Source organism: Gossypium raimondii, chromosome 13 (assembly GCF_025698545.1).
Source record: "Gossypium raimondii isolate GPD5lz chromosome 13, ASM2569854v1, whole genome shotgun sequence".
Lineage (NCBI taxonomy): Eukaryota > Viridiplantae > Streptophyta > Magnoliopsida > Malvales > Malvaceae > Gossypium > Gossypium raimondii.
In genome coordinates this window covers 5,932,218-6,004,306 of record NC_068577.1, presented here as the reverse complement: position 1 = coordinate 6,004,306, position 72,089 = coordinate 5,932,218, and the positions used below count along the sequence as shown (strand labels likewise).

Below are 72,089 nucleotides of genomic sequence, written 5' to 3'. Positions count from 1 at the left end.
CTCTTCCAAGTTATCCATTTACATACGATTACTTTCTTCTTTCAATATATTTCCAAGATAATATTTTATATGAATGTCAAATTATGTATTAAATTAAGGTGCTCGGTTTCGTACAATTTTCTGTTATATTAATTTGTCTGCACTATATTAATTTTGTATCGAATTATTAATATTTTTAAAATTAGATCGATAATCAAATTAATCAAATAATCAATTCTTGATCTCACACGTTCAACCACCGATACAATTAATTTTTACTGAACAATATAAAATAATATTAATAACCCTAAACTCATCTATTTTGAAGGCTTTAAATTTTAAAACCCTCTCCCCATCTTTCATCTTTCCTAATTTGTCCTTTTTTTCCTTTGATTGAATGTTATAAGCCCAGGTTTTTCACGAGAAAAAAAATATTTTAATAGAAAAAGTAATAAAAGAAACGGTGCTTATTCTTTTTATGGTTTGTTTTATTTCATTGAGTTAAGAGAAGAAGTGTAACAGAAGCTCAAGGGATTTGAAGTGAAATTTTGTTTTTTCAATCTAGAAAATTTGAAAATACGGCTTAATCAGCTGATGATTTGCAATTTAACTGCAGTTTATTCTAGTTCTCGGGTTCATCGGTTCTTGGTCTGTTTGGTTTGGTTTCAATAACATTGCGAAACACCCAACACCATTTTTCTACACTGTTAAAAATTTTGGTCTGTACCAATTGCACCAACTCATTCCGATCAATTCCAGTCACACCTGCCAGAACATAGTGCACCGTCCTGTGCATGAATAATATTAAAAACATTAAACTTTTAATAATTTACTATTATGCTAAAAACTTAATTGAAATTTGACTAATTAAAAATTCTACATCGGAATGTAAATTTTTAAAAAAAAATGGAATATACTTTCACATTCAAAATATAATTAAGAAAAACCATTCACCCGATCATCAAATAAAAAATATCCGTTCACCTTTCAGCTTCTTTTATTAAGTAAATGAGCTAAATCCTTAAAATTTCATATTAAATGATGGATTATTATTAATAATTTTGGATTTATTTGAATGATAATTTTTATTTATTAAGTTTATTAATGAATATTTTAAATTTGAAATGTATTTAGTATCATGCATTTTATATTTGTAATATATTCATATACATATCTTAAATAATTTTAAAAATATTGATAAATCTGAAAAGATATGCATCAATTCTAGTAAAAAAATCAAACGTCCACTAATACAAAGAAAAGAAATCTCAATTCTTAAAATTTCAATTCCTTCATATTTAAAGTTGAAGACAATAGAAGAAAAATAGAAATAGGTATTAACAATGAAATTAGATTTGAATAACGTTGTCGCTAGGCATAATTTATTGACAATTTTATACATGTATTTAATATGACATAAAAGAATTATGTACAATTTTGGTTGGGATTAAAAAATTAACATGTTTATCTCCCAAATCAACTCTGTCGTATTATTGTCTTTAACATAAAATTGTATTAACATGTGTATTTCCAATACAGATGTTTAAATTTCAACTTAAACACAAAGGCACACTAAATAAATTCCAATCTAAATTTCATTCAGCTCAATTTATTATAAAAAAGGTAATTACGTAATTAAGTCAAATTGAATTGACCCAAATTTATCTAAACTTAAAATGATTTGATCACAAAATAATTGGAACTTAAACTGATCAAAATTTAAAATGATTCGGATCAATAATGATTAGACATGAAAAACATAGCCTCAAATTGAATGATTTGAACCTAAAATAAGACAAATCTGAAAATGACCTAAACCATATTTGAAGTTTTCATGTATTTTAAAGAATTACACATATTAAACATATTTTAGATACACTTATTAAATGATGTTTATATAGATTTGGTTTATTATAAACTTGTAAGACTCAAAATAAGAGAATATATATACATTACACGAGGCTTGAGCCTAATAGCTCAATTCCATTCAAATGGGAATTTTTTTTTCAATTTTTTCATTGTGCATGATACAAATTAAATCTTGAAAGATAGTAAATCCATGAATATCCTAAAGACTAGGGATATTCACGCCTCAAGCAACAATCCTAACTTTCTAAACTTTTGATTTTTTTTATCAAAGCTAAAATGATCTTAAAATTTTAAGACATAATTTGAGACCGTGAAATCTTGAAGGCCAAAGTTTAAGTCACATTGTGAATAAACTAAATGTAAGCCATACTTTAGATTTATTCTAATTATTTAGTTCGTTTCTAATGTACATAAAGTTTGCCAACATGGAGGATTGTTTAAGTATTCTATTTGAAATATTACTTTAATTAAGGAAATAAATCTCAAAATTTTACACATGAATATTGCTTCAATCTATAATGTCAAACATAATCTTTAATTTAATGTGCACTGTTGACACCATTTTTTTGTGAAAATGGGGTCGACTTGGGTTTTGAAAATGAAAACGAAAATGGGAGTCGCCACAAATCTTTTTTGATGAGGTGTGATTGGGCCACCTTAAAAAGTGGTTGTTTTTAATAAACGATTTGAGTTTATTAAAACAACGATCTTGGTCCACGAAATTCAGAAAAATGGGTTCGGGAGTCGATTACGTGCGAGGAAGGATTAGCACCCTCGTAACGCCCAAGATTGGTACGTAGTTGATTATTTAGTGTCTTAGTGTCGAGAATTAGAAACTTTAAAGAGATTTAAAATACGATTATTTATTAAAAAAACTTGTATAAATCAAATTACCGTTAAGACCCTCTCATTTCGGAGAGAGAAAATGTCACACCTAATGAGTTAGGGCATGATATTTTACCTCCTCAAGAATGAGTTTGCCCAAAAAACTCGTGCAATAAAATTTAAAAGGATATTCAATTGTTTAAGTCAGATGAAAAAATCGCAACCCAATATGTTAAGGCACAATTTCTCAAATTCTAAACATTGAATATTGCCTTTATTATTTTTTAGAAAATCCTTATTTCGAGAAAAGAACGTGTCATATCCAATGCGTTAGGACACAACGTATTGAATTCTCGATAATGAACTTTTTATTTATGTTTTTTGATTAAAGAGCATTCTCGATTATTTAGATTCAACGAAGAAAATTGGAACCCAATGCGTTAGGGCTCAATCCTCTCGAAAATCCCAAATACTGAGTATTGCCTTTATTTTCAAAATTTTCTTTTTTACGAATCTGGGTAAAAATTGATGTAATGGAATAACGATTATGATAATGTAAGTAAAAATAATATGGGCAAAACAGAAAGATAAATAAATAAGAATACAAATATAAAAAATCAATCATGTATACACAATAACAAGTAATAAACAAATAAAAACTAAAACATTAAAAAATAATGATAATAATAATAATAGACATGTAAATAAATAAATAAATGTCGAATAAAACAATAATAGCAATAATGAAAATAAAAAAATTATAAAAATATAAAATATATGTGTATAAATACAACAAAGTTTAAAATATATATATATATATAAACAAGTAAATAATGATAATGTATATATATGTTTAAAATATATTAAAATATGTATGTATATATGTATATATAAATTATAAAGTATATAAAAAATATAAGTACGTACATATATAAAAATTAAAAATATATAAGTATGTATATATATGTAAGTATATATATATATATATAACAAAATCTAAAAACGGTATAAATGGGTAAATAATAATAATAATAAGGTAGGTAATAATAATAAATGCAATAATAATAATAATAATAATAATAATAATAATAATAATAATAATAAAACTAATTAGTTTAATAAATAATAATAATAACGGGACTAAATTGAAAACAAAACAAAATCCCAGGGGAGAAATCAAAAATAAAATAGGCAAAGGATTAATTTGTGATGCGCGTGAAAGGAGGGGGACCAAAAAGGAAATATCCCGCCCTTCAAAATGCATCACTTTACGTGGGACTAAAATGAAACAAAAATAAAATTATGCGGCTGAATTGAAATAAAAGAAAAGAAGGAAAAAGGGGCAAATTGCAATGCGTTGCAAAAGCGGAGGGACCGCACGCTCAAATATCCCTTTTTAAGAAAACACGCGGATCCTCCCCCCAGGGTCGGGTCACCGCACGGGTCAGGGCAAAACGACGTCGTTTTGGCTACCGATGTTAAGGTCCAAAACGGCATCGTTTTATACCCTATATACATAGTAAAAAAACAAAAAAAAACATTTCCAACTTCATTTTTCAGAAAAAAAGAAGAAGAGAGCTCTTAGCCTCTCTCTCGATCCCTCCAAATTCGGCCAACAGGGCCATCGCTTGCGCCGCCGTGGCTGACGGCCGGCGTTGCAAGAGGGCGTTCTCGATCAGTGCGTTGAAACGCGTTCAAAGACCAAAATCTTAGAATGAGGAAACAAGGAGAGAAAAAAAAAAGGTCTTAGCCCTTCCCTAAACCCGAATCCGACGGCGCCGAAGGGCTGATAACGACGGATCTAAGGGCCGATTCAGGTATGTTTCTTTCTCCTTTTCTTTTTTATTTTCGTGCATAAAAATAAGAAGATAAAATGAAAATAAAATAAAAAAAATCGAAATCTAAAATAATAAAGATAATCACCTTGAAACTTTTTTTTTTGTTTTTATTTTCTAACGTTCGTGAAAAAAGAAGAAGAAAGATTACAAGGCTGAGATCCAGGCTTTTATAGCCAATTTACAATACATTTTTTATCTATTTTTTTCTACTATTTTGCATTGTTTTTGCTTCTGCTTTGCGTGTTTGGTTTTCATTTTGCAGGGGTTGAATAGTGGAGTTGGTCTTTGCAGTGGCAGTGGCGATGGCTAGGCGTCGAGGCGATGGGACAAGGGCGGTGGCAAGAGGTCCTAGCATGCGGTGGTGAGTAGAGAACCCTAGGTGCGGCGCACCTAGGGTTTGAAAATTTTATTTTTGTCTCGATTTGGGTTTCAGGCTAGGGTTAGATTTGGGCTTATTAATGGTTTTTGGGCTTAGGTTTTTTAGTCTGTTTTTGGGTTGTATTGGTTTCTCGGGTTTGGGTAGGTTTTGGGCCCCGGGCTAAATTTGGACTGTACATGCACTATGACACTTAAAATATGTTAATTTTATGCAATTGTATATAATAAATTATGATTTTGATTTAATTTAATTTGGGTTTGAGGCTCTAGTTTTTGAGTTGAGTCATTATAGGTTTCGATTATTTCATATATTGTGACAATTCAATTCTTTGTCTTTATGGCTAAGAGCGAAAAAAGTGAAAGTCAAGTAAACATATCGACTTTAAGTATCTAGTCATAAGGAAACATGTTAAAGAAAATAAAGTCGTCATTGAGCACATTAACACCGAAAGATGTTATCGATCCTTTGACTAAAGGCATGCTACCACCCAAAATTTAAGGATCATGTTGTCATTGTGGGACTCATTCCCATCTTTTTAAATTTTATTATAAGAACGATTATAAAAAAATATTGTTAAATTAATTCCAAGTCATTATAAATTTGTTAATTAAAGAATACGTAAAATTAATAGAAAATAAAACAAAACAAAAACGTTGATAATAAGTTAAAATTCATCCAAATCATTATAAATTTTTATTTAAAAATGAACTACAATTAAAATGGAAAAATAAAAACATGTGGCGCTATTTTGGTTTGGGGGCATGCATTGGGCATTGTTTAGGGGCAGGGGATTTCTATTTACTGCTCCAATTCCTATATAAACCTCAATACCATGCGTTGCTTTCCTCACTCACAACTATTCAGATAAAGAACTTTGTTTCATCTGCTTCATTTGTTTCGAAATCTCTGAACAAAAATGGCTTCTTTCAATTGCCTTGCTTTAGCATTCTTGATTGCTTTGTCATTTGCAAGCATTGATGTTGGGGTAGCAGCTCGTCACCTTCTGCAGCAGCCTCAACCGCAAAGTTTACCATCTTTCCCTAATCTCCCAACGCCATCCCGACCATCATTCTCATGGCCTGGGCCGCTTCCTCCACTTCCTACCACATTGCCAACAGGACTACCCCCTCTGCCAAGCATTCCCTCAGTCCCCACAATCCCAACTGCAGTTCCCCCTATTCCTTTCTCTTTTCCACCATTGCCATCTTTCCCTAATCTCCCAAACCCTGGGGCGCTTCCTCCACTTCCTACCACATTGCCAACAGGACTGCCGCCTCTGCCAAGCATTCCCTCAATCCCAACTGCAGTTCCCTCTATTCCTTTCTTTTCTCCACCACCTTCTCGTTCTACTCCTTGAAATACCCCCTTTTCTGTTATGCTGCATACTGGATCTAGTTTAATAAGGTTTTAGTCGTCTTTGTGTCTTTATTATGAGTATTGATTTTGCCCACTTACATTTGTTTGTATAAATGGGCGTTCTCCAATTCCATTATTTGGTGTATTTTGATACGTTGTTGCTTATTATATATGGGGTATTTATATATTGATGTTCTGTCCATGAAGTAATTAATTACTGTTATACCATTGTTAACATGAGTTTGGCTAATTAAGAAAAGAATCAAACGATAAATGCAGTCCAGATAGTGAGCAGCCGTACATCGAGAAGATGCAACTGTTAATATAATGATTCCTGCTGCATTATCTCTTCCAAGTTATCCATTTACATACGATTAGTTTCCTCTTTCAGTATATTTCAAGATAATATTTTATATGAATGTCAAATTATGTATTAAATTAAGGTGGTCGGTTTCGTACAGATTTCGGTTATACTAATTTGTGTGCACTGTTTCAATTTTATATCGAAATATTAATATTTTTAAAATTAGATCCATAATCAAGTCAATCACATTATTAATTCTGGATCCAATAGGTTCAACCACCAATACAAGTAATTTACTATCAACAATATAAAAAATATTAATAACCCGAAACTCATCTATTTTGAGGGCTTTGAATTTTAAAACACTCTCCCCATCTTTCATCTTTCCTAATTTGTCTTTTTTTTCCTTTGATTATATGTTGTAAGTCCATCTTAGGTTTTTCACAAGAAAATAAAAAGTTATTTTAGTAATAAAAGTAATAAAAGAGATGGTGCTTATTTTTTTATGTTGTGTTTTATTTCATTGAGTGCATAGAAAAAGTATAACAATGGCTCAAGGGATTTGAAGTGTAATTTTGTTTTTCCGGTTTAAAAATGTGAAAATACGGCTTAATTGATGATGATTTGTAGTTTAAATGCGTTTATTCTAGTTCTCGGTTCATCGGTTCTTGGTCTTTTGGTTTGCTTTCAATAATATTGTGAAACACCCAACACCCTTTTTCTACACTGGTAAAAATTTCGGTCCGTACCAATTGCACCAACTCATTCCGATCAATTCCAGTCATACCTGCTAGAACATAGTGCACCGTCCTGCGCATGAATAATATTAAAAATATTAAACTTTTAATTATTTTCTATTATGCTAAAAACTGAATTGAAACGTGACTAATTAAAAATACTACATCGGAATGTAAAGTTTTTAAAAAAAATTAGAATATGCTTTCACATTAAAAATATAATTAAGAAAAAACCATTCACCCGATTATAAAAAAATATTCATTCACCTTTCATCTACTTTTATTAAGTAAATGAGCTAAATCCTTAAAATTTCATATTAAATGAGATTATTATTAATAATTTTGATTATTTGAATGATAAATTTTATTTCTTAAGTTGATTAATGAATATTTTATATGTGAAATGTATTTAGTTTCATTCATTTTATATTCTTAATATATTTATATACATATCTTATAAAATTTTAAAATATATTGATAAATCTGAAAAGATATGTATCAATTCCAATAAAAAATAAAACAAAAATCAAACGTCCACTAATACAGAGAAAAGAAATCTCAATTCTTAAAATTTCAATCCCTTTATATTTAAAGTTGAAGACAGTAGAAGAAAAATAGAAATAGGTATTAACAATAAAATTAGATTTGAATAACCTTGTCACTATGCATAATTTATTGACAATTTTATAAGACGTTACTTGTATTTAATATGACATAAAAGAATTATTTAGAATTTTGGTTGGGATTAAAAATTAACATGGTTATCTCCAAAATTTAAGGATCATGTTTTCACTGTGGAACTTATTTCTGCTTTGTAAAATTTTATTATAAGACCAATTATAAAAAAACTCTCTCAAATTAACTCTAAGTCATTATAAATTTGTTAATTAAAGAATAGGTAAAATTAATGTAAAATAAAAATAAAACAAAAACGTTGATAATAAGTTAAAAATTAATTCAAATCATTACAGAGTTTTTATTTAAAAAAATTAAAATGAAAAAAATAAAAAACATGTGGAGCTATTTTGGTTTGGGGGCATGCATGGAGCATTGTCTAGGGGCAGGGGATTTCTATTCACTGTTCCAATGCCTATATAAACCTCAATACCATGCTTTGTTTTATTCACCCACGACTATTCAGATAAAGAACTTTGTTTCATATGCTTCATTTGTTTCGAAATCTCTGAACAAAAATGTCCTCTTTCAATTGCCTTGCTTTAGCATTCTTGATTGCTTTGTCATTTGCAAGCATTGATGTTGGGCTAGCAGCTCGTCACCTTCTGCAGCAGCCTCAACCGCAAAGTTTACCATCTTTCCCTAATCTCCCAACGCCATCCCGACAATCATTCCCATGGCCTGGGGCGCTTCCTCCACTTCCTACCACATTGCCAACAGGACTACCCCCTCTGCCAAGCATTCCCTCAGTCCCCACAATCCCAACTGCAGTTCCCCCTATTCCTTTCTCTTTTCCACCATTGCCATCTTTTCCTAATCTCCCAAACCCTGGGGCGCTTCCTCCACTTCCTACCACATTGCCAAGAGGACTGCCGCCTCTGCCAAGCATTCCCTCAATCCCAACTGCAGTTCCCTCTATTCCTTTCTTTTCTCCACCACCTTCTCGTTCTACTCCTTGAAATACCCCCTTTTCTGTTATGCTGCATACTGGATCTAGTTTAATAAGGTTTTTAGTCGTCTTTGTGTCTTTGTTATGAGTATTGATTTTGCCCACTTATATTTGTTTGTATAAATGGGCGTTCTCCAATTCCCATTATTTGGTGTATTTTGATACGTTGTTGCTTATTATATATGGGGTATTTATATATTGATGTTCTGTCCATGAAGTAATTAATTACTGTTATACCATTGTTAACATGAGTTTGGCTAATTAAGAAAAGAATCAAACGATAAATGCAGTCAAAATAGTGAGCAGCCGTACATCGAGAAGATGCCACTTTTAATATAATGATTCCTGCTTCACTATCTCTTCCAAGTTATCCATTTACATACGATTACTTTCCTCTTTCAATATATTTCCAAGATAATATTTTATATGAATGTTAAATTATGTATTAAATTAAGGTGCTTGGTTTCGTACAGATTTCGGTTATATTAATTTGTGTGCACTGTATTAATTTTATACCGAAATATTAATATTTTAAAATTAGATCGATAATTAAATTAATCAATTAATTAATTTTTGATCTCACATGTTCAACCACCAAAACAATTAATTTTTATTGAACAATATAAAATAATATTAATAACCCCAAAACTCATCTATTTTGACGGCTTTGAATTTTAAAACCCTCTCCCCATCTTTCATCTTTCCTAATTTGTCTTTTTTTTCCTTTGATTGAATGTTATAAGTCCAGGTTTTTCACTGAGTAATAAAAAAGTAATAAAAGAAACAGTGCTTACTCTTTTTATGGTTTGTTTTATTTCATTGAGTTAAGAGAAGAAGTGTAACAAAAGCTCAAGGGATCTGAAGTGAAATTTTTGTTTTCCAGTCTAGAAAATGCGAAAATGCGGCTTAATCAACTGATGATTTGCAGTTTAACTGCAGTTTACTCTAGTTCTCGGGTTCATCGGTTTTTGGTCTATTTAGTTTGGTTTCAATAACATTGCGAAACACCCAAAACCCTTTTTCTACACTGGTAAAAATTTTGGTCTGTACCAATTGCACCAACTCATTCCGATCAATTCCTATCACACCTGCCAGAACATAGTGCACCGTCCTATGCATGAATAATATTAAAAATATTAAACTTTTAATAATTTAATATTATGCTAAAAACTTAATTGAAACGTGACTAATTAAAAACGCTACATCGGGATGTAAATTTTTAAAAAATGGAATATACTTTCACATTCAAAATATAATTAAGAAAAATTCATTTACCGATTATCAAATAAAAATATTCGTTCACCTTTCAGCTTCTTTTATTAAGTAAATGAGCTAAATCTTTAAAATTTCATATTAAATGATGGATTATTATTAATAATTTTGGATTTATTTGAATGATAAATTTTATTTGTTAAGTTTATTAATGAATATTTTATATTTGAAATGTATTTAGTTTCATTCATTTTATATTTGTAATATATTTATATACATATCTTAAATAATTTTAAAAATATTGATAAATCTGAAAAGATATGCATCAATTCTAGTAAAAAAATCAAACAAAAATCAAATGTCCACTAATATAAAGAAAAGAAATCTCAATTCTTAAAATTTCAATTCCTTTATATTTAAAGTTGAAGACAGTAGAAGAAAAATAGAAATAAGTATTAACAATGAAATTAGATTTGAATAACGTTGTCGCTAGGAATAATTTATTGACAATTTTATAAGACGTTACATGTATTTAATATGATATAAAAGAATTATGTACAATTTTGGTTGGGATTAAAAATTAACATGTTTATCTCCCAAATCAATTCGGTCCTATGTCTTTAAAATAAAATTCTATTAACATGTGTATTTGAATACAAATGTTTAAATTTCAACTTAAACACAAAGGCACACTAAATAAATTCTATTCTAAATTTCATTCAGCTCAATTTATTATAAAAAAGTTAATTACGTAATTAAGTCAAATTGAATTGACCCAAATTTGTCTAAATTTAAAATGATTTGATCACAAAATAATTGAAACTTAAAATGATCAAAATCTAAAATGATTCGGATCAATAATGATTACACATGAAAACTTAGCCTCAAATTGAATGATTTGAACCTAAATAAGACAAATCTGAAAATGACCTAAACCACATTTGAAGTTTTCATGTATTTTAAAGAATTACACATATTAAACATATCTTAGATACACTTATAAAATGATGTTTATATAGATTTGGTTTACTATAAACTTGTAAGACTCAAAATAAGAGAATATATATGCATTACGAGGATGAGCCTAATAGCTCAATTCCATTCAAATGGGAATTTTTTTCAATTTTTCATTGCACATGATACAAATTAAATCTTGAGGGATAGTAAATCCACGAATATCCTAAAGAATAGGGAAATTCATGCCTCAAGCAACAATTCTAACTTTCTAAACTATTGATGTTTTTAACAAAGCTAAAATGATCTTAAAATTTTAAGACATAATTTGAGACAGTGAAATCTTGAAGGCCAAAGTTTAAGTCACATTATGAATAAATTAAATGTTAACTTTCTAAACTATTGATGTTTTTAACAAAGCTAAAATGATCTTAAAATTTTAAGACATAATTTGAGACAATGAAATATTGAAGGCCAAAGTTTAAGTCACATTATGAATAAATTAAATGTATGCCATACTTTAGATTTATTCTAATTATTTAGTTCGTTTCTAATGTACATAAAGTTTGCCAACATGGAGGATTGTTCAAGTATTCTATTTGAAATATTACTTTAATTAAGGAAATAAATCTCAAAATTTTACACATGAATATTGCTTCAATCTATAATGTCAAACATAAACTTTAATTTAATGTGCACTATGACACTTAAATTATGTTAATTTTATGCAATTGTATATAATAAATTATGATTTTGATTTAATTTAATTTGGGTTTGAGGCTCGAGTTTTTGAGTGAGTCATTATAGGTTTCGATTATTTCATATATTGTGAAAATTCAATTGCTGTCTTTATGGCTAAGAGCGACAAAAGTGAAAGTCGAAGTAAACATATTGACTTTAAGTATCTAGTCATAAAGGAACATGTTAAAGAAAAGAAAGTCGTCATTGAGCACATTAACATTGAGCAGATGTTATCTGATCCTTTGACTAAAGGCATGCCACCGCCCAAAATTTAAGGATCATGTTGTCATTGTGGGACTCGTTCCCACCTTTTTAAATTTTATTATAAGAACGATTATAAAAAAAACACTGTTAAATTAATTCCAAGTCATTATAAATTTGTTAATTAAAGAATAGGTAAAATTAATAGAAAATAAAACAAAAACAAAAACGTTGATAATAAGTTAAAATTCATCCAAATCATTATAAATTTTTATTTAAAATGAACTACAATTAAAATGGAAAAAATAAAAAAAACATGTGGCGCTATTTTGGTTTGGGGGCATGCATGGGGCATTGTTTAAGGGCAGGGGATTTCTATTCACTGCTCCAATGCCTATATAAACCTCAATACCATGCTTTGTTTTCTTCACCCACAACTATTCAGATAAAGAACTTTGTTTCATCTGCTTCATTTGTTTCGAAATCTCTGAACAAAAATGGCCTCTTTCAATTGCCTTGCTTTAGCATTCTTGACTGCTTTGTCATTTGCAAGCATTGATGTTGGGGTAGCAGCTCGTCACCTTCTGCAGCAGCCTCAACCGCAAAGTTTACCATCTTTCCCTAATCTCCCAACGCCATCCCGACAATCATTCCCATGGCTTGGGGCGCTTCCTCCACTTCCTACCACATTGCCAACAGGACTACCCCCTCTGCCAAGCATTCCCTCGGTCCCCACAATCCCAACTGCTGTTCCCCCTATTCCTTTCTCTTTTCCACCATTGCCATCTTTCCCTAATCTCCCAAACCCTGGGGCGCTTCCTCCACTTCCAGCCACATTGCCAAGAGGACTGCCGCCTCTGCCAAACATTCCCTCAATCCCAACTGCAGTTCCCTCTATTGCTTTCTTTTCTCCACCACCTTCTAGTTCTACTCCTTGAAATACCCCCTTTTCTGTTATGCTGCATACTGGATCTAGTTTAATAAGGTTTTTAGTCCTCTTTGTGTCTTTATTATGAGTATTGATTTTTCCTACTTATATTTGTTTGTATAAATGGGCGTTCTCCAGTTCCCATTATTTGGTGTATTTTGATACGTTGTTGCTTATTATATATGGGGTATTTATATATTGATGTTTTGTCCATGAAGTAATTAATTACTGTTATACCAGTGTTAACATGAGTTTGGCTAATTAAGAAAAGAATCAAACGAGAAATGCAGTCGAGAAAATACCACTGTTAATATAATGATTCCTGCTTCATTATCTCTTCCAAGTTATGCATTTACGTACGATTACTTTCCTCTTTGAATATATTTCCAAGATAATATTTTATATGAATGTCAAATTATGTAATAAATTAAGGTGGTCCGTTTGGTACAGATTTCGGTTATGCTCATTTGTGTCTACTGTTTCAATTTTATATCGAAATATTAATATTTTTAAAATTAGATCGATAATTAAATTAATCAAATCATTAATTCTTAATCTCACACGTTCAACTACCAATACAATTCATTTTCTATTCAACAATATAAAATAATATTAATAACCCCAAACTCATCTATTTTAAAGGCTTTGAATTTTAAAACTCTCTCCCCATCTTTCATCTTTCCTAATTTGTCTTTTTTTTCCTTTGATTATATGTTATAAGTCCATCTTAGGTTTTTCACAAGAAAAAAAAGTTATTTTAGTAGTAAAAGTAATAAACACAAGAAAAAAAAAGTTATTTTAGTAGTAAAAGTAATAAAAGAGATGGTGCTTATTTTTTATGTTGTGTTTTATTTCATTGAGTGCAGAGAAAAAGTATAACAATGGCTCAAGGGATTTGAAGTGTAATTTTGTTTTTCGGTTTAAAAAATGTGAAAATACGACTTAATTGACTGATGATTTGTAGTTTAACTGCAGTTTACTCTAGTTCTCGGGTTCATCGGTTCTTGGTCTTTTTGGTTTGCTTTCAATAATATTGTGAAACACCCAACACCCTTTTTCTACACTGGTAAAAATTTCGGTCCGTACCAATTGCACCAACTCATTCCGATCAATTCCAGTCACACCTGCCAGAACATAGTGCACCGTCCTGCGCATGAATAATATTAAAAATATTAAACTTTTAATTATTTTCTATTATGCTAAAAACTTAATTGAAACGTGACTAATTAAAAATGCTACATCGGAATGTAAAGTTTTTTAAAAAATGGAATATACTTTCACATTCAAAATATAGTTAAGAAAAAACCGTTCACCGATTCTCAAAGAAAAATATATTCGTTCACCTTTCAGCTTCTCTTATTAAGTAAATGAGCTAAATCTTTAAAATTTCATATTAAATGATGGATTGTTATTAATAATTTTGGATTTATTTCAATGATAAATTTTTATTTGTTAAGTTTATTAACGAATATTTTATATTTGAAATGTATTTAGTTTCATTTATTTTATATTTGTTGTTGAAACCATTTTTGAAAATAAAAATTTATTAGTAGTCGACTTTAAAAAAAGAAAATTGGAGTCGCCACCGATTTTTGTTGAGGTGTGATCGGATCACCTTGAAAATAATTTTTTTTGTCTGCGAATTTTGAGAAGATAAGTTCGGAAGTCGGTTACACACGAGGAAGGGTTAGCACCCTCGTAACGCTCAAAATTGGTACCGAATTGGTTATTTAATGTCTTAGTGTCGAAACTTGAAAAGATTTTTAAATACGATCCCATGAAATGAAAGCTTAAATAATTGAATTGGTTAAGTGGACGGACCCATTTCAAAGAAACAAATCGCCACACTCAGTGAGTTAGAGTGAAACAGTTCAATCTTCGAAGTTAAGTTCGTCCCTTTTTAGAAAATTTTAAACATGTTTTAAGAAGGATATTTGACTATTTAAGTCAATCGAGAAATCAGAATCTAGTAAGTTAGGGTTCGATTTCTCGAAATTCTTAAACATCAAATATTGCCTTTATTTTAAAATCGAGATAACAAAATGTCGTATCCGAGAAGTTAGGATCCCACATTTTGAAATCTAAAGAATTTTATTTTAAAATTGTATAAAATGGATACTTGATGATATAATTCATCGAGAAGAATTGAAGCCCGATGAAGTTAGGGCACAATTCTCTCGAGAACTATTAAACACCAAGCTTTTTAGGAATTATGATGCTTTAATAAAATTCAACTCTTACAAATGAAACATGATTGAATAACGATATATAAAAGATAAATAACAACTTAAACTTAAACTAGAAGCAATTAAACAAATAATAGGAAAATATAAACATTGATCTTACTCATGTCATACAAACATCCATATTAATAATTTAACAACCTATAAAACAAATAAAATAAATAAGGTTTAAGGAATAAAACATTTTAAAAAATTATGTAAAAAGGTTAATCTAAAGTTAATGATGTAATCTATATACATATATACTAGAATAATTTCATATAAATCATATATATATTTAAAATAATATTGATAAAATTAAAACATATTGATAATAATTTAAAAAATAATGTATTATTTTTAAAAATGTACTAATAATAAAATTGAAAATAATATCATACTAAATACCAAAATAATGTTAGAAAATGAATTAAAATTAAGAATTAATTTGTTTTAAAAACACTTTTGAAGACAAAATTAAATATAGTAAAACAATTTAGAAGAGTAATAACAACAATTATAATGAAAATATTAATAAATTTAAAATCGGGACTAAAAATGGAACCAAAAGGAAAAGACAAAATTAAATAAATATGGTAGATTCAAAATATTATTATATAATAAATTTAAAGTATAGGATATAAACTAAAACAATGATCTATTATATCTTAGGTTATAATAATTGTAGATTTAAAACATCAAAATCAAATATTACAAATAATGTTAGATTTTATAATGTACGAAAATAGGATTAATTATAATTAAAAATGCTATTGATTTCTTCTTTTTTTTTAAGGCTAAACTCATGTTAAATTAAAATTTATTTCAAAATTGGAGGACTGAATCGGCAATTAAACCCAAAAGCTCGAATAATCAAAGTCAAATGCAAGAAACGATACCATTTCAATCGGATCTAAATGAAAACAGAACAAAATATGCAGATTTAATTACAAACAATTAAAAGAAATCAAATCGCAATTCCATTAAACATAGAGGGATCTATTGAACAAATAGACCAAATGATCCATAATGCATGCATCCTTCCCGGATCGGGTCACCGTTTGGATCTGGTCCCTAAAACGACGTTGTTTCAAAGTCATTGCATCGACTTTAAACGTTGAATTTTTAATTCCTTCGCTTAAAACTAAATAAACCCTAAAAACTTATCTTTACATTAAAACAAAAACCTAAACGAAAAAAAAAAACTCAGCGCCGCTTTGGGTATTGAAGGTACTCGAGCAGTAATTGATCCCAGCCCCTACTCCGATGACGCCGGAGAGAGCCAGGATCGTTTCCCTCCCTTTCTTTTTCCTATTTTTTTTAAACAACGATTGATGAACGTACAAATTAAAAAAGTAAAAAAAAGAATCAAGTAACCAACAAGATAGAAAGGAATAAAAAACCCAGAAAATCACCTTTTTCTGCTTTTTTGATTCTTTTGTATTCTCAATCTCTTTATATATTCAATGCGTAAATCCCGTTACAGTATTCGAATGCCTTTCTTATAGCCCTTTTACAGAAAATAAAATGAAAAAATAATTAAAAATTCACCCCTATGCTATTGTTTTTCTATTTGCTGTTGTTTCCGTGCGTTTTTTTTTGCAGGTATTCGGCCAACCTGGAGGTACGGAGGTGGCCGTCTGGAGATGTGCGTGGCAGCGTGTGCGTGGAGAAGGCCAGCTGATGGTTGCGGCTCTGGAAGGAGGCTCCTGTTGCTGCTAGGGTTTTCGGGGTTTCGGGAGAGTCTTGGGCTAAGTTGGGTTTTGGGCTAGGCTAGAGTTTGGGTTAAAGCTAATCGGGTTTAGGCTAATTGGGCCGTATTGATTTTGGGTTTGTAAAAGCTGGACATTGGACCTTTATTTATTTTATCATTTTTTATTATCGGGCCGGGCAATATTAGGCCATTACGTTTGTAATATATTTATATACATATCTTAAATAAATTTAAAAAATATTGATAAATCTGAAAATATATGTGTCAATTCCAGTAAAAAAACAATCAAACAAAAATCAAACGTCCACTAATACAGAGAAAAGAAATCTCAATTCTTAAAATTTCAATCCCTTTATATTTAAAGCTGAAGACATTAGAAGAAAAATAGAAATAGGTATTAACAATGAAAAGAGTTGAATAACGTTGTCGCTAGGCATAATTTATTGACAATTTTATAAGACGTTACATGTATTTAATATGACATAAAAGAATTATGTACAATTTTGGTTGGGATTAAAAATTAACATGTTTATCTCCCAAATCAACTATGTTGTATTATTGTCTTTAAAATAAAATTGTCTTAACATGTTTATTTCAAGGAGATGTTTAAATTTTGACTTAAACACAAAGGCACACTAAATAAATTCCAATCTAACTTTCATTCAGCTCAATTTATTATAAAAAAAAGTTAACTACGTAATTAAGTCAAATTCAAATCGACCCAAATTTATCTAAACTTGAAATGATTTGATCACAAAATAATTGGAACTTAAAATGATCAAAATCTAAAATGATTCGGATCAATAATGATTACACATGAAAAATTAGCCTCAAATTGAATGATTTGAACCTAAAATAAGAGAAATCTAAAATGACCTAAACCATATTTGAAGTTTTCATCTATTTTAAAGAATTACACATATTAAACATATTTTAGATTGACCTAATGAAATGATGTTTATATAGATTTGGTTTACTATAAACTTGTAAGACTCAAAATAAGAGAATATATATGCGCACACGAGGCTTGAGCCTAATAGCTCAATTCCATTCAAATGGGAATTTTTTTTTTCAATTTTTTCATTGTGCATGATACAAACGAAATCCTGAGAGATGGTAAATCCGCAAATATCCTAAAGAATAGGGATATTCACGCCTCAAGCAACAATTCTAACTTTCTAAACTTTTAATTTTTTAACAAACCTAAAATGATCTTAAAATTTTAAGACATAAATTGAGACCGTGAAATCTTGAAGGACAAAGTTTAAGTCACATTGTGAATAAAATATATGTAAGCCATACCTTAGATTTATTCTAATTATTTAGTTCGCTTCTACTACTGTACATAAACTTTGCCAACATGGAGGATTGTTCAAGTATTCTATTTAACATATTACATTAATTAAGGGAATAAATCTCAAAATTTTACACGTGAATATTATCTATAATGTCAAACGTAAACTTTAATTTAATGTGCACTATGACACACTTAAATTATGTTAATTTTGTGCAATTGTACATAATAAATTATGGTTTTGATTTAATTTAATTTGGGTTTGAAGTTCGAGATTTTTGGGCTGAGTCATTATGGGTTTTGATTATTTCATATATTGTGACAATTCAACTGCTGTCTTTATGGCTAAGAACGAAAGAAGTGGAAGTCGAAGTAAACATATTGACTTTAAGTACCTAGGCATAAGGGAACATGTTAAAGAAAAGAAATTGGTCATTGAGCACATTAGCATTGAGCAGATGTTAGCTGATCCTTTGACTAAAGGCATGCCACCACAAAAAATTGAAGGATCATGTTGTCACTGTGGGACTTGGTCCCACCTTATAAAATCTTATTATAAGACCGATTATAAAAAAAAACTCTATTAAATAAACTCTAAGTCATTATAATTTTTTTAATTAAAGCATAGGTAAAATTAATGTAAAATAAAAATAAAATAAATAAAAACGTTGAGATTGTCACATTGCATCCGTACTTCCACGGAACCATTTTACTATCTTTATATGAGAAATTTGACAGCTTATGTATTACAATTTTTGGCGTTACCTGGACCCTAGCCTCACTGTTCTTAGGGTGCGAAATAATGACCACAGGATGATTTATTTTTGAAATCTTCGTTGTTGATTCCGACGCGCATATGCTTCTTTCTTCCTCTGTTTCCTCATAGAACTTTATTTCCTTGTTATCCATCATGCTTTGGACCAGAGCTTTAAATTCTTCACATTCTTGAATCTCATGTCCTACTTCACGGTGGAATTCACAATATTTTTCAGCCTCATCCTCTTCCCCAAAATCTGAAATGCCTAGCCCTCTTTTCACCATCTCTTTCCAGACCTGTTTCAATGGAGTTTTTACTTCACCGATGTCATTCTTGAATTTTTCTCCCATACTTTCGCCCATCATATTTACTCCCTTATCAGCATGATTAGGTAACAGATTTTTTGCGTTAAGTGAGTCATCAAATTTGACAACACCCATCCTGATGAGTTTTTCCACTACCTTCTTGAAAGCCGTGCAATTCTCTATTGAATGCCCCGAGATTCCCGCATGATAGTCACATTGTGCATTTATATCGTACCATTTGGGATAAGGGGGTTGTAAAGGGGTCAAGTAATGAGGGGAAACAACATATGCATTAAATAAATTCTGATATAACTCCTTGTATGACATCGGAATTGGCGTAAACTGGGGTTTTTTAGTGTTTTGCCTCCCTCCTACTTCTTGTCTTGATGAGCTTTATTGATTAGTAACCACCTTTCCTGGTTGATTCACCGTAATTGACCTACCGTATCAGCTCACATTGCTCACTTCATTTTCTCTTTTCTTTGGGGCTGTCCTTCTATTATTATCCCCTCCATCTATTCTTCCACTCTTAATAGCATTCTCAATCATTTCACCGTTCATGATTATATCCGAGAAGTTCTTTGAAGCACTTCCCAACATGTGAGTAATGAACGGGGCTTTCAATGTATTGATAAAAAGCATTGTCATTCTCTTTTCCACAAGTGGTGGCTGAACCTGAATTGCAATTTCCCTCCATCGCTGCGCATACTGTCTGAAGCTTTCGTTTGATTTTTTCTCTAAATTCTGCAAAGTTATTCGGTTAGGTGTCATTTCTGATACATGATTGTACTGTCTCATGAAAGCCTATGCCAAATCCCTCCAAGTAGCGATTTTGGTTCGACTCAGCTGATTGTACCATTTTGACGCCGCCCCTATAAGACTATTCTGAAATCAATGTATTAATAATTGGTAATTATTAATATACCCCGTCATTCTCCTACAGAACATGGTGATATGGGCCTCAGGGCAACTGGTCCTACTGTATTTCTCAAATTCTGACATCTTAAACTTGTAAGAAAGTACCAAATTCGGAACCAGACTCAGATCTTTTTCATCTATTCCACGATAGCTTTCAATGCTTTCCATCACTCTAAATTTCTCTTCAATCCATTTCTATTTCTCCTCAAACTGCTTTGGAAACTCTTCTTTCACCTTATCCTTCTCAGCTACTTCATCGAAATACGGGACAGCAATATTATTCAAATTATCACCAGGATTAGAGCCAGATCCGACCTGAAAGTTCTTCGGTATTGAAACATCCCCTTGAAAATGCTGAGGCCTACTCGAAACAGAAGGTCTCCGCGGATGCGGTTCAGTCTGAACTTGCGCGTGCGGAGGCGTAAAACCTGGAGGAAGAAGTGGTTCATCATTGTTTCCTTCTTCATTACAAATCACAGGACCTTTCCCTTTATCTACTCCTCTGGTTATTAATTGCGTCAACTTAGTCATCATGTCATTTTGAGACTCCTGCATCTTTTGTATCATGTCATGTTGAATCTTTTCCATTTGTTCTTTCATTTGATCTTGCATTTCCTTTTGAAAGCGCTCAAGCTTTTCCAATCTTTGATCCATAATTTTTGATTTCGCACGGGTACCGTAGTGGTGCTTGGTTGATGAATTTTTGCTGGTTTCCAAATTAACTGAAGCACAATTTTAACCAATTAAAACCTCTTCTTAATAGTCTTGAATGCATATGATGTCATGTAATGCAAATGCATGAAATGAATGCAAAAAGAGCGTCGATTCTGATCCAATTTCCTTTAGAAAACTTTATTGATAAACAAAATTCTTTACATAAAATGAATTACAAGTATGGCTTTGCCCTAATACTCAAAGCTTTAACTTCCTTCAATAGCGAAGCTTCCTTCAATAGCGAAGCTAACTCCTGCCCTCGATCTGATTCCAGTTCATACTTTACGCTTAACACGTCAGCCTGAATTGCCATTGTTTGCAAATGATCAGCTACCTCCCAAATCTGAGCAATAGCCCTGCCCATAATGTAACCTCTGTTCTGAATTTGATTTTGCGAATGATAAAGTTGCTCCCTCCAACGCTCTTCATTTCCTTCCAAGGATTCGATCCGTTGTCTACAGCCTTGTAATGTGTACTCCAATTCTTCTATCCTATTTTTCATTTCTTCAATCTTGCATAGACTTGTCTTTAATTCCACTACAGAATTACGACTTCTATACGCAGCAAGTGATCTCTTGAGTTCCGCTATTCTAGCTTTTAAGTCCGCTTGATAGTTTTGAGTTTCTAACACCTGTCGTTCTAAGGTCTCTTTCTGAACTTGAGCCTCCTAGGACTTTCTTTCCCACCGATCGACTATGTTTCTTTCTTCTTGGATCTCCTGTCGCCACTGCTCTGAAGTCTTTCCCAACCCAGCAGTTCTCATTGATACTCGTAGCCTTTTGTAGTCCGTCTTTAAGCTATCCAGATCCTCCTCTACTTTATTCTTCCCCTTCTTTAATTTTTCAGCTTCTAACTTTTAGACGTTAATGTCTAGCCTCAAATGAATCTTCTCTTCTTCCAACCGCTCTATTTTCTTTTCAAGTTCTAAATTCCTCTTTTCAAAATCTTGTTTTAAAATCTCCAACTCTGATGGGATCACTTGTAGGTACTCTTCCATTGGTCGAACACCCTCCAAGTTTAACTCCAGAATGTTATCATTAATTCTTTTACGTCGCCACTCATCGTACTCTGGAGTTGTCATCAAACCCACAGCTAGCCTTTTCATCCTGTGAACCTCATTCCAAGCCTGAGAAATTTCTTTCACCTTTTTCTTGTAATTGTCTCCTCGGTACGAGAACTCATATTGAGCTAAACCATACGTTGCCGGCACAAACTGTCTTGAATTGTATTGCCTTAGGACCAGCAAAGGTGCATACCCAACGGCTCCCCAAATCCCAAGCAACGGAACCTAGTCAAAGCTTCCACAACGGTAGAGAATTCCATCAGGAATCAACCAAGGAGCTCTCCACTCCACATCATCCTCTTGAAGATTTTGCAGAATTGCTATCCAATTTTCTTCTGAAATATCGTCCTTTCTTGGCGTAGCCACTATCTCTTTTAACAGGGAGTAATGCCTAGAGAAAACCCGATACGAAACTTTGTCGACCTTCTAGAAATGACTATGGAACCAAGCTATCAACAATTGTGCACAACCTATAAATCTACCTTCACCAGCTTGCCTACACGTATTCAAAGATCTAAACGTTTCAGCCAAAATCGCAAGAACAGACGTGACCCCTTTACCCAACCGATCAAAAAGATCTGAAACCGCTTCGTCAACATGGCCCAATGCTCTAGGGAAAATCACTAACCCGTAGATACTCAAAGCAAACACATCAACCTTCTTTTTTCCGTCAGGATGTGCTAGGATCAAGTCTCGCAAATTCCTCTATGGGATACATTTACACTCGCCCTTCTGTTTGATCCTGGCCGTGATCCATTGTTTGCTCATTCCGGTAATACTCATTAATTTCTTCCAAAACGCTGGGACATATGTGGCTCTAGAATATGCTTTATCAACCTGAAGCCTAGGGCAGTGTAGTACAGCTGTATATTCCTCCACTGTGGGCACCAAATCTACGTTCCCATAAGTAAAATAGCTATATGCAAGATTCCAATTTTGAGCGAGAGCGCGAAATAGTCTTTCATCCACCTTGATTTTAAGTAAGTACGGCAAGTCCCCATAATTAGAGTAGAACATCTACTTGGTTTCATCATTCCACTGATCCCAAATCTCATTTAACTCCTGAAGGCTATTTTGTGTCACACTAATACGAGTGTAGTCCCAAAGCTCTGACACATATCCCTTAGATAAATTGTCTCCTTTCTCCAATTGCACCTTCTCTGACCATATACAGACAATGGCGTTATCCTCCACTTTATCCAGAAATTCGTTTGCCATGACGGTTTTCTAATTTAGTAACTGAACTTGAATCGACACTCTTTGAACTATGCAGTGACATGCAACAATATCAACAAAACATAAACAAGTCAGTACAACACAAAAATAAAAATTCAAAGCAAGTATAAGAAACACAATCATCTATCTGGGCAATCACGAGAGATTGGAATAGTTCTAACTAGGTTGAGCTTCTAAGTCCACTATATGGGGTTTGGTTCTAAAGTTGAGGTGCCCGAACCAACAGATTCCTCGATCTTCACCCATTATAGGCTCATACAGACCGAGTTCGGTTCGGGGGAATACATTTCCCTATGGCTGCACGGAGATGAAAATATCACGAAGACATAGGTACGGATGTATCGCGAAAGTGATTCACTATCCTGCACGGAGGTGAAAACCTCAAGAAGGAATAGCTTCTCACTCCCACTTAAAGGGTAAGACTAAACAGTCTTTATGCAATATGATGCCAAGGTATAAAACAGTAATCATACAAACAAATGCAAAGAAAGGATCATAATTTTTCAAATCAAATTTTTAATTTTCGACGATAAGATAGGAAACAATAAATTTTTCAACTTGACTCTCTTATAGTCCCCAGTGGAGTCACCAAGCTGTCGAAACCATTTTTTGAAAACAAAAATTTATTAGTAGTCGACTTTAAAAAATGAAAATTGGAGTCGCCACCAATTTTTGTTGAGGTGAGATCGGATCACCTTGAAAACAATTTTTTTGGTCTGCGAATTTTGAGAAGATAAGTTCGAAAGTCGGTTACGCACGAGGAAGGGTTAGCACCCTCGTAACGCCCAAAATTGGTACCGAATTGGTTATTTAATGTCTTAGTGTCAAAACTTGAAAAGATTTTTAAATACGATCCCATGAAATGAAAGCTTAAATAATTAAATTGGTTAAGTGGACGGACCCATGTCAAAGAAACAAATCGCCACACTCAGTGAGTTAAAGTGAAACAGTTCAATCTTCGAAGTTAAGTTCGTCCCTTTTTAAAAAAATTTAAACATGTTTTAAGAAGGATATTTGACTATTTAAGTCAATCGAGAAATCAGAATCCAGTAAGTTAGGGTTCGATTTCTTGAAATTTTTAAACATCAAATATTGCCTTTATTTTAAAATCGAGATAACAAAATGTCGTATCCAGTAAGTTAGGATCCCACATTTTGAAATCTAAAGAATTTTATTTTAAAATTGTATAAAATGGATACTTGATGATATAAATTCATCGAGAAGAATTGAAGCCCAGTAAGTTAGGGTACAATTCTCTGAGAACTATTAAACACCAAGCTTTTTAGGAATTATGATGCTTTAATAAAATTCAACTCTTACAAATGAAACATGATTGAATAACGATATATAAAAGATAAATAACAACTTAAACTTAAACTAGAAGCAATTAAACAAATAATAGGCAAATATAAACATTGATCTTAATCATGTCATACAAACATCCATATTAATAATTTAACAACCTATAAAATGAATAAAATAAATAAGGTTTAAGGAATAAAACATTTTAAAAAATTATGTAAAAGAGGTTAATCTAAAGTTAATGATGTAATCTATATACATATATACTAGAATAATTTCATATAAATCATATATATTTTTAAAATAATATTGATAAAATTAAAACATATTGATAATAATTTAAAAATAATGTATTATTTTAAAAAATGTACTAATAATAAATTTGAAAATAATATCATACTAAATACCAAAATAATGTTAGAAAATGAATTAAAATTAAGAATTAATTTGTTTTAAAAACACTTTTGAAGACAAAATGAAATATAATAAAACAATTTAGAAGCGTAATAACAACAATTATAATGAAAATATTAATAAATTTAAAATCGGGACTTAAAATGGAACCAAAAGGAAAAGACAAAATTAAATAAATATGGTAGATACAAAATATTATTATATAATAAATTTAAAGTATAGGATATAAACTAAAACAATGATCTATTATATCTTAGGTTATAATAAATGTAGATTTAAAAACATCAAAATCAAATATTACAAATAATGTTAGATTTTATAATGTACCAAAATAGGATTAATTATAATTAAAAAATGATATTGATTTCTTTTTTTTTTAAAAAGGCTAAACTCATGTTAAATTAAAATTTATTTCAAAATTGGAGGACTGAATCGGCAATTAAACCCAAAAGCTTAGAATAATCAAAGTCAAACGCAGTAAACGATACCGTTTCAATCTGGATCTAAATGAAAATAGAACAAAATATGCAGTACGAATTACAAAAAATTAAAAGAAATCAAATCGCAATTCCATTAAACATAGAGGGATCTATTGAACAAATAGACCAAATGATCCATAATGCACGGATCCTTCCTGGATCGGGTCACCGTTCGGATCTGGTCCCTAAAACGATGCCGTTTCAAAGTCATTGCATCGACTTTTAACGTCGACGTTTTAATTCCTTCGCTTAAAACTAAATAAACCCTAAAAACCTATCATTAAATTAAAAGAAAAACCTAAACTAAAAAAAAAAACTCAGCGCCGCTCTGGGTATTGAAGGTACTCGAGCAGTCATTGATCCCAGCCCCTGCTCCGATGACGCCGGAGAGAGCCAGGATCGCGCTACCAGGTACGTTTCCCTCCCTTTCTTTTTCCTATTTCTTTTTTAAACAACGATTGATGAACGTACAATTTAAAAAAGTAAAAAAAAAGAATCAAGTAACCAACAAGATAGAAAGGATTAAAAAACCCAGAAAATCACCTTTCTCTGCTTTTTTGATTCTTTTGTATTCTCAATTTCTTTGTATATTGAATGCGTAAATCTGTTACAGTATTCGAATCGCTTTCTTATAGCCCGATTTACAGAAAATAAAATGAAAAAATAATTAAAAATTCACCCCTATGCTGTTGTTTTTCTATTTGCTGCTGTTTCCGTGCATTTTTTTTTGCAGGTATTCGGCCAGCCTGGAGGTACGGAGGTGGCCGTAAGGAGATGTACGTGGCAGCGTGTGCGTGGAGAAGGCCACCTGATGGTTGCGCGTTGGAAGGAGGCTCCCGTTGCTGCTAGGGTTTTCGGGGTTTGGGGAGAGTCTTGGGCTAAGTTGGGTTTTGGGCTAGGCTAGAGTTTGGGTTAAACCTAATTGGGTTTAGGCTAATTGGGCAGTATTGATTTTGGGTTTGTAAAAGCTGGACATTGGACCTTTATTTATTTTATCATTTTTTATTATCGGGCCGGGCAATATTGGGCCACTACGTTTGTGTATTTATATATTGATGTTCAGTCCATGAAGTCATTAATTACTGTTATACCATTGTTAACATGAGTTTGGCTAATTAAAAAAAGAATTAAATGATAAATGCAGTCAAGATAGTGAGCAGCCCAAACTCAAATCAATCAAATCATTAATTCTCGATCCAATAGGTTAAACCACCAATACAATTAATTTACTATTCAACAATATAAAATAATATTAACAACCTCAAACTCATCTATTTCGAAGGTTTTGAATTTTAAAATCCTCTCCCCATCTTAGGTTTTTTACGAGGAAAAAAACACTTATTTTAGTAGAAAAAGTAATAAAAGAAATGGTGCTTATATTTTTATGTTGTGTTTTATTTCATTGAGTGCAGAGAAGAAGTGTGACAAAAGCTCAAGGGCCTTGAAGTGAAATTTTCTTTTTTCCAGTTTAGAAAATGTTAAAATACGACTTAATCGGCTGATGATTTGCAGTTTAACTGCAGTTTAACAAACCTAAAATGATCTTAAAAATTTAAGACATAAATTGAGACCGTGAAATCTTGAAGGACAAAGTTTAAGTCACATTGTGAATAAATTATATGTATGCCATACTTTAGATTTATTCTCATTATTTAGTTCGCTTCTACTACTTAACATAAACTTTGCCAACATGGAGGATTGTTCAAGTATTCTATTTGACATATTACATTAATTAAGGGAATAAATCTCAAAATTTTACGTGAATATTATCTATAATGTCAAACGTAAACTTTAATTTAACGCACTATGACACACTTAAATTATGTTAATTTTGTGCAATTGTACATAATAAATTATGGTTTTGATTTAATTTAATTTGGGTTTGAAGCTCGAGATTTTTAAATTTGAGTCATTATGGGTTTTGATTATTTCATATATTGTGACAATTCAACTGCTGTCTTTATGGCTAAGAACGAAAAAGTGGAAGTTGAAGTAAACATATCGACTTTAAGTACCTAGGCATAAGGAAACATGTTAAAGACAAGAAATTGGTCATTGAGCACATTAGCATTGAGCAGATGTTGGCTGATCCTTTGACTAAAGGCATGCCACCACCAAAAATTGAAGGATCATGTTGTCACTGTGGGACTTGTTCCCACCTTATAAAATTTTATCATAAGACCGATTATAAAAAAAAAACTCTATTAGATAAACTCTAAGTCATTATAAATTTGTTAATTAAAGAATAGGTAAAATTAATGTAAAATAAAAATAAAACAAAAATAAAAACGTTGATAATAAGTTAAAAATTAATTCAAATCACTATAAATTTTTTATTTTAAAAATGAACTACAATTAAAATGGAAAAAATAAAAAACATGTGGCGCTATTTTGGTTTGGGGGCATGCATGGGGCATTGTTTAGGGGCAGGGGATTTCTATTCACTACTCCAATGCCTATATAAACCTCAATACCATGCTTTGTTTTCCTCACTCACAACTATTCAGATAAAGAACTTCGTTTCATCTGCTTCATTTGTTTCGAAATCTTTGAACAAAATGGCCTCTTTCAATTGCTTTGCTTTAGCATTCTTGATTGCTTTGTCATTTGCAAGCATTGATGTTGGGGTAGCAGCTCGTCACCTTCTGCAGCAGCCTCGAACGCAAAGTTTACCATCTTTCCCTAATCTCCCAACGCCATCCCGACCATCATTCTCATGGCCTGGGGCGCTTCCTCCACTTCCTACCACATTCCCAACAGGACTGCCCCCTCTGCCAAGCATTCCCTCAGTCCCCACAATCCCAACTGCAATTCCCCTATTCCTTTCTCTTTTCCGCCATTGCCATCTATCCTAATCTCCCAAACCCTGGGGCGCTTCCTCCACTTCCTACCACATTGCCAAGAGGACTGCCGCCTCTGCCAAGCATTCCTCAATCCCAACTGCAGTCCCTCTATTCCTTCCTTTTCTCCACCACCTTCTCGTTCTACTCCTTGAAATACCCCTTTTTCTTGTATGCTGCATACTGGATCTGGTTTAATAATGGTTTTAGTCATCTTTGTGTATTTATTATGAGTATTGAATTTGCCCACTTATATTTGTTTGTATAAATGGGAGTTCTCCAATTCCCATTATATTTGTTTGTGTATTTATATATTGATGTTCTGTCCATGAAGTCATTAATTACTGTTATACCATTGTTAACATGAGTTTGGCTAATTAAAAAAAGAATTAAATGATAAATGCAGTCAAGATTGTGAGCAGCCCAAACTCAAATCAATCAAATCATTAATTCTCGATCCAATAGGTTAAACCACCAATACAATTAATTTACTATTCAACAATATAAAATAATATTAACAACCTCAAACTCATCTATTTCGAAGGTTTTGAATTTTAAAATCCTCTCCCCATCTTAGGTTTTTTAAGAGGAAAAAAACACTTATTTTAGTAGAAAAAGTAATAAAAGAAATGGTGCTTATATTTTTATGTTGTGTTTTATTTCATTGAGTGCAGAGAAGAAGTGTGACAAAAGCTCAAGGGCCTTGAAGTGAAATTTTCTTCTTTCCAGTTTAGAAAATGTTAAAATACGACTTAATCGGCTGATGATTTGCAGTTTAACTGCAGTTTACTCTAGTCCTCGGGTTCATCGGTTCTTGGTCTGTTTAGTTTGGTTTCAATAACATTGCAAAACACCCAACACACTTTTTCTACACTGGTGAAAATTTCGGTCCGTACAAATTGCACCAACTCATTCCGATCAATTCCTGTCACACTTGCCAGAACATAATGCACAGTCCTGTGGATGAATAACATTAAAAATATTAAACTTTTAATTATTTACTATTATGCCAAAAACTTAATTGAAACGTGGCTAATTAAAAATGTTACATCAGAATGTAAAGTTTTTTAAAAAATGGAATACACTTTCACATTCAAAATATAATTAAGAAAAAACCGTTCACCCGATTATCAAAGAAAAAATATATTCGTCCACCTTTCAGCTTCTTTTATTAAGTAAATGAGCTAAATCCATAAAATTTCATATTAAATGATGGATTGTTATTAATAATTTTGGATTTATTAGAATGATAAATTTTATTTGTTCAGTTTATTAATAAATATTTTATATTTGAAATGTATTTAGTTTCATTTATTTTATATTTGTAATATATTGATATACATATCTTAAATAAATTTAAAAAATATTGATAAATCTGAAAAGATATGTGCCAATTCCAGTAAAAAAACAATCAAACAAAAATCAAACGTCCACTAATACAGAGAAAAGAAATCTCAATTCTTAAAATTTCAATCCCTTTATATTTAAAGCTGAAGACAGTAGAAGAAAAATAGAAATAGGTATTAACCATGAAATTAGAGTTGAATAACGTTGTCGCTAGGCATAATTTATTTACAATTTTATAAGACGTTGCATGTATTTAATATGGCATAAAAGAATTATGTACAATTTTGGTTGGGATTAAAAAATTAACATGTTTATCTCCCAAATCAACTATGTTGTATTATTGTCTTTAAAATAAAATTGTCTTAAATTGTTTATTTTGAAGGGAGATGTTTAAATTTCGACTTAAACACAAAGGCACACTAAATAAATTCCAATCTAACTTTCATTCAGCTCAGTTCAGTATAAAAAAAGTTAACTACGTAATTAAGTCAAATTCGAATCGACCCAAATTTATCAAAACTTGAAATGATTTGATCACAAAATAATTGGAACTTAAAATGATCAAAATCTAAAATGATTCGGATCAATAATGATTAGACATGAAAAACGTAGCCTCAAATTCGAATAATTTGAACCTAAAATAAGACAAATCTGAAAATGACCTAAACCATATTTGAAGTTTTCATCTATTTTAAAGAATTACACATATTAAACATATTTTAGATTGACCTATTAAATGATGTTTATATAGATTTGGTTTACTATAAACTTGTAAGACTCAAAATAAGAGAATATATATGCGCACACGAGGCTTGAGCCTAATAGCTCAATTCCATTCAAATGGGAAATTTTTTTTTCAATTTTTTCATTGTGCATGATACAAAAGAAATCCTGAGAGATGGTAAATCCACAAATATCCTAAAGAATAGGGATATTCACGCCTCAAGCAACAATTCTAACTTTCTAAACTTTTAATTTTTTAACAAACCTAAAATGATCTTAAAATTTAAGACATAAATTGAGACCGTGAAATCTTGAAGGACAAAGTTTAAGTCACATTGTGAATAAATTATATGTATGCCATACTTTAGATTTATTCTCATTATTTAGTTCGCTTCTACTACTTAACATAAACTTTGCCAACATGGAGGATTGTTCAAGTATTCTATTTGACATATTACATTAATTAAGGGAATAAATCTCAAAATTTTACACGTGAATATTATCTATAATGTCAAACGTAAACTTTAATTTAACGCGCACTATGACACACTTAAATTATGTTAATTTTGTGCAATTGTACATAATAAATTATGGTTTTGATTTAATTTAATTTGGGTTTGAAGCTCGAGATTTTTAGGCTGAGTCATTATGGGTTTTGATTATTTCATATATTGTGACAATTCAACTGCTGTCTTTATGGCTAAGAACGAAAAAAGTGGAAGTTGAAGTAAACATATCGACTTTAAGTACCTAGGCATAAGGAAACATGTTAAAGACAAGAAATTGGTCATTGAGCACATTAGCATTGAGCAGATGTTGGCTGATCCTTTGACTAAAGGCATGCCACCACCAAAAATTGAAGGATCATGTTGTCACTGTGGGACTTGTTCCCACCTTATAAAATTTTATCATAAGACCGATTATAAAAAAAAAACTCTATTAGATAAACTCTAAGTCATTATAAATTTGTTAATTAAAGAATAGGTAAAATTAATGTAAAATAAAAATAAAACAAAAATAAAACGTTGATAATAAGTTAAAATTAATTCAAATCACTATAAATTTTTATTTTAAAATGAACTACAATTAAAATGGAAAAATAAAAACATGTGGCGCTATTTTGGTTTGGGGGCATGCATGGGGCATTGTTTAGGGGCAGGGGATTTCTATTCACTACTCCAATGCCTATATAAACCTCAATACCATGCTTTGTTTTCCTCACTCACAACTATTCAGATAAAGAACTTCGTTTCATCTGCTTCATTTGTTTCGAAATCTTTGAACAAAATGGCCTCTTTCAATTGCTTTGCTTTAGCATTCTTGATTGCTTTGTCATTTGCAAGCATTGATGTTGGGGTAGCAGCTCGTCACCTTCTGCAGCAGCCTCGAACGCAAAGTTTACCATCTTTCCCTAATCTCCCAACGCCATCCCGACCATCATTCTCATGGCCTGGGGCGCTTCCTCCACTTCCTACCACATTCCCAACAGGACTGCCCCCTCTGCCAAGCATTCCCTCAGTCCCCACAATCCCAACTGCAATTCCCCCTATTCCTTTCTCTTTTCCGCCATTGCCATCTATCCCTAATCTCCCAAACCCTGGGGCGCTTCCTCCACTTCCTACCACATTGCCAAGAGGACTGCCGCCTCTGCCAAGCATTCCCTCAATCCCAACTGCAGTCCCCTCTATTCCTTCCTTTTCTCCACCACCTTCTCGTTCTACTCCTTGAAATACCCCCTTTTTCTTGTATGCTGCATACTGGATCTGGTTTAATAATGGTTTTAGTCATCTTTGTGTATTTATTATGAGTATTGAATTTGCCCACTTATATTTGTTTGTATAAATGGGAGTTCTCCAATTCCCATTATATTTGTTTGTGTATTTATATATTGATGTTCTGTCCATGAAGTCATTAATTACTGTTATACCATTGTTAACATGAGTTTGGCTAATTAAAAAAAGAATTAAATGATAAATGCAGTCAAGATTGTGAGCAGCCCAAACTCAAATCAATCAAATCATTAATTCTCGATCCAATAGGTTAAACCACCAATACAATTAATTTACTATTCAACAATATAAAATAATATTAACAACCTCAAACTCATCTATTTGAAGGTTTTGAATTTTAAAATCCTCTCCCCATCTTAGGTTTTTTAAGAGGAAAAAAACACTTATTTTAGTAGAAAAAGTAATAAAAGAAATGGTGCTTATATTTTTATGTTGTGTTTTATTTCATTGAGTGCAGAGAAGAAGTGTGACAAAAGCTCAAGGGCCTTGAAGTGAAATTTTCTTCTTTCAGTTTAGAAAATGTTAAAATACGACTTAATCGGCTGATGATTTGCAGTTTAACTGCAGTTTACTCTAGTCCTCGGGTTCATCGGTTCTTGGTCTGTTTAGTTTGGTTTCAATAACATTGCAAAACACCCAACACACTTTTTCTACTTGGTGAAAATTTCGGTCCGTATAAATTGCACCAACTCATTCCGATCAATTCCTGTCACACTTGCCAGAACATAATGCACAGTCCTGTGGATGAATAACATTAAAAATATTAAACTTTTAATTATTTACTATTATGCCAAAAACTTAATTGAAACGTGGCTAATTAAAAATGTTACATCAGAATGTAAAGTTTTTTAAAAAATGGAATACACTTTCACATTCAAAATATAATTAAGAAAAACCGTTCACCCGATTATCAAAGAAAAATATATTCGTCCACCTTTCAGCTTCTTTTATTAAGTAAATGAGCTAAATCCATAAAATTTCATATTAAATGATGGATTGTTATTAATAATTTTGGATTTATTAGAATGATAAATTTTTATTTGTTCAGTTTATTAATAAATATTTTATATTTGAAATGTATTTAGTTTCATTTATTTTATATTTGTAATATATTGATATACATATCTTAAATAAATTTAAAAAATATTGATAAATCTGAAAAGATATGTGCCAATTCCAGTAAAAAAACAATCAAACAAAAATCAAACGTCCACTAATACAGAGAAAAGAAATCTCAATTCTTAAAATTTCAATCCCTTTATATTTAAAGCTGAAGACAGTAGAAGAAAAATAGAAATAGGTATTAACCATGAAATTAGAGTTGAATAACGTTGTCGCTAGGCATAATTTATTTACAATTTTTATAAGACGTTGCATGTATTTAATATGGCATAAAAGAATTATGTACAATTTTGGTTGGGATTAAAAATTAACATGTTTATCTCCCAAATCAACTATGTTGTATTATTGTCTTTAAAATAAAATTGTCTTAAATTGTTTATTTTGAAGGAGATGTTTAAATTTCGACTTAAACACAAAGGCACACTAAATAAATTCCAATCTAACTTTCATTCATTTCGATTCGGTATAAAAAAGTTAACTACGTAATTAAGTCAAATTGAATCGACCCAAATTTATCAAAACTTGAAATGATTTGATCACAAAATAATTGGAACTTAAAATGATCAAAATCTAAAATGATTCGGATCAATAATGATTAGACATGAAAACGTAGCCTCAAATTGAATAATTTGAACCTAAAATAAGACAAATCTGAAAATGACCTAAACCATATTTGAAGTTTTCATCTATTTTAAAGAATTACACATATTAAACATATTTTAGATTGACCTATTAAATGATGTTTATATAGATTTGGTTTACTATAAACTTGTAAGACTCAAAATAAGAGAATATATATGCGCACACGAGGCTTGAGCCTAATAGCTCAATTCCATTCAAATGGGAAATTTTTTTTTCAATTTTTTCATTGTGCATGATACAAAAGAAATCCTGAGAGATGGTAAATCCACAAATATCCTAAAGAATAGGGATATTCACGCCTCAAGCAACAATTCTAACTTTCTAAACTTTTAATTTTTTAACAAACCTAAAATGATCTTAAAAATTTAAGACATAAATTGAGACCGTGAAATCTTGAAGGACAAAGTTTAAGTCACATTGTGAATAAATTATATGTATGCCATACTTTAGATTTATTCTCATTATTTAGTTCGCTTCTACTACTTAACATAAACTTTGCCAACATGGAGGATTGTTCAAGTATTCTATTTGACATATTACATTAATTAAGGGAATAAATCTCAAAATTTTACACGTGAATATTATCTATAATGTCAAACGTAAACTTTAATTTAACGCACTATGACACACTTAAATTATGTTAATTTTGTGCAATTGTACATAATAAATTATGGTTTTGATTTAATTTAATTTGGGTTTGAAGCTCGAGATTTTAATTTGAGTCATTATGGGTTTTGATTATTTCATATATTGTGACAATTCAACTGCTGTCTTTATGGCTAAGAACGAAAAAAGTGGAAGTTGAAGTAAACATATCGACTTTAAGTACCTAGGCATAAGGAAACATGTTAAAGACAAGAAATTGGTCATTGAGCACATTAGCATTGAGCAGATGTTGGCTGATCCTTTGACTAAAGGCATGCCACCACCAAAATTGAAGGATCATGTTGTCACTGTGGGACTTGTTCCCACCTTATAAAATTTTATCATAAGACCGATTATAAAAAAAACTCTATTAGATAAACTCTAAGTCATTATAAATTTGTTAATTAAAGAATAGGTAAAATTAATGTAAAATAAAAATAAAACAAAAATAAAACGTTGATAATAAGTTAAAAATTAATTCAAATCACTATAAATTTTTATTTTAAAATGAACTACAATTAAAATGGAAAAATAAAAACATGTGGCGCTATTTTGGTTTGGGGGCATGCATGGGGCATTGTTTAGGGCAGGGATTTCTATTCACTACTCCAATGCCTATATAAACCTCAATACCATGCTTTGTTTTCCTCACTCACAACTATTCAGATAAAGAACTTCGTTTCATCTGCTTCATTTGTTTCGAAATCTTTGAACAAAATGGCCTCTTTCAATTGCTTTGCTTTAGCATTCTTGATTGCTTTGTCATTTGCAAGCATTGATGTTGGGGTAGCAGCTCGTCACCTTCTGCAGCAGCCTCGAACGCAAAGTTTACCATCTTTCCCTAATCTCCCAACGCCATCCCGACCATCATTCTCATGGCCTGGGGCGCTTCCTCCACTTCCTACCACATTCCCAACAGGACTGCCCCCTCTGCCAAGCATTCCCTCAGTCCCCACAATCCCAACTGCAATTCCCCCTATTCCTTTCTCTTTTCCGCCATTGCCATCTATCCCTAATCTCCCAAACCCTGGGGCGCTTCCTCCACTTCCTACCACATTGCCAAGAGGACTGCCGCCTCTGCCAAGCATTCCCTCAATCCCAACTGCAGTCCCCTCTATTCCTTCCTTTTCTCCACCACCTTCTCGTTCTACTCCTTGAAATACCCCCTTTTTCTTGTATGCTGCATACTGGATCTGGTTTAATAATGGTTTTAGTCATCTTTGTGTATTTATTATGAGTATTGAATTTGCCCACTTATATTTGTTTGTATAAATGGGAGTTCTCCAATTCCCATTATATTTGTTTGTGTATTTATATATTGATGTTCTGTCCATGAAGTCATTAATTACTGTTATACCATTGTTAACATGAGTTTGGCTAATTAAAAAAAGAATTAAATGATAAATGCAGTCAAGATTGTGAGCAGCCCAAACTCAAATCAATCAAATCATTAATTCTCGATCCAATAGGTTAAACCACCAATACAATTAATTTACTATTCAACAATATAAAATAATATTAACAACCTCAAACTCATCTATTTGAAGGTTTTGAATTTTAAAATCCTCTCCCCATCTTAGGTTTTTAAGAGGAAAAAACACTTATTTTAGTAGAAAAGTAATAAAAGAAATGGTGCTTATATTTTTATGTTGTGTTTTATTTCATTGAGTGCAGAGAAGAAGTGTGACAAAAGCTCAAGGGCCTTGAAGTGAAATTTTCTTCTTTCAGTTTAGAAAATGTTAAAATACGACTTAATCGGTGATGATTTGCGCTTTAACTGCAGTTTACTCTAGTCCTCGGGTTCATCGGTTCTTGGTCTGTTTAGTTTGGTTTCAATAACATTGCAAAACACCCAACACACTTTTTCTACTTGGTGAAAATTTCGGTCCGTATAAATTGCACCAACTCATTCCGATCAATTCTGTCACACTTGCGAACATAATGCACGATCCTGTGGATGAATAACATTAAAAATATTAAACTTTTAATTATTTACTATTATGCCAAAAACTTAATTGAAACGTGGCTAATTAAAATGTTACATCGAATGTAAAGTTTTTAAAAATGGAATACACTTTCACATTCAAAATATAATTAAGAAAAACCGTTCACCCGATTATCAAAGAAAAATATATTCGTCCACCTTTCAGCTTCTTTTATTAAGTAAATGAGCTAAATCCATAAAATTTCATATTAAATGATGGATTGTTATTAATAATTTTGGATTTATTAGAATGATAAATTTTATTTGTTCAGTTTATTAATAAATATTTTATATTTGAAATGTATTTAGTTTCATTTATTTTATATTTGTAATATATTGATATACATATCTTAAATAAATTTAAAAAATATTGATAAATCTGAAAAGATATGTGCCAATTCCAGTAAAAAAACAATCAAACAAAAATCAAACGTCCACTAATACAGAGAAAAGAAATCTCAATTCTTAAAATTTCAATCCCTTTATATTTAAAGCTGAAGACAGTAGAAGAAAAATAGAAATAGGTATTAACCATGAAATTAGAGTTGAATAACGTTGTCGCTAGGCATAATTTATTTACAATTTTATAAGACGTTGCATGTATTTAATATGGCATAAAAGAATTATGTACAATTTTGGTTGGGATTAAAAATTAACATGTTTATCTCCCAAATCAACTATGTTGTATTATTGTCTTTAAAATAAAATTGTCTTAAATTGTTTATTTTGAAGGAGATGTTTAAATTTCGACTTAAACACAAAGGCACACTAAATAAATTCCAATCTAACTTTCATTCATTTCGATTCAAGTATAAAAAAGTTAACTACGTAATTAAGTCAAATTCGAATCGACCCAAATTTATCAAAACTTGAAATGATTTGATCACAAAATAATTGGAACTTAAAATGATCAAAATCTAAAATGATTCGGATCAATAATGATTAGACATGAAAACGTAGCCTCAAATTCAATAATTTGAACCTAAAATAAGACAAATCTGAAAATGACCTAAACCATATTTGAAGTTTTCATCTATTTTAAAGAATTACACATATTAAACATATTTTAGATTGACCTATTAAATGATGTTTATATAGATTTGGTTTACTATAAACTTGTAAGACTCAAAATAAGAGATATATATATAAGACACGAGGCTTGAGCCTAATAGCTCAATTCCATTCAAATGGGAAATTTTTTTCAATTTTTCATTGTGCATGATACAAAAGAAATCCTGAGAGATGGTAAATCCACAAATATCCTAAAGAATAGGGATATTCACGCCTCAAGCAACAATTCTAACTTTCTAAACTTTTAATTTTTAACAAACCTAAAATGATCTTAAAAATTTAAGACATAAATTGAGACCGTGAAATCTTGAAGGACAAAGTTTAAGTCACATTGTGAATAAATTATATGTATGCCATACTTTAGATTTATTCTCATTATTTAGTTCGCTTCTACTACTTAACATAAACTTTGCCAACATGGAGGATTGTTCAAGTATTCTATTTGACATATTACATTAATTAAGGAATAAATCTCAAAATTTTACACGTGAATATTATCTATAATGTCAAACGTAAACTTTAATTTAACGCGCACTATGACACACTTAAATTATGTTAATTTTGTGCAATTGTACATAATAAATTATGGTTTTGATTTAATTTAATTTGGGTTTGAAGCTCGAGATTTTTAGGCTGAGTCATTATGGGTTTTGATTATTTCATATATTGTGACAATTCAACTGTTGTCTTTATGGCTAAGAACGAAAAAAGTGGAAGTTGAAGTAAACATATCGACTTTAAGTACCTAGGCATAAGGAAACATGTTAAAGACAAGAAATTGGTCATTGAGCACATTAGCATTGAGCAGATGTTGGCTGATCCTTTGACTAAAGGCATGCCACCACCAAAAATTGAAGGATCATGTTGTCACTGTGGGACTTGTTCCCACCTTATAAAATTTTATCATAAGACCGATTATAAAAAAAAAACTCTATTAGATAAACTCTAAGTCATTATAAATTTGTTAATTAAAGAATAGGTAAAATTAATGTAAAATAAAAATAAAACAAAAATAAAAACGTTGATAATAAGTTAAAAATTAATTCAAATCACTATAAATTTTTTATTTTAAAAATGAACTACAATTAAAATGGAAAAAATAAAAAACATGTGGCGCTATTTTGGTTTGGGGGCATGCATGGGGCATTGTTTAGGGGCAGGGGATTTCTATTCACTACTCCAATGCCTATATAAACCTCAATACCATGCTTTGTTTTCCTCACTCACAACTATTCAGATAAAGAACTTCGTTTCATCTGCTTCATTTGTTTCGAAATCTTTGAACAAAAATGGCCTCTTTCAATTGCTTTGCTTTAGCATTCTTGATTGCTTTGTCATTTGCAAGCATTGATGTTGGGGTAGCAGCTCGTCACCTTCTGCAGCAGCCTCGAACGCAAAGTTTACCATCTTTCCCTAATCTCCCAACGCCATCCCGACCATCATTCTCATGGCCTGGGGCGCTTCCTCCACTTCCTACCACATTCCCAACAGGACTGCCCCCTCTGCCAAGCATTCCCTCAGTCCCCACAATCCCAACTGCAATTCCCCCTATTCCTTTCTCTTTTCCGCCATTGCCATCTATCCCTAATCTCCCAAACCCTGGGGCGCTTCCTCCACTTCCTACCACATTGCCAAGAGGACTGCCGCCTCTGCCAAGCATTCCCTCAATCCCAACTGCAGTCCCCTCTATTCCTTCCTTTTCTCCACCACCTTCTCGTTCTACTCCTTGAAATACCCCCTTTTTCTTGTATGCTGCATACTGGATCTGGTTTAATAATGGTTTTAGTCATCTTTGTGTATTTATTATGAGTATTGAATTTGCCCACTTATATTTGTTTGTATAAATGGGAGTTCTCCAATTCCCATTATATTTGTTTGTGTATTTATATATTGATGTTCTGTCCATGAAGTCATTAATTACTGTTATACCATTGTTAACATGAGTTTGGCTAATTAAAAAAAGAATTAAATGATAAATGCAGTCAAGATAGTGAGCAGCCCAAACTCAAATCAATCAAATCATTAATTCTCGATCCAATAGGTTAAACCACCAATACAATTAATTTACTATTCAACAATATAAAATAATATTAACAACCTCAAACTCATCTATTTCGAAGGTTTTGAATTTTAAAATCCTCTCCCCATCTTAGGTTTTTTAAGAGGAAAAAAACACTTATTTTAGTAGAAAAAGTAATAAAAGAAATGGTGCTTATATTTTTATGTTGTGTTTTATTTCATTGAGTGCAGAGAAGAAGTGTGACAAAAGCTCAAGGGCCTTGAAGTGAAATTTTCTTCTTTCCAGTTTAGAAAATGTTAAAATACGACTTAATCGGCTGATGATTTGCAGTTTAACTGCAGTTTACTCTAGTCCTCGGGTTCATCGGTTCTTGGTCTGTTTAGTTTGGTTTCAATAACATTGCAAAACACCCAACACACTTTTTCTACACTGGTGAAAATTTCGGTCCGTACAAATTGCACCAACTCATTCCGATCAATTCCTGTCACACTTGCGAACATAATGCAGATCTGTGGATGAATAACATTAAAATATTAAACTTTTAATTATTTACTATTATGCCAAAAACTTAATTGAAACGTGGCTAATTAAAATGTTACATCGAATGTAAAGTTTTTAAAAATGGAATACACTTTCACATTCAAAATATAATTAAGAAAAACCGTTCACCCGATTATCAAAGAAAAATATATTCGTCCACCTTTCAGCTTCTTTTATTAAGTAAATGAGCTAAATCCATAAAATTTCATATTAAATGATGGATTGTTATTAATAATTTTGGATTTATTAGAATGATAAATTTTTATTTGTTCAGTTTATTAATAAATATTTTATATTTGAAATGTATTTAGTTTCATTTATTTTATATTTGTAATATATTGATATACATATCTTAAATAAATTTAAAAAATATTGATAAATCTGAAAAGATATGTGCCAATTCCAGTAAAAAAACAATCAAACAAAAATCAAACGTCCACTAATACAGAGAAAAGAAATCTCAATTCTTAAAATTTCAATCCCTTTATATTTAAAGCTGAAGACAGTAGAAGAAAAATAGAAATAGGTATTAACCATGAAATTAGAGTTGAATAACGTTGTCGCTAGGCATAATTTATTTACAATTTTTATAAGACGTTGCATGTATTTAATATGGCATAAAAGAATTATGTACAATTTTGGTTGGGATTAAAAATTAACATGTTTATCTCCCAAATCAACTATGTTGTATTATTGTCTTTAAAATAAAATTGTCTTAAATTGTTTATTTTGAAGGAGATGTTTAAATTTCGACTTAAACACAAAGGCACACTAAATAAATTCCAATCTAACTTTCATTCAGCTCAGTTCAGTATAAAAAAAGTTAACTACGTAATTAAGTCAAATTCGAATCGACCCAAATTTATCAAAACTTGAAATGATTTGATCACAAAATAATTGGAACTTAAAATGATCAAAATCTAAAATGATTCGGATCAATAATGATTAGACATGAAAAACGTAGCCTCAAATTGAATAATTTGAACCTAAAATAAGACAAATCTGAAAATGACCTAAACCATATTTGAAGTTTTCATCTATTTTAAAGAATTACACATATTAAACATATTTTAGATTGACCTATTAAATGATGTTTATATAGATTTGGTTTACTATAAACTTGTAAGACTCAAAATAAGAGAATATATATGCTTTACGAGGCTTGAGCCTAATAGCTCAATTCCATTCAAATGGGAAATTTTTTTCAATTTTTCATTGTGCATGATACAAAAGAAATCACGAGAGATGGTAAATCCACAAATATCCTAAAGAATAGGGATATTCACGCCTCAAGCAACAATTCTAACTTTCTAAACTTTTAATTTTTAACAAACCTAAAATGATCTTAAAAATTTAAGACATAAATTGAGACCGTGAAATCTTGAAGGACAAAGTTTAAGTCACATTGTGAATAAATTATATGTATGCCATACTTTAGATTTATTCTCATTATTTAGTTCGCTTCTACTACTTAACATAAACTTTGCCAACATGGAGGATTGTTCAAGTATTCTATTTGACATATTACATTAATTAAGGAATAAATCTCAAAATTTTACACGTGAATATTATCTATAATGTCAAACGTAAACTTTAATTTAACGCGCACTATGACACACTTAAATTATGTTAATTTTGTGCAATTGTACATAATAAATTATGGTTTTGATTTAATTTAATTTGGGTTTGAAGCTCGAGATTTTTAATTTGAGTCATTATGGGTTTTGATTATTTCATATATTGTGACAATTCAACTCTTTGTCTTTATGGCTAAGAACGAAAAAAGTGGAAGTTGAAGTAAACATATCGACTTTAAGTACCTAGGCATAAGGAAACATGTTAAAGACAAGAAATTGGTCATTGAGCACATTAGCATTGAGCAGATGTTGGCTGATCCTTTGACTAAAGGCATGCCACCACCAAAAATTGAAGGATCATGTTGTCACTGTGGGACTTGTTCCCACCTTATAAAATTTTATCATAAGACCGATTATAAAAAAAAAACTCTATTAGATAAACTCTAAGTCATTATAAATTTGTTAATTAAAGAATAGGTAAAATTAATGTAAAATAAAAATAAAACAAAAATAAAAACGTTGATAATAAGTTAAAAATTAATTCAAATCACTATAAATTTTTTATTTTAAAAATGAACTACAATTAAAATGGAAAAAATAAAAAACATGTGGCGCTATTTTGGTTTGGGGGCATGCATGGGGCATTGTTTAGGGGCAGGGGATTTCTATTCACTACTCCAATGCCTATATAAACCTCAATACCATGCTTTGTTTTCCTCACTCACAACTATTCAGATAAAGAACTTCGTTTCATCTGCTTCATTTGTTTCGAAATCTTTGAACAAAAATGGCCTCTTTCAATTGCTTTGCTTTAGCATTCTTGATTGCTTTGTCATTTGCAAGCATTGATGTTGGGGTAGCAGCTCGTCACCTTCTGCAGCAGCCTCGAACGCAAAGTTTACCATCTTTCCCTAATCTCCCAACGCCATCCCGACCATCATTCTCATGGCCTGGGGCGCTTCCTCCACTTCCTACCACATTCCCAACAGGACTGCCCCCTCTGCCAAGCATTCCCTCAGTCCCCACAATCCCAACTGCAATTCCCCCTATTCCTTTCTCTTTTCCGCCATTGCCATCTATCCCTAATCTCACAAACCCTGGGGCGCTTCCTCCACTTCCTACCACATTGCCAAGAGGACTGCCGCCTCTGCCAAGCATTCCCTCAATCCCAACTGCAGTTCCCTCTATTCCTTCCTTTTCTCCACCACCTTCTCGTTCTACTCCTTGAAATACCCCCTTTTTCTTGTATGCTGCATACTGGATCTGGTTTAATAATGTTTTTAGTTATCTTTGTGTATTTATTATGAGTATTGAATTTGCCCACTTATATTTGTTTGTATAAATGGGAGTTCTCCAATTCCCATTATATTTGTTTGTGTATTTATATATTGATGTTCTGTCCATGAAGTCATTAATTACTGTTATACCATTGTTAACATGAGTTTGGCTAATTAAAAAAAGAATTAAATGATAAATGCAGTCAAGATAGTGAGCAGCCCAAACTCAAATCAATCAAATCATTAATTCTCGATCCAATAGGTTAAACCACCAATACAATTAATTTACTATTCAACAATATAAAATAATATTAACAACCTCAAACTCATATATTTCAAAGGCTTTGAATTTTAAAACCCTCTCCCCATCCTAGGTTTTTTACGAGAAAAAAAAACTCATTTTAGTAGAAAAAGTAATAAAAGAAATGGTGCTTATATTTTTATGTTGTGTTTTGTTTCATTGAGTGCAGAGAAGAAGTGTGACAAAAGCTCAAGGGACGGCTAATGCACCTGTTATCTATATAGTTTTTAGATTGAAATGCACGTGAATTAGCTGAGCGATCCTAACCAGACGACGGCTAATGGACGCATAATTGAAATGTGCATGCTCAATTTAGATCCTAACCTGATTAAATTGCAGGTTGCATAACAATCCTAACCAAAATCTGTTATCTGCATAGTTTCGTTGCCTTTTATGGATCAGATGTTAGATCGACTGACAGGTAATGAATTCTATTATTTTTTTAGATGACTATTAGGGATATAACCAAATAGTTGTAGCCCCGGAGGACCAACATAAAATAACCTTTACTTGTCCGTATGGTGCGTTTGCTTTTAGGTGCATGCCTTTTGGTTTATGCAATGCACCTGCAACTTTTCAACGATGCATGATGGTAATATTTACTGATATGGTCAAAAATTTCGTCGAGGTTTTCATGGATGATTTTTTTGTTTTTGGTAACACTTATGATATCTGTTTGAGTAATTTGGCTAAGGTACTAAAGAGATGCGAAGAGACGAATCTTGTCCTTAATTGGGAAAAATGCCATTTTATGGTCAATGAAGGAATTGTCTTAGGTCACAAGTTCTCAAGAAAGAAATTTAAGTTGACAAAGCAAAGGTGGACGTAATTGAAAGATTACCGGCCCCTATTAATGTGAAAGGAGTCATAAGTTTCTTAGGCCATGCCAGTTTTTATCGAAGGTTTATCAAGGATTTCTCGAAAATTTTTAAGCCGCTTTGTTTGTTGTTAGAGAAAGATACAATGTTCAATTTCAACAAAGCATGTTTGGAAGCTTTTGAAGATCTAAAGAATCGGTTAATTACAACCCCAATAATCGTTACACTTAATTGGAACTCATCTTTTGAGTTGATGTGCAATGCAAGTGATTATGCTATTGGAGTTGTGATGGGTCAAAGAAGAAATAAAGTATTCCACCCCATTTACTATGTAAGTAGAACCTTGACGGGAGCCCAACTCAATTATACGGTAATTAAAAAGGAACTATTTGCTATAGTTTTTACTTTTGACAAATTCTGTTCATATCTTATTGGTACCAAAGTTACAGTATTTACTGACCATGCAACCATTAAATACTTGCTCACGAAGAAATATGCAAAACCAAGGCTAATTCGTTGTATACTTTTACTCCAAGAATTTGACCTTGAGATCCAAGATAGAAAAGGTATCAAAAATCAAGTAGCTGATCATCTGTCGAGGTTGGAGCAAGATAAGGTAACCCAGTCTGGTATGCCTATCAACGAGAATTTCCCAGATGAGCACTTATTTGAGGTAACTCGAATTCATGAAATACCCTGGTTTGCTGATTTTTCCAATTATCTTGCATGTGGAATAATTCCTCGAGAAATGACATACCAATAAAAGAAGAAATTCCTTCATGATAGTCGGTATTATTTTTGGGAGGATCTGTTTTTATTTAAACAGTGTGCAGATAATATAATCCGAAAGTGTGTAGCTGAAAGTGAGATTGCTGAGATCTTATATCATTGCCATTCATCTCCAAGTGAGGGACACTTTGGTAGTTCACGTACTGCAGCAAAGATTTTGCAAGCAGGTTTCTTTTGACCTACACTATTTAAAGATGCTTACGCTTATGTGAAGAACTGTGATAAGTGCCAAGGAACCGAAAATATATCAAGGATGAATGAGATGCCCTTGACAAACATTTTAGAGATTGAATTGTTCGACATATGGGGCATTGACTTCTTAGGCCCATTTCCTTCTTCATATGGGAACAAATACATCTTAGTTGCTGTGGACTATGTATCCAAGTGGGTTGAAGCTGAAGCATACCCTACAAATGATGCTAAGGTAGTCATGCAATTCCTACATAAGCATGTGTTTACACGATTTGGGATACCAAGAGCTATTATTAGTGATGAAAGTTCTCACTTTGTGAACAAATAGCTTAAGTGGTTGCTTGACAAATATGATGTGAAGCACAAGATTGCTACTGCTTATCACCCCCAGTCTAATGGACAAGTTGAAAGAGTGAACCGTGAAATCAAAGGTATCTTTGAAAAGGTAGTATGCCCTAACAGAAAAGATTGGTATCGAAGGCTCGATGATGCATTATGGGCCTATCAAACAACATTCAAGACTCCATTAGGAATGACTCCTTATCGGTTAGTTTTTGGAAAGGCATGTCATTTTCCATTAGAATTGGAGAATAAAGCTCACTGGGCTTTGAAGTAGTTAAATTTTGATCTTAAGCAAGCCGGTGAGAGAAGGATGTTTCAACTTGATGAGTTGGAAGAGCTAAGGTTTCTTTCCTATTAGAATTTCAAAATGTGTAAAGAAAGATAAAAAAGATGGCATGATAGTCATATACAACCTCGCGAGTTTAAAGAAGGTCAGAAGGTGTTATTGTTTAATTCAATGCTGAAGTTATTTCTTGGGAAGATGGAATCCCAATGGAAAGGACCTTATACCATCCACCGAGTTTATCCTTATGGAGCTATTGAATTATACGACAATTACGGAGGTACGTTTAAAGTTAATGGTCAATGTCTCAAACACTACTAGGATGGTGAAGTTGAGCGAGTTGAATTTTCGTTCAAATTAACAGACCCTTGATTTTTCATAAACTCGTCTTGTAAATAAATAAATAATTAGAATTTATTTTTCTTAATTAAGTTCATTTAATTAATTCTGTCTAAGGAGATTGAAACTTAAGTGGGACCGCTCTGACCCCTCCAACCTTTCCTGAGAATTAATTTAATGTAATTTGTTAAGAAGAGATCTTCTAATTAGGTTTTAAAATGTTTTTCTAGTTTAAATTATTTTGTTAAATTTTAAATTTTTATGTTAATAAAGGGGGTCAAAATTTGGCCCAAGTACTAATAATTTATTTTTTAGTGAGATACAGTCTGAGTTTGAGGCCCAAGATAGCAAAAAGGAGGGAAAATTTAACCCTTGCCGTCACACCCATTACTTGCCGCCCAAGTAACTTTAATTTAGCTAATTTTTTTGCTACATGTTGCCCTAATATTTTCCTATATAAACCCCTCCTTATTCTACTAAATTTTCATATCCCTCAAAGTAATTTACTTACACCCTAAAATTCCTTAAAATCTCTCTTTTTGTGCCACTAGCCTCAGATCCCAAAAGGAATCTCTAGCCCTTTTTCTTTTCTTTGGCTGAAACTACCTAGTGCCGCCACAAGAGAATTGCCGAAGCATCGACGTCGCTGCCGCATGCAATCATTATTGCCACCGCATACCACTATTGCTGCCGCACGTATTTGTCGCCGCCACAACACCTTCACCATCGTAAGCTTTGTCGAAGCAAGATCCACCCTCTTTTACCTCTGCAAGCAAAAACTTTGCCAAATTTTCGGGAAAATACCATGCCTCGCAAAAGAACTAGATCGTTAAAAACTACTTCTGAAAACTAGATTTTGATCGATGAAGAAGTGAAAGAGCTATTTGATTCAATTTTCAAGCATCAACATATGATGCCGGAAAAATGTTTTAACCTGAAGAGCAATGATGTGATGGTTGTCCCTGTGCCAATTATAAAGATAATCAATGCTCTAAGTGGGAACGATTCTTTGATGCTCGTTCACTTCCCGATGATGAACTAGTTTGAGAATTCTATACTAGATTGACTACACAAGATGCTATTGAAGTCATCGTTTGAAAGAAAAAGGTATCTCTTACTTCTAAGTCCATCAATGTTTTGTTTAATTTACCTGATGTTGAGGAAGATGAGTACTACCCTATGATGAACAATATCAAATGAGATTTTTTTCAACAAGTGCTTAATGTTGTGACAAATCCGGGATCCCAATGGATTATAAGAAAGTATAGAAGCCATTCTTGTCATTATAAATATTTAAAACCAGTAGCAAAGGTATGGTTTTATTTTGTTCGCTACAGTTTTATGTCTATCTCACATGTAATGCCCAATTTTGACCCAGGCCCACTAAAAAATAAATAAAACCAACATAAAAGAAAAAAATATTAAAAGCCCATTTACAATTAACAACAGTCCAATAGCAGTCCATTTACAATAACCAATCGGCCCAATAAGGCCCAAACCATTGACCCACATACGTAGCCCTAAAACATTTTCAAAACAAAACCCTAAAACCACTATTTGCCTCAGCCACCGCTAGTCACGTACCAAGCCTTCCGCGCATGACCAGCCTCCGTACGTAGCCGAGCCATACCACCACGCGTCCTCTCCAGGTCACCGCTCCTCCGTACATATGCACTCCTCCGTACCTGCAAATGGGACGAAAACAGCGCAGCAGAGAAAGGAAAAACATTGTATTTTTATTCTCCTTTCATCTTTGAAAATTTGGCTATAAAAGCCATCAATATTTGTAAAAATGGATCTTTTTTTTTTAACGCATTTTACAGAGATTGAATGCAAAAAGAAAAAATACTCAGAAAAATTGAAAGGTGAATAGATTTTTTTTCTTTTCCTTTCTTCCTTTTCTGTTCTTTGCTCTTTTGTTCCCTATTCAATACAATAATGGAAGGTTAGAAAGCAAAAAGTGTACCTGGTGGTTGATCTTTTGCTCCCTCCGTCGCAATCGGAGGCGAGTGAGGAATCGGGGCCTCCAAACGTTGGTTGGCTGAGCGACGCAAGAGAGAAAGAGAATTGATTAGGTTTTTGTTAGTTTTATTTTAGATGATTGTTTAATATCAGTTAGGTTTTTAGATTTTATGCAGATTATTTAAACGGCGCCGTCTAAAGTCTTCTTCCATGACTTCTAAACGGCAACGTGTTGGCCATACCCGAGCGGTGACCAAATTCGTGGGAAGGATCCGCGCGTCTTGAGAAATGGTTTATTTCGCATTAGGTCCCTTTTCTTTGTATTCTATTTCAAATCAGTTTCTCTTCAAGGTATTCAAATCTTACTGCACATTTTATTCTAATTCTATTTTGATCCGCAAGCAAACGACGTCGTTTCCATCAATAAGATTAAAATCTTCAGAAGTATGCGTTTATTTGCTGTTGTGGTCCCTCAGTTTTTAAATCAAGTTCGAATTTAGTCTTTCTTTTATTCTTATTTATGTTTATTGCCTATTTAGTTTTGTTTTAATTTCAATTTAATTTTCGTTCCTCTAGTTTATTTTATTTTTGTTTTATTTTTCTTTTGATTGTGTTTCAATTTTAACTAAACTTTTATTAGTTTAATTTTAAATCAAATTAGTTCTTATTTTGACAAATTTAGTTTTATTTCTAATATTATTTTAATATTCCAAATTAACATGTTTTAAATTTATCATACATTATTTTTTTTAAAAAGGGTCCATTATATATTTTTATTTTCAAACTTGACACGATATTATTGATATATATATTTTACAATAATCGATATAGTTTGTACATATTTTAATGTTTTGTTTTAGGTTATATCTTAAAATTTATTTTAGTATATCGATATGTTAAATGTTTACCTAATATTTTTAATACTATTTTAAATGTTATTATTATTTTATTTCAAGTCTATTTTGAGTTTATGTATGTAATTTATTTTAAAATTTCTATGCGTAGGACATATTGTTTTATGATTTTTATCATCTTGGCGTATCTTTTAAAATTGATCATAGATTTATCTAGTTTTAATATTGATGTTGATATTTCTATAATATGATTTAAATCATTGTTGCTATCCTTGTTTGCATTTATCTATTGCTCATGCGATTATCTTTTACATCATACATTGTCATTCAATCATATTACATTTGTTTAAAAAATGTGTTTCATTAAAGCACTAAAATCATTTTATTCCGTAAATTCTCAAAATACTTGGTATTCCCGATTCTCGAGAGTATTGTGCCCTAACTTATTGGGCTTCAATTTTTTTTGATGAATTTAGATAGCCAAGTATTTCTTTTGCAATAAAACCATACGATGTCTAAATAAAGTTTTTCGAGATTTCAATTGTTGGATCCTAACTCACTGGATATGACATTTTGTTACTTTGAGTTAAGGATTTTAAAATAAAGGCAATGTTTGATGTTTAGGAATTTCGAGAAATTGAACCCTAACTTATTGGATTTTGAATTCTCGTTTGACTTAAATGACCAAATAACCTTCTCAAAATACATGAATTTTAAAATTTAAAAATTAAAAGACATACTTAATTTTGACGATTGAATTGCTGCACCTAACTCACAGAGTGTGGCAATTTATTTCCTCGAAATGAGTGCGTCTCATTATTCAATTTGGTTTATTCAAATTTAAACTTCAAAGGATCGTATTTTAAAATCTTTTCAAAATTTCGACACTAAGACATTAAACAATCAATTCGGTACCAATTTTGGGCGTCACGAGGGTGCTAATCCTTCCTCGTGTGTAACTGACTCCCGAACCAGTTTTCTCAAAATTCGTAGACCTAAAATCATTTTCAAGGTGATCCGATCACACCTCATTAAAGATCGGTAGCGACTCCAATTTTCATTTTTTAAAGTCGATCCCCGTTTTTTCAAATAAATTTAAAAGAGATTTCGACAGCTTGGCGACTCCACTGGGGAATCGATTTAGAGAGTCAAGCCGTAAAATTAATTGTCTTATCGTCGAAAATTGAAAATTTGATTTGAAAAATTTCGATCCTTTCTTTGAATTTGATTTGTATGATTATTGTAGGTTGAGTTTTGTAAAAATCTTCGCATCATATTGCATAAAGGCTATTTTGGTCTTACCCCTCTAAATGGGAGTGAAAAGCTACTCCTTCGTGAGGTTTTCACCTCCGTACAGGATAGTGGATCACTTTCGGGATACATCCGTACCTATGTCTTCGTGAGATTTTCATCTCCGTGCAGCGATAGGGAAATGTATTCCCCTGAACCGAACTCGGTCTGCATGAGCCTATAATGGGTGAAGATAAGGAATCTGCTAGTTCGGGTACCTTAACTTTAGAACCAAACTCCATATAGTGGACTTAGGAACCTAACCCAGGTAGAACTACTCCAAACTCTAGCGATTGTCCAAATAGGTGCTTGATTTTCTTATACTTGCTTTGAATTTTGTTTTGTGTTGTACTGACTTGTTTGTGTTTTGTTGATATTTTTGCATGTCACTGCATATCTCAAAGAGTGTCGATTCAAGTTCAGTTACTAAATTAGAAAATTGTCATGGAAAAAGAATTTCTTGATAAAGTGGAAGACAATGCCATTGTCCGTATATGGTCAGAGAAGGTGCAATTGGAGAAAGGAGACAATTTAGCTAAGGGATATGTGTCAGATTTTTGGGACTACACTCGTTTTAGTGTGACGCAAAATAGCCTTCAGTAGTTAAATGAGATTTGGGATTGGTGGAATGATGAAACCAAGCAGTTGTTCTACTCTAATTATGGGGACTTGCCGTACTTACTTAACATTAAGGTGATGAACGATTGTTTCACGCTCTCGCTCAATATTAGAATCCTGCATATAGCTGTTTTACTTTTGGGAACGTAGATTTGGTTCCAAAGTGGAGGAATATACAACTTTACTGCACTGCCCTAGGCTTCAGGTTGATAAAGCATATTTCAGAGCCGCATATGTCCTAGTGTTTTGGAAGAAATTAATGAGTATTACGGGAATAAACGAAAAATGGATCACGGCCAGGATCAAACAGAAGGGCGAGTGTAAATGTATCCCATGGACGAATTTGCAAGACTTGATCCTAGCACATCCTGATGGGAAAAAGAAGGTCGATGTGTTTGCTTTGAGTATCTACGGGTTAGTGATTTTCCCTAGAGCATTGGGGCATGTTGACGAAGCGGTTTTAGATCTCTTTGATCGGTTGGGTAAAGGGGTCACGCCTGTTCCTGTGATTTTGGCTGAAACGTTTAGATCTTTGAATGCGTGTAGGCGAGCTGGTGAAGGAAAATTTATAGGTTGTGCGCAATTGTTGATAGCTTGGTTCCATAGTCATTTCTGGAAGGTCGAAAAAGTTTCGTATCGGGTTTTCTCTGGGCATTACTCCCCTTTAAAAGAGATAGTGGCTACGCCAAGAAGGGACGACATATTAGAAGAAAATTGGATAGCAATTCTGCAAAATCTTCAAGAGGATGACGTGGAATGGAGAGCTCCTTGGTTGATTCCTGATGGAATTCTCTACGGTTGTGGAAGCTTTGACTGGGTTCCGTTGCTTGGGATTTGGGGAGCCATCGGGTCTGCACCTTTGCTGGTCCTAAGGCAATACAGTTCAAGACAGTTTGTGCCAGCAACGTATGGTTTAGCTCAATGTGAGTTCTCATATCGATGAGACAATTACAAGAAAAAGGTGAAAGAAATTTCTTAGGCTTGGAATCAGGTTCATAGGATGAAAAGGCTAGCTGTGGGTTCGATGACAACTCCAGAGTATGGTGAGTGGCGAGGTAAAAGAATTAATGATAACATTCCGGAGTTGAACTCGGAGGGTGTTCGACCAATGGAAGAGTACCTACAAGTGATCCCATCAGAGTTAGAGATTATAAAACAATATTTTATAAATAGGAATTTAGAACTCGAAAAGAAAATAGAGCAGTTGGAAGAAGAAAAGATGCATTTGAGGCTAGACGTTGACGTCCAAAAGTTAGAAGCTGAAAAATTAAAAAAAAGGAAGAATAAAGTCGAGGAGGATCTAGATAGCTTATAGACAGAGTACAAAAAGCTACGACTATCAATGAGAACTGCTAGGTTGGGAAAGACTTCGAAGCAGAGGCAACAGGAGATCCAGGAAGAAAGAGACAAAGCCGATCGGTGGGAAAGAAAGTCTCGGGAGGCTCAAGTTCAGAAAGAGACCTTAGAACGGCAGGTGTCAGAAACTCAAAACTATCAAGCGGACTTAAAAGCTAGAATAGCAGAACTCGAGAGATCACTTGCTTCGTATAGAAGTCGTAATTCTGTAGTGGAATTAAAGACAAGTCTGTGCAATATTGAAGAAATGAAAAAGAGGATAGAAGAATTGGAGTACGCATTACAAGGCTGTAGGCAACGGATCTTGAAACCAACAAAAACTCGTCAAACAAGCACCGCTACGGTACCCGTGCAAAATAAAAAATTATGGATCAAAAATTGGAAAAGTTGGAATGACTTCAAAAGGAAATGCAAGATCAGTTACAGATGCAAATGAATGAGCAACTGGAAAAAATTCAACATGACATGACAGAAAGGATGCTAGAGTCTCAAAAGGACATGATGACTGAGCTGACGCAATTACTAAAAGAAATAAATAAGGGGAAAAGTCCTATGATTAATGATGAAGAAGAAGACAAGAATGGACCCACCTATCCTCCAGGCTTTACGCCTCCGCATGCGCAGGTTAAGACTGAGGTGCATCCGCGTAGATCCTCTGTTTCAATAAGGCCTCAGCGGTTTCAAGCCGATATTCCAATACCGATGAACTCCCAAGCTGGATCAGGTTCTAACCCTGGTGAGAACCCGATTAATCTTGCTGTCCCGGATTTCGATGAAGTAGCTGAGAAGGATAAAGAAAATGAAGAATTACCAAAACAGTTTGAGGAGAAATGGAAATGGATTGAAGAGAAGTTTAAGGCAGTAGAAAACATTGAACGTTATCATGGAATAGATGCAAAAGATCTGAGTCTGGTTCTGGATTTGGTACTTCCTTACAAGTTTAAGATGCCAAAATTTGAGAAATATAGTGGGACCAGTTGCCCTAAAACCCATATTACAATGTTCTGTAGGAGAATGACTAGGTACATTAACAATGATCAGCTATTAATACATTGTTTTCAGGATAGCCTCATTGGGGCGGCATCTAAATGGTATAACCAATTGAGCTGGACCAAAATCAGCAGTTGAAAGGATTTGACGCAGGCTTTTATGAGGCAGTACAGTCATGTATCTGAAATAATGCCTGATAGAATCACTTTGCAGAACTTGGAAAAGAAATCAAATGACAGTTTTAGATAGTATGCACACAGGTGGAGAGAGATTGCAGTTCAAGTTCAGCCACCACTTTTGGAAAAAGAAATGACGATGCTTTTCATCAACACATTGAAGGCACCGTTTATCACGCACATGTTAGGAAGTGCCTCAAAGAGTTTCTCGGATATAATCATGAATGGAAAAATGATTGAACATGCTATTAAAAGTGGAAAAATAGATGGTGGAGAGAATAATTGAAGGCCAGTTCCAAAGAAAAGAGAAAGTGAAGTAAACAATGTGAATGCATACAGCAAATCAATTACAGTGAATCAACCAAGGAAGATGGTTGCTAATCAACAAGGCTCATCGAAACAAGAATCGGGAATGAGGCAAAATACTGAGAAGCCCTAGTTCACTCCCATTCCAATGACATATAAAGAGTTGTACCAGAATTTATTTAATGCACATGTTGTTGCTCCTCGTTACTTGAGTCCTCTACAACCCCCATATCAAAAATGGTATGACACGAACACGCAATGTGACTATCATGCGGGAATTTTAGGACACTCAACAGAAAATTGTACTGCTTTCAAGAAGGTAGTGGAAGGACTTATCAAATTGGGTGTTGTCAAATTTGATGACTCACCCAACACAGAAATTCTGTTGCCTAATCATGATGATAAGGGAGTGAATATGTTGAGCGAAGGTACGGGGGAAGAAGTCAAGACTGACATTGCTGAAGTAAAAACTCCATTGAAACGGGTCTAGAAAGAGATGGCAAAAAGAGGGTTAGTTATTTTAGATTTTAAGGAAGGGTATGAGATGGGAAATTATTGTGAATTCCACCATAAAATAGGGCACGAAATCCAAGAATGTGAAGGATTCAGGGCTTTGGTTCAAAGCATGATGGATAACAAGGAGATGAGGTTCTATGAAGATGCGGAAGAAAGGAGGAGCATATACGCGACAGAGTCGGGATAGGGACTCTGAAAATAAATCATCTTGTGGTCATTATCTCACGCCCTAAGAGTAATGAGGCTAGGGTTCAGGTAACACCAAAAATTGTAATCACCAAACCGTCAAGTTTCACATATAAGGATGACAAAATGGTCCAATGGAATTACGGATGCAATGTGACAATCCCAGGAAAAGAAGTTGAGGGCAATATGGTAAAAGAATATCAGGAAAGGGGTTTTTATACACGTAATGGGAAGCGTTATGACACTCAAGTAGAATTGCTAAGAGAATAGACTCTGATAGTAGAACAGAGGAAAGGGAAGGTAGCGGAACCTTAGCCATTGGTTAATGAACCAATAAAAGAAGAAGAAGCAAAGAAATTCTTGAAGTTCTTGAAACATAGCAAATACAGTGTTGTGGAGCAACTGCACAAATAGCCAGCCCGTATTTCAGTATTAGCTTTGCTCTTCATCTCAGAAGTACATCGAAATGCACTGATGAAGGTACTAAATGAAACATATGTGGCCAATGACATTTCAGTCAATAAGTTGGATCGGTTGATCAATAATATAAGTGCTGACAATTTATTTTCTTCAAGATGATGAAATACCATCTGCAGGTAGGGGTTTTACTAAAGCTCTACACATTACTACCCGATGTCGGGGGGACACATTACCGGGGGTTTTGATCGATAATAGATCCGCATTGAACGTATTGCCTTTGTCCACTCTTAATCGACTACCTGTGGACAGTTCACATATGAAAGTCTGCCAGAATATAGTAAGGGCATTTGATGGAACAGAAAGAGGGTTTATAGGAAGAATTGAAATACCATTAAGAATTGGCCCAACTACTTATGAGGTGGACTTTCTAGTAATGGATATTAAGCCTTCCTACAACTGTTTATTGGGGAGACCGTGGATACACTCGGCAGGGGCAGTACCTTCATCGTTACATGAGAAGGTGAAGCTAATATCAGAGGGTCGATTGATAACAATAAGTGCAGAGGAGGATATCATTGCGATGGTAACGCGTGATGTACCTTATGTAGAGACCAATGATGAGGGAGTGGAATGTTCTTTCCGGTCCTTGGAATTTGTGAACGCAACGTTTATTGCTGAAGGAAACAAAATTCCAGTACCAAAGATATCCAAGACTACTGAGATGGGTCTACAATTGATGGTAGGAAGAGGAGCTTCGCCAGGGAAAGGGTTGGGAAAATACCTTCAAGGAAGGATTGAAGCACCCATGCTGAAGGAAAAGTTTGATCGTTTTAGCTTAGGTTACAAGCTAGATATGAAACAAAAGAGAAAAGAAGTGGAGAAAAGGAAGGAGAGAAGAAGGGCACGTTTAAACGGAGAGGAAGTCAAGTGGGAGCCTTTGACTTTCCCCCATATATCTAAATCCTTTGTGTCGGGTGGGTTTATTTACCCTGAGCGAAGGGTGTCCAGAAGGGAAGGCATTGAAGAGATGTTGGAAAATGTTCATATCAATGCTATAGAGACAGCTGAAATAAGGACCATGTTGGAGATTTGCCCTTACGAACCTGGGAGTGAGCTAAACAATTGGACTGCGGAAGAAATACCTGTATTCTTTAGAGCTTATTCAGAGTAATGTTCAAAACATTCTTGTTGTTTTTAGCCTAAGAATGATAAGAAATCCTTTGTGAAATAGGCTTAAGTCTGAATATCATTATTCTAATAAAATACATTGCATTCATTTCGAGCAATTATTCTTTTATTTTTTCCAGGCAAGTAAATATTTTCCATTTGATTGATTGTCTTCCAAATGATTTTTTTTCATTATAACCTGATTGTAAAAATAATTATTTATAAATTTATATATTTTTGTATATTCTTTGGTGTATCCCTATAAGTCCTCAGATATCAATGACATGAGTGATGCTGTTTCAAACACAGAGTCTTTTTTTGAGCAAGACATGTGTTTGGAAGGATCTCATGACTTTGAAAATGACGAAGACGGTGGTGTATCTCTGGACTTTTTGAGAATGGTGGAACAAGAGGATAAACAAATCCTACCTCATAAGGAATCATTAGAAATTGTGAGCTTAGAGGAAGGAAAAGAGGTGAAAATCGGAACTGATATCACCACAAAGACAAAACATGACCTCATTAAATTACTCCGAGAGTTCAAAGATGTTTTCGCATGGCCATACCAGGATATGCCAGGGCTAAATACTAGCATTGTGGTACATCGTTTACCTATAAAAGAAGATTGTAAACCAGTTCAGCAGAAGTTCAGAAGAATGAGACCTGATATTGTGTTGAAAATAAAAGAGGAGGTCAAAAAGCAGTTATATGTTGGATTCTTACAAGAGGTCAGGTATTCAGAATGGGTAGCAAATATTGTCCATGTTCCCAAAAAGGCTGGAAAGGTACGAATGTGTGTGGATTATAGGGACTTGAACAAGGCTAGCCCAAAAGATAATTTTTCGTTGCCACACATTGATACTTTGGTAGATAATACAGCTAGCTACTCATTATTTTCTTTCATGGATGACTTTTCTTGATACAATCAAATAAAGTTGCATCCTGAAGATATGAGGAAAACCACATTCATTACCCTATGGGGAACATTTTGTTACAAAGTAATGCCCTGTTTCATGACATGATGCATAAAGAAATTGAGATCTATGTTGATGATATGATTGCAAAATCTAGAACTGAAGAAGATCATCTCCGAGTCTTGAGGAAATTATTCTTAAGATTGAGAAAATTTCAGCTTAAGCTCAACCCAGCAAAATGCATATTTGGAGCCAGATCAGGAAAGTTGTTGGGCTTCATAGTCAGTAGGAAGGGGATTGAGATTGACCCGGATAAAGTTAAAGCAATACGAGATCTGCCTCCTCCAAGCACTCAGAAAGAGGTCCGAGGTTTCCTAGGAAGGTTGAACTACATTGCTCGGTTCATTTCACAATTGACTGAGAAATACAATCCAGTATTTCGTCTTCTGAAGAAACATAATCCGAGAGAATGGGATGAGGAATGTCAGAAAGCTTTTGACAAGATAAAGCAATACTTGGCTAATGCTTCAATACTATCACCGCCTAGTCTAGATAGGCCATTGATATTGTATCTAACGGTGTTTGACAATTCCATGGGATGCGTCTTGGGCCAACATGACAAAACAGGAAAGAAAGAAAGAGCAATATACTATCTCAGCAAGAAATTCACTGATTGTGAAATGAAGTACTCATCCATTGAAAAGTTGTGTTGTGCTTTAATTTGGACAACTCGAAGACTAAGGCAATACATGTTGTATCATACGACTTGGCTGATTTCAAAGTTGGATCCTTTAAAGTATATAATGGAATCAATTGCTTTAAATGGGAGAATGGCTAGATGGCAAATTCTGCTCTCTGAATTTGACATAGTATATGTAAGTCAGAAGGCTATAAAAGGAAGTGCAATAGCTGATTTTCTAGCCAGCAGAGCCTTGGAAGACTATGAGTCTTTGAACTTCGATTTTCCAAATGAGGACTTGATGTATGTGGCAAACACTGAAGAAAACCCTCGAATAGACCACATATGGAAGTTAAATTTCGATGGAGCTTCAAATGCTATGGGTAATGGAATTGGGGCAGTCTTGGTATCCCCAACTGGAGATCATTATCCTGTTGCTAGCAAGTTAGACTTCGATTGCACAAAAAATATGGCCGAATATGAAGCATGTATTATGGGTATTCGTGTGGCCATTGAACGTAAAATCAAAGTGCTAAAAGTGTGTGGAGATTCCGCATTGGTGATATACCAACTCAAAGGAGAATGGGAAACCAGAGACCCTAAGTTGATCAGTTATAAAGAGCTGGTTCTTGAATTGATTGACGAGTTTGATGACATCACTTTCTGTTATCTTCCACGAGATGAAAACGAGATGGCTGACGCACTGGCTACTCTAGCCTCGATGATTAAGGTGAACAAGTTAGAAATCATGAAGCCTATTTAGATGAGCATATATGAAGTTCCGGCTCATTGCTACAATATTGAAGAGGAAGGAAAAAATGATCACCCTTGGTATTAGAGTATACTACAATATGTGAAAAATCGAAAATACCCTGATCAAGCGACAGAAAATGACAAGAGAACACTGAGAAGAATAGCCATTGAATATGTCTTAGATGGGGAAGTGTTGTACAAGAGAGGGAAAGATCAAGTGCTGTTAAGATGTGTAGATGCCGTGGAGGCTAGAAAGATCCTGGAAAAAGTCCATAAGGGCATTTGCGGAACTCATGCAAATGGTTTTACAATGGCCAGACAGATCATGAGATTTGGATACTATTGGTCTACTATGGAAGGGGATTGCATTAGCTATGCCAAGAAGTGTCATAAATGTCAAATTTATGGAGATAAGATACGTGTACCTCCCTCACCTCTACACGTTATGACTGCTCCATGGCCGTTCTCCATGTGGGGCATGGATGTTATTGGTCCAATATCACCGAAGGCTTCAAATGGGCATCGTTTCATCTTTGTGGTCATCGATTACTTTACCAAATGGGTGGAAGCTGCTTCATATCAAATGTCACGAAATCGGCGGTTAGTAAATTCTTAAAAAAGGAGATCATTTGTCGAGTGGAATGCCTGAAAGAATCATATCCGAAAATGTGTTGAATTTGAATAATAGCACAATAGCGGAAGTTTGTAGTCAGTTCAAGATTAGTCACCATAACTCGTCGCCATATCGCCCAAAAATGAATGGTGCAGTGGAAGCGGCCAATAAGAATATTAAGAGAATTGCGGGGAAAATGACTGAAACCTACAAGGATTGGCATGAAAAGCTATCATTTGCTCTCTTAGCTTACCGAACATTTGCTAGGACCTCTACTGGGGCAACACCCTTTTCTCTGGTTTATGAGATGGAAGCTGTTTTACCCATTGAAGTGGAGATTCCTTCTCTTCAGGTATTAGCTGAATTGAAATTAGATGAAGCAAAATGGGTTCAGTCTCGATACGACCAGTTGAACTTAATAGAAGGGAAAAGGTTAAAAGCCATCCAACATGGTCATATGTATCAAAAACGGATGATGCGAGCCTATAACAAAAAGGTTCGTCCCAGAGAATTCCCCGAAAGGGATCTGGTGTTGAAGAAAATTCTCCTTATACAAAAAGAATTTAGAGGAAAATGGATGCCAAATTCGGAGGGTCCTTAAGTCGTAAAGAAGGCCTTTTCTGGTAGAGCTTTGATTCTAAGTTAGATGGATGGAAAAAACTTGCCAAATCCTGTAAACTCAGACTCAGTCAAGAAATACTTCACTTGAAGGAAAGGGATCAAAGTGAAAACCCGCAAAGGGCACTTTGATTCTTAAAAAAAAATGAAAAATGAAAAATGAAAAAGTAAAAATGGAGAGGCTAAGGAGAAAACCCGCAAAGGGCACCTTAGGCCAAAGGGGATTTGAGTTGAAAACCCGAAAATGGTTGCTCAAATATTGATCAAAATGAGGCATGAAGCGATCAGAAAAACTCGAATCTTCGGGCATGTGGTAATCTTGTTATACCTGAATCAACAGGGAAAGGTAGGCGATATCTTGGGGCATCGAAAAAGCACTGTAGATCTCCTAAACACATGTCAAACTCAAAATGGTCTTCAGAAAGTTTGTTCAGAGAAGTTCAAGCTGCAATCCTCGGGGCACCCAATTCTTCTATTATTTATATTGAAATTGTTGTTCTTGGAATATTTTTTTCTTTTCCAAGATATACATTCCCAATCAATTCCTTTATTATCCTTCTTTACTATTTGTGATAATTTATTCATTTTGAGCTATGCCCAGAACCAACATTATTCTTATCCATTGTTATGACCATTTTTGCAAGCATGTTGCATCGGAATAATGATTAATGGACTAATAAAAATTTCACAAAGGAAGTTTTGCATATTACTCTGAAAAGTTTCTAAATAATATAGGAGCCTGAAACAGGACTATTGTTTAGAACACACCAAATTTAAAGGTTGGAAATTTGAGAACGAAGAGTCTAAATTTGGACTTTCTCTTTGGATTTTGTTGTCAAATGCATTGATTGAACAAAATGATAGGATGTCGGGTTAATGACAAAGTTTAAATAAACAAGCAAACAATAATCATCAGGCAAGAGAAAGAGGTTACCTCAGAGAAGAGAGCCTTCATTTGCACATAAGTATTTGGTATGACACCCTGGGAATGGTGTAGGGAACCAAAACAATTTTAGATCCTATATCCTTGATTTGTTATAAGAGAGGATTGTGATAAAAACCACATATATTTCTACCCTCGTGTTGCAGTGGGAGAATGATGGTTTTTTGCGCCCCAATGGATTAAACTTTGAGATTTACACTGGGGGCAACCTGGCTAGATGTTTCTTCAACAAAGCTGGTTAAGCAAAAAGGCGTTGTAAGCACGTCAGTGTTAAAGCCTTAATAAAATTCGTGTAATGACAAAGCGGAGTCATTCTCAGAAAAATAGAATTCTGCATTCATGCAAACACCATTCACACATGTCTAGTTAGGAGCATTTGATACATTTTGATCATGCCATCTTAATCATTAGGAATAATTAGGTTCATTGTACAGGTCGTATTCTCCAGAGAACAGATCAGTGAATATAACAGATCTTGTCTCCCTGAGCAATAGCGGAGCAAATCGAAGATGGTGAGTCTTATCTCCCTGAGATTACAGCGGAGTAGATTGAAGCCAATAATCCTAATTCCCTGAGATTACAGTGGAGAGGATTAAAATAAAGGATCTTATCTCTCTGAAGTTACAGTAGAGTAGATCACATCAGGTCTTATCTCCCTGAGATTACAGTGGAATAGACCGAAGAATTCCAGATCTTATCTCCCTAAGCAATAGTGGAGCTAATCGAAAATGGTGAATCTTATCTCCCTGAGATTACTGCGGAGTAGATTGAAGCTAGTAATCCTATTTCCCTAAGATTATAGTGGAACAGATTGAAATAAAGGATCTTATCTCTCTGAAGTTACAGTAGAGTAGATTGCATCAGGTCTTATCTCCCTAAGATTACAATGGAATAGACCGAAAAATTTTAGATCTTATCTCCCTGAGATTACAGCGGGGCAGATTGAAGCTAGTAATCCTATCTCCCTGAGATTACAGTGGAGCAGATTAAAATAAAGGATCTTCTCTCTGAAGTTACGGTAAAGCAGATCGTATCAGGTCTTATCTCCCTGAGATTACAGTGGAATAGACCGAAGAATTTCAGACCTTATCCCACAGATAATGTAGTGGAGCAGATTAAAGCCACAACGGCGAATCTTGCTTCCCCGACATTGCAGTCAAGAATATTAAAGCTACAACAGTGAATCTTACTTCCCAGATAATGCATCGGAACAGATTAAAGCTACAATGGCGAATCTTGCTTCCCCGACATCACAGTTATGAGTTACAAATCTGATCTCCCCGACATTGCAGTGGAGTGGATCGAGGCACCGATTCCTATATCTCTAAAGATACAATAGGATGGACTGAGGCTACTTGAAGAGGAGCACCAAGGTCCAGCATGACCGGGTAAAATTGACCATTTTCAAAGTCTTTGCTTCATTCCCGTTACACGACAATGAGCAAATAAGGGTAGCTGTAATGCCCAATTTTGACCCGGGACCACTAAAAAATAAATAAAACCAACATAAAAGTAAAAAATATTAAAAGTCCATTTACAATTAACAACAGTCCAATAGCAGTCCATTTACAATAACCAATCGGCCCAAAAAGGCCCAAACCATTGACCCACATACCTAGCCCTAAAACATTTTCAAAATAAAACCCTAAAACAACTATCTGCCTCAGCCGCCGCTAGCCACTTACCAAGCCTTCCGCACGTGACCAGCCTCCGTACGTAGCTGAGCCATACCACCACGCGTCCTCTCCACGTCACCGCGCCTCCGTACGTATGCACTCCTTCGTACCTGCAAATGGGACGAAAATAGCGTAGCAGAGAAAGGAAAAACATTGTATTTTTTATTCTCTTTTCATCTTTGAAAATTTAGCTATAAAAGCCATCAAGATTTGTAAAAATGGATCTTTTTTTACGCATTTTACAGAGATTGAATGCAAAAAGAAAAAATACTCAGAAAAATTGAAAGGTGAATAGATTGCTTTTCTTTTTTTTCTTCCTTTTTTGTTCTTCGCTCTTTTGTTCCCTATTCAATACAATAATAGAAGGTTAGAAATCAAAGAGTGTACCTGGTGGTTGATCTTTTGCTCCCTCCGTCGCAATCGAAGGTGAGTGAGGAATCGGGGCCTCCAAACGTTGGTTGGCTGAGCAGCGCAAGAGAGAAAGAGAATTGATTAGGTTTTGTTAGTTTTATTTTAGATGATTGTTTAATATCAATTAGGTTTTTAAATTTTAGGCAGATTATTTAAATGGCGCCGTCTAAAGTCTTCTTCCATGACTTCAAAACGGCAACGTGTTGGCCATACCCGAGCAGTGACCCGATCCGTGGGAAGGATCCGCGCGTCTTGAGAAATGGTTTATTTTGCATTAGGTCCCTTTTCTTTGTATTCTATTTCAAATCAGTTTCTCTTCAATGTATTCAAATCTTATTGCACATTTTATTCTGATTCTATTTTGATCGGCAAGCAAACGACGTTGTTTCCATCAAGAAGATTAAAATCTTCAGAAGTATGCGTTTATTTGCTATTGTGGTCCCTCAGTTTTTACATCAAGTTCGAATTTAGTCTTTCTTTTATTTTTATTTATGTTTATTGCCTATTTAGTTTTGTTTTAATTTCAATTTAATTTTCGTTCCTCTAGTTTATTTTATTTTATTTTTATTTTTCTTTTGATTGTGTTTCAATTTTAACTAAACTTTTATTAGTTTAATTTTAAATCAAATTAGATCTTATTTTGACAAATTTAGTTTTCATTTCTAATATTATTTTAATATTCCAAATTAACATGTTTTAAATTTATCATACATTTTTTAAAAAGGGTCCATTATATATTTTATTTTCAAACTTGACACGATATTATTGATATATATATATTTACAATAATCGATATTATTTTGTACATATTTTAATGTTTTGTTTTAGGTTATATCTTAAAATTTATTTTAGTATATCTATATGTTAAATGTTTACCTAATATTTTTAATACTATTTTTAAATGTTATTATTATTTTATTTCAAGTCTATTTTGAGTTTATGCATGTAATTTATTTTAAAATTTCTATCGTAGGACATATTGTTTTTATTATTTTTATCGTCTTGGCGTATCTTTTAAAATTGATGATAGATTTATCTAGTTTTAATATTGATGTTGATATTTGTATAATATGATTTAAATCATTGTTGCTATCCTTGTTTGCATTTATCTATTGCTCAAACGATTATCTTTTACATCATACATTGCCATTCAATCATATTACATTTGTTTACAAAATGTGTTTCATTAAAGCACTAAAATCATTTTATTCCGTAAATTCTCAAAATACTTGGTATTCCCGATTCTCGAGAGTATTGTGCCCTAACTTACTGGGCTTCAATTTTTTTTCAATGAATTTAGATAGCCAAGTATTTCTATTGCAATAAAACCATACGATTTCTAAATAAAGTTTTTCGAGATTTCAATTGTTGGATCCTAACTCACTGGATATGACATTTTGTTACTTCGAGTTAAGGATTTTAAAATAAAGGCAATGTTTGATGTTAGGAATTTCGAGAAATTGAACCCTAACTTATTGGATTCTGATTTCTCGTTTGACTTAAATGACCAAATAACCTTCTCAAAATACATGAATTTTAAAATTTAAAAATTAAAAAGACATATTTAATTTTGACGATTGAATTGCTTCACCTTAACTCACTGAGTGTGGCAATTTATTTCCTCGAAATGAGTGCGTCTCATTATTCAATTTGGTTTATTCAAATTTAAACTTCAAAGGATCATATTTTAAAATCTTTTCAAAATTTCAACACTAAGACATTAAGCAATCAATTCGGTACCAATTTTGGGCATCACGAGGGTGTTAATCCTTCTTCGTGCGTAACCGACTCTCGAACCAGTTTTCTCAAAATTCGTAGACCTAAAATCATTTTCAAGGTGTTCTGATCACACCTGATTAAAGATCGGTGGCGACTCCAATTTTCATTTTTTAAAGTCGATCCCCGTTTTTTCAAATAAATTTAAAAGAGGTTTCGACAACATAGTTTCACCATCTCGATGTAATGAATGCTCTTGTTATATACAATTTTGACAGAAAATTCCATTAATGTTGGGAAAGTTATACTCAAGAAAATTCATGATTGTGCTAAAAAGAAGGCAGGAAGTGCTTATTTCCCACCATTAATCACTTCACTTTGCTTAAGGGCCCGTGTTAAAACACAAGCAAATCTGAAGGGGCAGTATGTCCAAGGGTGCATCACAAGTCATGATCTTGAAAGGTTAGTAGAGGGAGTGCATGAGCTGAACCAAGGCAAGCAAGAGGAACCAATTGATCCAGAAACCAAAGAGTTAACAAATAAAAGTAAAACTGAAGCTGATTCAGTTACAGACTGTAAAACCCCAAACCCGACCTAGACGTTATGGCCGAATCTGGCAATGTCACATGGTAGTGTTTGAAAACCGTAGCTTTGCTTAAAACATTTTTCACTTAGAAAACTTTTCAAAGTCTACTTATTATTTCTAAAGTCGTGTTAATTAATCAGTCGAAAGTTTTCAAAATGTTTATTCTATGCAGAAGCTTTTAAACAGTTTGTTTATTCGTGGTATTTTTGATAAAACATTAATTTCATTTGAAAACCTGAGTTTTACCTAACACTAAGCAGATTTAAATCATAAAACCGTATAAAATCCAAATTTTAAACCAAAATACGTAAAGGTCATAATTACATCAAAATACTCCCAAATAAAAGTAAAATCATAAACAAGTAGTAAACAATGTAAAAGAAGTCGTGTAGCCACCACTGAGTCCTCCGCTGCACCGATCTGCCTATATCTAGGGATTACCTATACAGATTAAACAGAAGGGGTGAGTTTACGTAAACTCAATGTGTAATCCCCATACAAATGAACAGATAGTAAACAAATAATCACAGTCTGGGCTTAAGCCCTTTTCAGTATCAGTATCAGTTCAGTTTGGGCCTTAGCCCATCTTAGTACAAAAACAGTCATGTAGTAAGGCTTTAGCCCATCACAGTATCAGTAGCAGTAACAGATATGTAGTCACCAAAATCCTACCCATCCAGCCTCTACACACCATCTCCGTCCAACCCTACACTCCATGTAGGGATATAATCAAACCACCCATCCCTATACTTCAAGTAGTACCGAATGTGGCACTAGACAGTAGTTTGCAGCTAAGCTGCCAGTAAATTAGGCTCGAGGCCTTTCAGTACACTTCCTCCGAACATTATAATCCCCCAACCCAATGTAATGCAATATACAGATATGACATGCTATAACATAATATCATGCATGTAAACAGGGCATACAGTATCAAATCAGTGGGACGCCATCATGCTTAATCATATCAGTCATACAGTCATTTCAGTCAATTAGGGGTCTAGATAAACTTACCGACCCTACAGTAGGTTCACAGACGACTTGGGCGACCCGTGCGACCTTATCAATCAAACAGTGAAAATAGGCCTACAAGCCCATGATGTTCGCTTGTGTGGACCCACACGCCCGTGTGACCCACATGACCCAAATTGGCCTTGGCCTCGTGATCCATTTTAATGTAACCCATGCTAGTTAATTATTCATATGTGTTTCCACTATTTACTTATATGATCCTTCAAAGTTGTCTATTTGAGTCACTGTAACTAAATTATTTGTGTCTTAAGCTACAGAATTTTGAATTAAGATCTGAAAATTTTCTCTGAAACCAGACTCACATATTTTCTTACCATAAAATTTTTAGAATTATTGGTTTAGCCAATAAGTACAGTTTATTGTTTAAAGTTTTCCTTGTTCTGCTGTCTGACAGTTTCGACCTTTCTGCACTAAAAATTAATTATCTTCTTCTACAGAATTCAGATGATGTTCTTGTTTGCTTTTCCAGATTTTAAACATATAAATTTTAACCCATAATTATTTTTATAAAATTTTTAATAATTTTCCAAATGCAGGATAGGGATTTTGAAATCATTCTGAACCTATCTCACTAAAATTCAAATATCCCATAACATGAAAATATTTTCTTACTTTGTTTCTTCTATAAAAAACTAAACTTAAATATATTTAATTCCATATTTTTTTCATCCTTTAATTCGATTTTTACAATTTATGGTGATTTTTCAAATTTAGCTTACTGCTGCTATCCAAACAGCAAGCAATTTTGGCTTTTTGCCGAATCTCTTATTTTTGTGTTTTGGGTACACACCTGGTATCGTTTCACTGCAAATACGCACACAAGCACTTCAATACCTAATATTGACCAAACAAACCCAGAATTAAACACTTAGAATGACATTAAACCGAACCAAAAGTGATGAACAACCCACTTAAATCGACTAAAATCTTACCTTAGGTCGAGCAACATTAATCTGCACATTTAAAGCATCGACTCGGAAACCCCAGCACCTTGATCTTTTCATAAACACAGGATACATCGATTAACTACCATAAACTAATGTCTCTAGACCCCAAATCAAAGGAAGAAGACTAAAAGAGATCACTTACCAGATGAAAAAGGGCCATGAACGCAATGACTGTGAAAAATTCAACAGGAAGTCGAGAAAAATCGAAGAAGAAAAGTGAAGAAGAAAGTCGACGTCAGAATTTTGGAGAGAAAGAGAGAGAAACAAATTTTGAAATGAATAAAATAAAAAAGTACAAAAATAATCCTGATAACTCCCCAAATCCCAACTACTCAGAATCCATCTTCTGCACAACTCTTCTAGGAAATCAAGTAAAACAATTAACATTCTCACTCGTGCAAAGATTCAAACACGAAATCTCCAACACTCCAACTGCCTTACCACTTGAACCAGTAGGCTCATTCTGATATGGTTTTACAAATAATTAAAATTAAGCCCACTGAATAAGGATAAGGCTTTAATTAGAAAAAATTCCAAAATTTCGCCAAAGGCATGGCTTGAACTTAGGACCTCATACACACACCTAGAACACTTAACCACTAAAGCAGAAACATATTTGTGTCATATTTTTATAAACAAAAATATACATTTTTGGGGCGTTACACAGACATTGAAGGAGAATCTGATAAGGAACCAAATAGTCCTCAACCAGTTGAAGGAACTGAAAACTCTAAACCAATGGTTGAGCTAGAAGAAGAACCAGTCAAGCTAAGTGTTGAACCAGAATTTACGACTCCAATGCCGACTCTTGCAAGTACTTCAAAGAAATCGAAGTTGACAATTTTGATGGATATGTGCAAGTTCATGCACAATCAACAACAAACTTACTGGAAATATGCAAAAATTAGGGATGATTCAATTTGAAATACTTTTATGAATATCTCTAACACTTTTGTTCTTGAATTCTCAGATGCTATCTTTGAGACATGAACGGAAGATACAAACGATGCAAGCAGAGATGGAACTAAATAAGACAAGGGGAATGAGTCAGAAAAATAAAATGGGGGATTCTTGTCTTGTTATTTATTTAATTGTTTTCTAGGTCTTTAGGAATTTATTTCTTTAGTAATTAGGATTTAATTTTTGAAAAATAAACATAGAAAGCATGAATAAATACTTCTTTAGAAAGAAAAAGACTAAGTGATGTGGCAATGAGAATGAAGATGTCTAGGATTGGGTTATTAGGAAAGACTTGGTATTTAAGAAGTCTTAATGACTCACCTCTCTTTCTTTACAACCCTACCTGGTGTTCAGTTTTCATTCATACTTTGTTCTTGCAATGAGGACATTGCTTCTTTTTAAAGGGGGTAAGGCAAATAAATTGCTCAAATTTTAAAATTTTCAAGTATGTTTCAATCATTTCTTTCATAAGTATGTTTTAATAAATGAATGTGTCATACCCAAATTTTGCCCGACCCGAACCCAAGTATTAAAACCCAAATATAAAAAAATATAAAATATATATAATAAAAGTCCAATACAGTCCAGTATTACAAATTTAATAAAATCTAAGCCCGGATTACATTAAGCCTCAAACCCACTAAACACCAGTCCAAAAATTAGCCTAAACAATTAAGGTCCAACATCTAATTCTACCCAAACCCTAAATGAGCCCAAAAAACTAAACAACACATGGAAACCCTAGAAGATCCAGGTGCCAAAGCCAAGCCCCTCGCGCGTGATGAGCCTCCGTACGCGTACGCCTTCTCCTCCGTACACACTACGTCCACCGCCTCCGTACACTTACAAATGGGACGAAAACAACACAACAAAAAGAAAATGGATATATTGTATTTTTATTTTATTCTCTTTCTTTTTCTCTCGGCTATAAAAGAAAGGGAAGAACCTTTGTATTTTTTTTACACACACGATATCAATACAAAAAGAAAAAAGCAATTTTTTTTGAAGGTGATTTCATTATGAACAAAACAGTAATAATAGATTGATTTTTAAAAGAGTAATGGCAGATTTCATTTTCTGATATAATGCAAATCATTTTTGCTCCTTTACGAAATCCAAAAAGAGAGAAAGTGAGAGGATCTTACCATTGTAGGAGTCGTCGGAGTTCCTATTCATCCCGTCTAAATCAGAGTCGAAGGGGTTCGAACGACGAAGAGAGACATAGGTTTTGCGGCGTGAGTTTTGAAAATGGCAAGGGGTTTCTGATTTAGGGTTTGAAGTCGTCTTTATATAGTCTAAAAAATGACGTCGTTTAAGCCTGGTTCCAATGGCTCCAAAACGACGCCGTTTGGTGGTTTATGGTTAGCAGGGTGACCCGACCTGGGAAGGATCCACGCATTTTTGTTGTGTAGTCTATTTGCGCCTTCGATCCCTCCATTTTACTCCATCATTTTAATTTCATTTTTTTTTGTAAATTTCCCGCATGAATTTTGAATTTGTGTCAATTCAGTCTTGATCTAAACACCACGTTTTGAGGGAAGGGAGTATTTTCTGCTTGGTGCCCCAAGTAATTCGCGCATTATATTTTGGCCCTCTGTTTTGTTTTATTCTCATTTTTTTCCTTGTAATTTTGTTTAAAATTCAATTTAATCCTCTTTGTTATTTGTTTTTTTATTAATTAGTTTAATCTTCTTTATTATTATTATCATTGTCTCCACTAGCCTTATTGATATTGTAATTATGTTATTTATATTTTATTTATCTATTTATATATATATGTACATATTACTTTACGTACTACACTTGAATTTTTTTCATATATATTACAATCATATATATTAGCATTAAATTTCATTATGTATTATTTTTAAATTACAATATATTATTAACATCATAAACTTTTATGTATTATTAGCTTAGATTTATTATATATTTATTTTAAATTTATTATGTATTATCATTTGATTTATTAGGCATTATTTTAAAAGAAAAATATTATGTATTGGTATATATATATTTTGTTTATTTCAAGACTTTGGCATGTATAATTTATTGATTGTGATTTCTCTTGCTGCCACTGTTTTCTTCGTACACGTTTTAAAATTGATTATTAATTCGTTTGATGTTTAATTTGTAATACTGATGTTTGCATAATAGGATTAAAATTATTGTTGCTATTCTTGTTAACATTTATCTATTGCTTGGTCATTATTTTTTAATGTGTGTTCGGATTACCAATTATCTCACACTTTACCATTCAATCGCGTTACATTAAAGATTACGTCTAATATCTTTTAAATATCAAAATCATTTATACAAAAGTCTTTCAAGACAACGCGACACTTGGAATTTGGAATCCTCGAAAAGATTGTGTCCTAACTTATTGGATTCCAATCTTCCTCGGGATCTAGGAAGCCGAATATCCTCTTTAATTAAAACATAAATAAAAAAGCTCATTCTCGGGAATTCGATACGTTGTGCCCTAACGCATTGGGTATGACATGTTGTTTCCTCGAGATGAGGATTCTTCTAAAAATAAAGGCAATATTCTGTATTTGGAATTTTGTGAAATTGGACCCTAACTTACTGGATTTTGATCTCTTCATTTGACCCAAATAATCAGATATCCTTCTCAAAATGCATAGGTTTTAAAAGTCAAAAAATAAACTTAATTTTGAGGATTTAAGATATTGCACTCTAACTTACTGAGTGTGATAATTTATTTCTTTGAAATAAGTGAGTCTCATCATCCAATTAATTTTATTCAAATTTTCTTTTCAAAGGATCGTATTTTAAAATCTTTTCAAACATTCGACATTAAGACATTAATGAATCAATTCGGTACCAATTTTGGGCATTACGAGGGTGCTAACACTTCCTCGTACGTAACCAACTCCCGAACCTGTTTTCTCAAATTCTGCAGACCAAAATTGTTTTTAAGGTGAGTCGATCACACCTCAATAAAAGATCAGTGGCAACTCTAATTTTCATTTTTAAGTCGACTACTAAATTTTTGTTTTTCAAAAAAAAATGGTTTCGACATCTTGGCGACTCCACTGGGGACTTTAGAGAGTCAAGCCGTAAAACTGATTGTTTTCTGTCTTATTATCGAAAATTGAAAATTTGATTTTAAAAATTACGATCCTCTCATTGCATTTGTTTGTGATTGATTACTACTGACTGGGTTTTATATTTTGGCATCATATTGCATAAAGATTGTTTAGTCTTACCTTTTAAATGGAAGTGAGAAACTACTTCTTCGTGAGGTTTTCACCTCCGTGCAGGATAGTGGATCACTTTCGGAATACATTCGTACCTATGTCTTCGTGAGATTTTCATCTCCGTGCAACCATAGGGGAATGTATTCCCCTGAACCGAACTCGACCTGTATGAGCCTATAATGGGTGAGGATCGAGGAATCTGCTGGTTTGGGTACCTCAACTTTAGAACCAAACCGCATGTAAAAGACCTTTGGTGCCCACCTTAGGTAGGACTACTCCAAACCCCTAGTGGTTTCCCGACTAGGTATTCTTTTGTTTGCTTTTAGTTTGTACTAACTCGTTTTGTTTTGCTTTGACTATGATTGCATTGCATTTGCATCTTAGGAAAGAGATGTTGATTCGAGTCCGATTACTAAATTAGAAAGCTTTTCATGGAATACAGATTTCTTGATAAAATGGAAAATAGTACGACTTCCTGAATATATTCCGAGAAACACAAGAAGGGTGAAGGAAAAGTTCATGATTGTACCTCATGGCTCGAAGATTCAAGATGACTATCTAAGAGCCATCGACATTCTAACTTCCTTAAAGGACCTGATTAGCATTACGAGGATAGGCAGACAACGGATTGCGACCAAGATCAAACAAAAAGAGATAAAGGAGACACCTTTTTTGAAGAATTCGCAAGGTTTATCTTAGCACACGGATGAAGGAAGGGATCGATGTTGTCTCTTGGAATATGAGGGCGAGACTGTATATATATCCGCTTTATGTAAAGAAATTTATCTTCTAGTAAAGTTTTCTAAATGTAATTGAATCAAAATCAACCCCTCTTTAGGCATTCATTTCATGCATTTACATTACATGACATCATCAAAATCCATTGAAAGATTCTAATTGAGTAAATTTATTTCAGCTAATCTGGAAAACCAATCAACCAAACACCCTTACGGTACTCGTCCCAAAACTAAGGAAATGGATCAAAGATTAGAGAAGCTGGAGCAAATGCAAAAGGATATGCAAGCACGGTTACAAGTGCGAATGCAAGAGCAATTAGAAAAAATTCAACAAAATATGACGAAAAAGATGATTGCTCAGTTAACTCAATTACTGGCGGGAGGAGCAAATAAGGGAAAGGACCCTATGACCAATCCTAGAGAAGATAATGAGGATCC

General features: G+C 33.1%; 5 protein-coding genes across 6 annotated transcripts; all 5 read left to right on the top strand.

Moving 5' to 3' along the window:
• The first annotated feature begins 5,754 nt into the window (after positions 1-5,754).
• On the top strand, positions 5,755-9,109 carry LOC105784330 (proline-rich receptor-like protein kinase PERK2). Of its 2 annotated transcripts, none has more exons than XM_052626740.1 (2): positions 5,755-5,890; positions 8,565-9,109. In XM_052626740.1, exons 1-2 carry the CDS (start codon positions 5,807-5,809, stop codon positions 8,919-8,921), a joined length of 441 nt encoding a protein of 146 aa, XP_052482700.1. In that variant the 5' UTR covers positions 5,755-5,806; the 3' UTR covers positions 8,922-9,109. The 2 variants fall into 2 exon arrangements, with proteins under 2 accessions (XP_052482700.1, XP_052482699.1); XM_052626739.1 differs by having other exon boundaries at positions 5,807-6,294; positions 8,969-9,109.
• Positions 9,110-12,516: 3,407 nt separating this feature from the next.
• Positions 12,517-12,957, top strand: LOC105784998 (proline-rich receptor-like protein kinase PERK2). Its single transcript, XM_012610927.2, has one exon. It carries the CDS (start codon positions 12,517-12,519, stop codon positions 12,955-12,957), a length of 441 nt encoding a protein of 146 aa, XP_012466381.1.
• Positions 12,958-35,191: 22,234 nt separating this feature from the next.
• On the top strand, positions 35,192-35,632 carry LOC128036109 (proline-rich receptor-like protein kinase PERK2). The gene has a single exon (XM_052626983.1). It carries the CDS (start codon positions 35,192-35,194, stop codon positions 35,630-35,632), a length of 441 nt encoding a protein of 146 aa, XP_052482943.1.
• A 3,186-nt stretch (positions 35,633-38,818) lies between these two features.
• On the top strand, positions 38,819-39,259 carry LOC105781316 (proline-rich receptor-like protein kinase PERK2). Its single transcript, XM_012605851.2, has one exon. It carries the CDS (start codon positions 38,819-38,821, stop codon positions 39,257-39,259), a length of 441 nt encoding a protein of 146 aa, XP_012461305.1.
• Positions 39,260-42,453: 3,194 nt separating this feature from the next.
• On the top strand, positions 42,454-42,894 carry LOC105784622 (proline-rich receptor-like protein kinase PERK2). Its single transcript, XM_012610521.2, has one exon. It carries the CDS (start codon positions 42,454-42,456, stop codon positions 42,892-42,894), a length of 441 nt encoding a protein of 146 aa, XP_012465975.1.
• The last annotated feature ends 29,195 nt before the right edge of the window (positions 42,895-72,089 follow it).

Coding starts and splice junctions, on each gene's coding strand:
- LOC105784622 (XM_012610521.2), top strand. CDS start 42,454: ATGGCCTCTTTCAATTGCTTTGCTTTAGCATTCTTGATTGCTTTGTCA.
- LOC105784330 (XM_052626740.1), top strand. CDS start 5,807: ATGGCTTCTTTCAATTGCCTTGCTTTAGCATTCTTGATTGCTTTGTCA. Junction 5,891..8,564: donor TTGGGGTAGCAGCTCGTCAC/CTTCTGCAGCAG, acceptor GCAGCTCGTCAC/CTTCTGCAGCAGCCTCAACC.
- LOC128036109 (XM_052626983.1), top strand. CDS start 35,192: ATGGCCTCTTTCAATTGCTTTGCTTTAGCATTCTTGATTGCTTTGTCA.
- LOC105784998 (XM_012610927.2), top strand. CDS start 12,517: ATGGCCTCTTTCAATTGCCTTGCTTTAGCATTCTTGACTGCTTTGTCA.
- LOC105781316 (XM_012605851.2), top strand. CDS start 38,819: ATGGCCTCTTTCAATTGCTTTGCTTTAGCATTCTTGATTGCTTTGTCA.